The sequence below is a fragment of the Callithrix jacchus genome, chromosome 12 (assembly GCF_049354715.1).
Source record: "Callithrix jacchus isolate 240 chromosome 12, calJac240_pri, whole genome shotgun sequence".
Lineage (NCBI taxonomy): Eukaryota > Metazoa > Chordata > Mammalia > Primates > Cebidae > Callithrix > Callithrix jacchus.
In genome coordinates, this window is record NC_133513.1 from 21,516,285 (window position 1) to 21,588,373 (window position 72,089).

The 72,089-nt window shown below is 43.1% G+C and overlaps 1 pseudogene; it reads left to right on the forward strand.

Annotated features, from left to right (window-relative positions):
- Positions 1–34,560: 34,560 nt before the first annotated feature.
- LOC100391985 (sal-like protein 4) lies at positions 34,561–59,619 on the forward strand (annotated as a pseudogene).
- The last annotated feature ends 12,470 nt before the right edge of the window (positions 59,620–72,089 follow it).

Sequence of the window (72,089 nt, forward strand, 5' to 3'; positions counted from 1 at the left end):
TCTTCCCCCAACCCCCAAAAATGAGGTCTCACTTAGTCACCCAGGCTAGAATACAGTGACATGATCATAGCTCACTGTAGCCTTGAACTCCTGGGCTCAAGCGATCATCCTACCTCAGCTTCCCTAGTAGCTGGAACCACATGTGCACACCATCATGCATGCTTAATATTTTAATTATGTTTTTTAGAGCTGAAGTCTTGCCACATCTCTCAGACTGATCTCAAATTCCTGGGTTCAAGTGATCTTCCCACTTTAGCCTCCTGAGTAGCTGGGATTACAGGTGTGAACCACCATGCCCAGCCCCACATTTCTTTTTTTTTTTAAAAACATCTGCATACAGCAGCATATCTTTATTTATTCTTTTTCAACTTCCATTTTAGATTCAGGGGGTAATGGGCAAATTGTTCCCTGAGTTTATTGCATGGTGCTGAAGTTTGGGGTATGAATGATTCCATCACCAAAGTATTGAGCTTGGTACCCAACAGTTTTTCTACCCCTTGCCCTCCTCTCTCCCTCCTCCCTCTAGTAGTCCCCGGTAGTCCCATGGAAGTGTGTGATACAGGGTAACTCAGGACTGTGGTTGTCGGGACAATGAAAAATGACATAATGTCCACGAGTACCTGATATTTAGTTCCCACTTATAAGTGAGAACATGCAGTATTTGGTTTTCTGTCCTTGCATGGATTTGCTTAAGATAATGGCCTCCGACTACATCCATGTTGCTGCAAAGGATATGCTTTCATTTTCTTTAATGGCTACTTAGCATTCCCTGGTGTACATATACCACATTTTCTTCATCCAATCCACTACGATGGCCACCTAGGTTGATTCCAATCTTTGCTTTTGTGAATAGTGCTGTGATGAACATGGCCACACCTCTTTTTCAGAATTTGTTGGCTAGACCTTAGTTGCATGATTTTAGTAGATTGAATACTAGTTACTGACATGGGAGTCCCATGGAAGTGTGTGATACAGGGTAAACCAGGACTGCGGCAGTCAGGACAATGAGCTTATTACAAGGAGCACATGTGTCTCAGTTTGGAGGTCATTGTCACATGGGAAGTGTTGCCAACTGTTTGGCTTTGTCAAGAGAAATTGCAAATCCAGATATTTAAGTATAATTTCCAAGTTCTTAAATATTGGCGGTTAATTAAAAAAATTTTAAAACCACAAAATTAAAAAAATATGATATGGCCAATATTCTGCTGTCCAAACTACAGTCCACATGTGGCCCATGGGTGCCAGCTTTTGGCCTCTGGCTCCTGGTCCATCTAGAGAGACTCACACAGGTAATTATAGTTCAGGTAATCAATCAGAGCTGGTAATCTGAACTCTAGCATTTGTGAAGTTACCTGGCATTTATTGAGCATCTACTATAAACTTGGTGTGTTCCAGGCGCTGAAAAGTGTAAACGAGGCAGACATAGTCCCTGACTTCAAGGAAGTTACAGTCTACTGAGGAAGGGAGATACTGGGGACAAATACACACAGAAGAGAAAAACAGGTGCAACAAACGTGCATGATAAGGCATCCTAACGTGGCCAGGGGAGTTAAAGAAGGCTTCCTAAAGGATAGGAAGTTCAAGGTAAGATATGAAGTATGGGGAGGAGTTATCCAGGTGAAGGGTGCTGGAAGTACCCCCTAGGTGAGGAAATAGCATGTGCAAAGGCCCTGGGATAAGAAAGGATGGTATATTTGAGAAACTCAAAGAATTTCAGTGGGATTGGAAGTGTAGAGCGCCCCAATACCAATATTTCCATAGCCCAATAGAACAAAGGGAGATGCACATACCTTATGCCTAAATATTTCTGATTATCTGTCGAATTCGAAAAGCAAAACGCAAATTATAATAAATATCCAAATCCAAATTATTTAAAGAAAATGGAAATTTATTTCAGCTTTAAGAACTGAAATTCAAACTCATTAAATAATTTTAGCAAAGTTCAGCTAGTTGTCAATGTGAAGAATAGGTAGCAGCCAGGCTGTGTCTCACATCTTTTTTTTTTTTTTTTTAAGACAGTCTTGTTCTGTCACCCAGGCTGCAGTGTACTGGCACAATCTGGGCTTACTGCAACCTCCACCTCCTGGGCTCAAGTGATTCTTGTGCCTCAGCCTTCCGAGAAGCTGGGATTACAGGTGCATACCACTAAGCCTGGCTAATTTTTGTACTATAAGTAGAGACAGGTTTTGCCATGTTGGCCAGGCTGGTCTTAAACTCCTGACTTAAGTGATCTGCCCGCCTTGGCCTCCCAAAGTTCTGGGATTACAGGCATGAGCCACCATGTCTGGCCTGTGTCTAACATCTTTAATCTCAGTCTTTGGGAGACTGAGGCAGGAGGATTTCATGAGGCCAGGAGCCAGAGATCATCCTGGGCAACACAGCAAGACCTTGTTTCTATTACTGATAATAATAAAAATTAGCTGGCCATGGTGGCATGTACCTGAAATTGCAGCTACTCAGGATGTTGAGGTGAGAGGATCATTTGAGTCTAGATCAGGGACTCCAGCGAGCTGTGATCTCACCACTGCACTCCAGCCTGTGTAACAGAAACCCCGTCACACACATACACACAGATACTATGCTTCACATTTGCCATGAATGGAATTTAGACTTAAACAAATACAAACTTCAGAGTAATATAAATCATTTAATATTCCAAAGCGTTTCTCAACTCCCACGTCCAACCATTCATTGCAAATACTGTGCTAATTCGTGTGAGCCTCCTGACCTGTGAATTGAAACATGAAGGGGAGCAAGTAGATGCTTGCCTGGCATTACCAGAAAACAGTGCTTCCTTTTGTAAGAATATATTGCATTCATATGATCTGAGGGGAAGGATGTCACAAGTTAGTTAATTTGTATTTTTCTTTACCAAAGCGTTTTCAATGGTGAAATTTTCTCTGCCTTCAGAAGCAGTGTTTGTTTCCAAAATCAGCAGGGGCACCACAGAGAATTCTTCATGGCATTTGAATGCCATTGCCTTTTGCTTTAAAGGCACAGAGCAAAGGATGCAGAGAAGAATTTCCCTGGAGCTGGCAGGGCACAGTGGCTCATGCCTGTAATCCCAGCACTTTGGGAGGCTGAGGTGGGTGGATCACCTGAGGTCAGGAGTTCAAGACCAGCCTGGAAAACATGGTGAAACCCTGTCTCTACTAAAAATACAAAAATCAGCCGGGTGTGGTAGCGCATGCCTGTAATCCCAGCTACTCAGGAAGTTGAGGCAGGAGAATCAAGATCGCACCACTGCACTCCAGCCTGGGTGACAGAGTGAGATTCTGTCTCAAAAAAAATAAAAAAAGTTTCCCTGGTGCTAATGGTGTCAATCATGACAATAGATGTGCAGGGTACGGAGCACACTGCCCTGTCACTGAATGCCAGATTTCAAAGACTTTTTTCCTCACGTCATTTAATACATTGATTTATGTGTGTGTTTGTGATATATGGTGCTGTCTAAATTGTGGCAGACCCAGGGTGGGGACGGACCCTTCTTGCCCGGATCTAAGTGTGGTACTGACTTATAGAGTAAGGAGAGAGACACTCGAGGGAATCTGCACGACGCAGGCAGGAATCCAATCATGTAGATTGTCATAGGCCTTACACAGGGATTGGATTTTATCCTAAGTGTAATGCGAAGCCATTGTCCTAAGCGCAATAGAAAGCCACCTAAAGGTTTTAAGCAGGAGAATCTAAACATAACAAGGTTTAGATTTAAAAAATATCATCCTGACAGTTGCATGGAGGATACTGAAGGAGGCAATAGTGGATGTGAAGAGAACAATAATTAGGCCATCACTGTAACTTTGTATATCCAAGATTCCTTGTTTCTGTGCAGGCATAGCCTTAACTGGGGTCCCTTACATGGAAAAAAGGTGACATTCATTGTGGATTTGTTTTGAGTTGGAGATCGGGCTTAGCAAATACCCTCATGTGCTTAGGACGAAGCTCTTCTTCAAACATCTTTCCTTGAAACCTTCTGGGATAGGGGTTTGTCTTAGTCCATTCAGGCTGCTGTAACAAGCCGCCATACCACAGATTGAGTGACTTATAAACAACAGAAATTTATTTCTCACAGTTCTGGAGGCTGGAAGTCTGAGATCCAGGTACCACGGTGGTTGGGTTCCGGTGAGGACTCTCTCCAAGGCTGTGAATGGCTGACTTCTTGTATCCTTACATGGCAGAAATAGGGTGAGAGAGCCCTCTGGGGACTTTTTTACAAGAGCACTAATCCCATTCATGAAGCTCCAATCTCATGACCAAATTATCTCCCAAAGTCCGCACCTCCTAATACTGTCACGCTGGGGGTCAGGATTTCAAAAAATAAACCTTGGAAAAACGCACACATTCAGTCCATAACGGGATTCTTCAAATTTGCAGTGGGATAGAAGGCTCCACAGAACCATAATTTGGTCATCAGTTGGAGTTTTGGAAGAACATGAGAAAATATTTGGGCTAAAGGATTCTCTGACTTTGGAGAGGTCAGGAGTCAAGGTGGAAGGAGTTACCTTCCCTTACCTTAAGTCCTCAGATGGATGGATAACCAGTTCCGTGAGAGGGGCTGGACATAGAGAGGTAAGAGGGGAGGAGGAAGGTCGGTGTAGACATCAGGTGAGCACTGACATCAGCTGGGGGGCATTCCAGGCCTCTCTCATGGGTAGGGATGTTGCAGGTTCCTGTGAATACTCCTTCCTGATAGACAAGGAGTATTTTATTTGGGAGTCATAGACTCTGGTTTCACCTTTCCCTTCTAGAAATGACTGCAAGTCTTGGGGAGAAAGGCTTGGAGGACTAGGCTGCTATATGATTAAACAGGTCAAATCTTTTTCATGGATCATTCTTTGAGTAGCAAGGTCTACAAAGAATATGACATGTAGAAGACCTGTTGATGGAAGGGAGAAGAGAGGTGAGATTCAGTCTGTCCTCTTGGCTTTTTGCTTCTCATTCAGGCTTCTGTGGTTTCTAGTCCCACTGGATGGGGTCTCTGTTGAGTAGCAGAAGTTGTGGTTAGACTCCAAATCTGGGAAACCTCACACGTCAAGGTCACACAATCCAGACAGAGCAACACAGAAGCCACGGTCGGGTGATGGCCTAATTCTTCGAGGCCAGTCATTGCATTTCTGAGTGATGGCTCTTTATGATTAGCAAATTGTTCTCCAAATTTGGGTTTCTGCTCAACTGCTTCAGGCAAGCAGTGTCTGTCTGGGTGTGCAGAGGCACTTAGGGTATGGAGAGGAGGTTACGCAGCTTAGGGGAATTGCATCTAAAGTGCAGGTTCTGATTGGTCTCTGCAAATAACATCTCTGCCAAAATGGATGTGTCTGGAGGATGTGGCTGAAAATTCAATCTTGTGGTGATCTGAGGGAGGCGCATGCCATCTGATGTCCTGGGGTGATGTCATCTGGGCTGTAAACTCAGGCTTGCTGGAAAGTGGCAGCAGGGACTCGAACTGCTGGGCTCTGTTGTCAGGTGGTGGTCTGCCTATTGCTGCCTGTCTGGGGGCTCTTCTCTCCTTCCTCAGTGTCTGGCACATAGTGTGGATTAGGGGAATTCAACGTTTGTGCTTTTTGATGTGCCATTTCCCCACACCCCCTGTACAATTTGAGGAATATCCTAGGCTCTGACAGGGTTCCTCCCTGTGTTCAGAACCCTCCTGTCCCTGCTCTTCCTCCTCTCCCTCTTTCTCCTCCTCCTCTTCCTCGTCTTCCTCCTCTTCTTCTTTATCCTCTTTTTCCTCCTCTTCTTCATCCTCTTTTTCCTCCTCTTCGTCCTCCTCCTCCTTCCATTCCTCCTCCTCCTCTTCCTCCACTTCCTCATCCTCTTCCTCTTCCTCCACTTCCTCATCCTCTTCCTCCTCCTCTTCCTCCACATCCTTATCCTCTTCCTTCTCCTCCTTTTCTTCCTCCTCCACCTCATTATCCTCCTCCTCTTCTTCCTCCTGCACCTCCTTATCCTCCTCCTCTCCTTCTTGTTCCTCCACCTCTTTAATCCTCCTTTCCTCCTCCACCTCATTATCCTCCTCCCACTCCTCCTCTCTCTTCCTCTACCTCCTTATCCACATCTTCCTTATCTTCCTCCTCTTCTTCCCCCTTCTCCATCAGTATCATTGTTAGAGCTACCATTTCAGTTATTTTTGTTATTTTTATGGTTGTTGCCATTTATTGCTATTTCACCAGGTCCTGAGCATTGAGGTAGGAGCCATATGTCTAGTATTTCATCTGACCCTCTCAACAATTTATTATCCTCTTCATCTCACTGGGTCTCAGAGTGACTAAGCCTCTTGTCTAAGATCACGAAGTGAGAGATTGGTGGAGCTGGGATTTTTTAGGTCAAATTTATCTCACCCCAGAGCTCATGCTTTTATCCTTCATGTTATCACTTTCCCAATCTTAGAAAGTGAAAGGGAGGGGGCTTCCTATGTCAATTCCAATGTTTGCTCCTTCATGCTGTACCCTATCTGTACACTGGATAGAGCAGTACTTGCAAACTTGGCCTGGAGAGCCAGACATCTTGAGTTTAAATCTTAGCTCTGCTCCTTCCAAGATAAGTGACTGGAATCAAATGTCTGAGCCTTTCTGGCCTGGGTTTGCTTATCTGTAAAATGGGGACAAAAATATCTTCTTTCTTAGTGTTGTCATGGGTTAGAATGGTCTAGAACAATCTCGGCAAATGTCAGCTATTCTTGTCACCCAGTTTTGCTATTTCAACTGGCTTTCAACAAATCTGGATTAAGAACCTACTCTGTGCTAGAAACTGTATTTAATGCTGTGAATATTCTTTAATAGTTTCTCACTAACTGTGGCCAAAAACAAGTTGAATTGCCTTCTCAGCCTCAATTTGCTCCTCCGCCAAGTGGAATTAATGAGGCCTCCCTCATAGGATGGTTTGGAGGGTTCAGTGGGAGACAATGTGATGAGTTCCGAGTGCTGCTTGATTCATGTTTGCTAGACAGAATATAAACGAAAGTCCTTAGCAAGCTCGTATGATCCTGTGAATTTACTCCATGGCATTCAGGTTCAAGAAACAGATCACCTTTCTTCTTTTTTCTGAAACAAATTAAATTAATCTCTGAGGCTCACCTGCTTGGTTAATGGGGCTCGATTCTACTTCCCATGGGCATCATGTGGAGTAAGAACTCTATGGTCCAGGAAGGGCCCATTTGGGTCTCCTGAGGTCTCCGTCCTTGCAGTTGCTTTTGTGGCCACCCCACAGTGAGCATCAGTCCTCCGCCGTCCAGGGGGCGCTCTAGTCTGCTGGGGAATTAGCGATGTTCTTCCCACCCAGGCTTGCCCACAGAAATGCACTCCAGAAGTTGTTCTTGCTGGGCGAGGTCTTGACCTTTTGGGTTTGGGTAGTGACAATGTCTAATGCTGTTTCTGTCTGGGGGCTCCCAGGCTTAGGGTACTCTCACTCTGCTCCTGCTTCCGCAGCCTCTATGAGGTTGCTAGCTGGATTCCTTGATGAGCCTAACTTCTTTCCAGCAAGACTCCTTCCTTCCATGAACGGTGGGAGGCAGGGAAATACTTTTTTTTCTTATGACAGTGCAAACGCAACAGAAGTTGACATACAAATAGAGCACCCCAGTCCATTGTAAACATAACACAAATTATGTTCTGTAACTCTGGCTTCTTTGTGTATCTTATGTTCTCTCCCAGAAAATCAGCTCTCCTGTTAGACAGGAGAAGGGTTCTAACATTATTCTAAACTGGGTACCAGATAGTTTGCACACATCATCTCACTGAATGCTCAAAACAATGCTGCCACAGGAGTGACTTTCATTTTCCTGATGAGGCAACCGAAGCTCAGGAGAGTTAGCAAAACTAACTGTCCTGTCCAGGTTGACCCAGCTAGAAAGGGGCAGAGCCGGGCTTTGCATCCAAGGCTGTCTACTCCATGTCCATGCACTATTCACTACAATTCCTGCTCTTCCGTGTCTTTTATTTCTTTTGTGATCCATACAGTGTATGGTAATAAATGCTGATGAAAAGAAACTCTTCACAAACTAAGGAAGTTCAAAACTCACCTGTGTAGAAGTCCTGTGTTCCCTAAAGCCAGCAGGCTGTGCAACAACCTCTTTTATAGACACCTTAAACACAGTGCATGCATTTCCCACCCTCCTTTTTGATGACTTAGCACTTTATGTGCACTATGGCATTTTCAATTAGGGAACCATATTGCAATTTAAAAACTGCTAAAGGATTATTCATTTCCATTCCAGAGCCTAACAACTGGAAACCCTAGACACAGGGTTAAAATTTACATGTATCTTCTCACACAATTTGTTTCTGGGAAGTAGGTACCATTATCATTCTCAGTGTATAGATTATAAAGTGGAGGTTCAGAGAAGCTAAGAAATTTGCTTAGGGTTATCAACTATAAAGTGACAGTGACAAGATGTGGACCCAGGTCTCTCTGACCCAAAGGCTGAGCTCTGAGTAATTTTGTTATGCCAACCCTCAGGGCTGGGCTGGGAAGAGCTTTATGATCCCTTCTGGTTTGAAACCATTCACCTCAACTAAAATTTCTGATACTCAGCGGCATAGGCTAGGAATTCCTTCAGTTGCCTGGGGGTCCTAATATGAAAAAGCCAGGAATTTTGAACTCAGAGGATATTTTTTCTTACTTATTTTAAAAGGTGTGATGTAAAACCTTAGATTACCAGATTATTGTTGGGCCCTTGGAATATGGAAGAGATGGCTACTATGATGGTTAATTTTATGTGTCAATTTTGTTTTTGAGAAGGAGTCTTACTCTGTTGCCCAAGCTGCAGTTCAGTGGCATGATCGTGGCTCAGCAACCTCCACCTTCTTGCTTCAAGCAATTCCCCTGCCTCACCCTCCCGAGTAGCTGGAATTATAGGTGCACACCACCATGCCCAGCTAATTTTGTTGTATTTTTAGTAGAGATGGGGATGTGTCAATTTGATTGGTCTATGGGATGCCCAGACATTTAGTTGGACATTATTCTGGGTGTGTCTGTGAAGGTGATTTTAGATGAAATTAACACAGAATTAATTGACAGACTGAGTGAAGCAGATCATCCTCTCCAATGTGTGTGGGCTTCATGGAATCTATTGAACACCAGGATAGAATAAAAGACTGAGTAAGAAAGCATTCTTTTGGTGTGTCTGCCTATCTTTGAGCTGGGACATCAGTCTTCTCTTGCCTTCGGACTTGGACTTGAACTCGACCTTACCCATTTGGCTTTCCTGATTCTTGGGCCTTCAGACTTAGACCATGGGCTCTCCTGGTTCTCCAGCTTTCAGACTTGGACTGGAACTATATCATTAGATCTCCTGGGTGTCCAGCTTGCTGACTGAAAATGAACTTTTCAGCCTTCATAATTGTGTGAGCCAATTCCTTGCAGTAAATATATGTTTATATCCCCTATTGGTCCTATTTCTCTGAGAACCCAGCTGAACAAAGCTACCTCCATGTTTACAATATGCATCTCAGTTCCTGGCATTCTTATTTGCTATGGTGAATCATCATCTGCCTGTACATTTAAGGAAACATCCCCATTTATTACAAGTTATTTAGAAGAACTTGGCTATGGTGTCTGTTTGCAGTTAATATTGGGCAAGATAGAAAATGGCTTCATTCTAAGTGCTCTAATCAGTGACAACAGATGTTCATGGAAGGCAGAATTTTTTTGAAACAGTGTTTTGATAATAGCGTAAAACACAAATTCTAAGGTAGAAAGAGAAACTTTAGTTTGGGCCATATGTGCTTTTGATGAGAGAGTTTGGGTGAATGGATGACACAGCTTTCTGCGGTAGTTCAAAAATTAAAGCTGGCTACCCTGAGGTCACTGGAGCTGTCTCCTGCTTCCCTCCTAGCTCTGGGGATAAGAAGCTATCTTACGAGTTGGGATTATAAGGGACTTAGCCTTCCGCTTAATAAAATACAAACAAGAAAAAACTCTCTCCTCTTGTAAATGCCTCCTCGCTGCAATAGTTCTTCTTCCTTTGGAGGATCCAGCCGTGTGCTGAAGCTAGCCCCCACTGGCCTGTGAGAACAGATTGTTACATATTCAGGAATTTGGAAAATGGTTGTTAAATTGTGGGTAGCTCAAAACTAGCCATAGTGGGATCATTCACATCACTGATGACTTCAAATATTACAAACCAGAGTTTGTTTGCTTTCCTGAGAGCCAGTTTACCTGTTTACCATTCATTATAAGGATTGCAGTTAATGTTTGTGTTTCTGCCTGTCCAATACACATTTCTTAGCCTCTTCTGGTAACAGCAAATTTCCTTTGGGGAAATACTGGCATTTAACTCAGGCCATGGTTTGGAGGGGCCATATTCCCTATGTCCAAGAGTGAGCATATGACCTGGGCTTGACCAGTCAGAGCATTCCATCTCCCTGAGCACCATGATTGGCTCATCAGTTGGCATGTGACATGCATAAAGCAATCAGAACTAATGAAGGTGCTTTTGTGGTACTCCAGGAAAGATCGTACCCATGTGAAGGAGAGAGGTTGTAAGAGCTTAGAAGTGCACTGGACCGCAAACGGTCTGAAGAAATGGATGCGAGCCAAGTCCAGTGAGGTAGCTTGAGCTGGAAGCTACGACTGAAGCCAAATATCCCTGAACATTGCTGGGCACGTAAGTGTGACCCTGCCCTCATCTCTGGTTGGCTTAAGCCTGTTTGCATTGGGTTTTCTGTCCCTTGTAAGTTACAAGTTATAGCTGAGATAGTCCCAACTGTTAAAAGACTCTTCAAGTTTTGTATTATAGGTTAAATTCCAAGCAAGTCATGTAAGAAAATCTAATAAAGAGTTTGGGAGAGTTGTGAGGAAGAAGAGCTTCTGTCTACAATTCTACCTTAGCTTAATGAAACATACCATGGTTTTCTAGCCCCCTTCTCCTTCACACCTACACAAACACAAATATTTGTTCAAATACCAGTTTTGGCATATTGGGGTTTTTTTTAGCTGTGTGAACTTGGAAAATTCCTAAGCCTCTCTGAGCCTCATATCCTTCATCTGAAAAGCCAATATATTAATGTCTGGCTCTTACGGCTGATATGAAAAGAAAATGATACAATTCCTAAAAATGCACAGTTTTTTATACAGAGTAGATAATATGTTTCTATAATTACTGGTTATATAAATGTGTATGGGGTAGTCTAGGACCTTATATTACACATCTTATAGTGGAGTTTCTATGGAAAAACGCTTTTCAATTTCCAAGACTCTGATTTCCTCAGGCTCTAAACCTAGGGGAGCAGAGGAATTCCCAGGTTGAACTACTGAAAATTAGGAACTTGAGGTGAGGGGAATGTTTTGGGGATGGAAAAAGCATAAAGCTCCTCTTGGCCCACCCCCAAGGATGTGTTCTATGCTATTTCATTCTCCCCTGCATCCTCGGTGTTTGTTGCATACAGGGCTCTGGAACTGCTTGTCAAATAAACACCTCCCCCTTCATTTTATTGCTGTGGAAACAGAACTAAGAGAAGATTAAATTCTGTGCTGTAGTACCTTCATCCTACAATGTATGAGGAGGAGATAGATAATAAACATCCTAAAACCCAGCACTGGAATTTCTTTTGGGAAAAAAAACCACCATTGATGAGCTCAAGAGTTTAGACAAATGTCCAATACTAATATAATGTAAGCCACACAGAAATTTTTAAATTTTCTAGTAGCCATGTGAACAAAAGAAAAGAAATAAGTTTAAATAACATTTTAATACTTATTTTAACTCAAGAAACTTAAAATAAATTTAAATTGCTAATTAGACATCTTACATTATTTTTTCAAACTCAGTTTTAGAGATCCAGTGGTATTTTACACTTACGGCTGACCTCAATTCGGGCTAACCACATTTCAAGTGCTCAGTAGCTCCATCCATGTGGCTGGCAGCTGCCATGTCAGTTTAGCAAAGGAGACCCCAAAGATTGGCTAAGGTGCTTTGCAGGAAATCAGAGGGAGAGTGGCAGGAACATCAAAATGGAAAATTCTCCAGAAAAATGACAGAAGGATGTATGCTTCTGTAGAGTATGCTGCGGTACCTCTCTAGGAATCTCCAAACATTGTAGGAAAGTCAAACAATGCCCACCCCCACCCCTGCCATGTTTATGAGAGTGATTCTTTAGTTTGAAAATAGAAGAAGAGCTTAAATTTCCTGTCAGGGACAGTGTGGTCAGAGGTGCCTGCAGAGAAGCTTCTCTGCTGTCCTGGACTTCACAGAGTATTTGGAAGGTCTTTGGACAGGAGTGAAAGTCATTGGAAATGATGGCTCCAGGCAGTCTTCTTGTGATCTCACAGCTGACAATGGGATCTCACAAATAACAACGTGTATTGAATGCTAAAGGTAAAGGTAAAGGTAAACAGGGTGTTGGAAGAACAAGGGAAGATTCCAGAGCTGTGATGTTCAAAGCAAGTCTTGATAACGGAATAGTATGGGGGGTAGGTCTTCCAGAGGAGGGGACAATGTGTGTGAAGGTTTGGAGGCCAGAGAGAGCAGGGGCACCCCAGAAATCGCAAGGACTTCCTTCTGTGGGAATATCCCACCCCACATGAGGGGGTGGTGGCCAGGTGGGAAGCCAGAAGGGAGGATGGCAAAGCAGATCCGAAGGGCCGGGAGGGTCACAATAAAGAACTTGAATTCTATCCTAAGGCTATGGAAGGGAATTTATATGTTTCAAACGTCACTCAGGCTGTGGGAATGGCAGAGGGGCCAGGGGTAGAGAACAAGTGATCTATCAGGGGTATTGAAGTCACGTAGTTGAGAGGTGATGGTGACTGGTCTGCTGTAGGCGTAGTGAGGTAAGAAGGTGCTTGAGATGTTTTAGAGGGAAAATGGAGAAAATTTGGCTATTGCTCTGGGCATGTGTGTGCCTGGACGGCAAGTATGTAGGGTATGGAGTGGAGGGGCATGAAAGAGAAGCAGGAACCCAGCAAAATTTCCAAATGTCTGGAGTGCACAACTGCATAGATGAGGCTGCCATTTAGTAAGTACAGCAAATATTTGACTTGCAGGGATCTCTGATGGATGCTGACAATGAAGGCATTTTTTCAAGCCCCTACATCAAGACACCAAGATTCTGAGGAGGGGAAGAATAGCTGAAATCAAATTCCTCCTAGACATTTTAAAGAGGCCTCTGGCTTGCAGAATTGGGAAGACTGCATTTCTTCTCTTGGACTCAAAATTTTTTCCATTTGCAAAATGAAATAATAATTCTTACTTTTATAAGAGTGCTGACAATAAAATGCGATGATAGATGCAAAGGCATTTTGAAAGTAAGGCATTCAATTATTGTTATTGTGATGTTTATCGGAACGGATTTGGAAAGTTCTCATCATTGTGATCGAAAATCAAGCTCGAGGCTCTGGGCTAGTGGGCTATGTAATTATTCCAAAAATATTTGCACCAGAAACAAAAAATCCTGAGTCCTGGAAGCCTATGACAGTCCTAGATCCATTCAACCCATTCATTCATTCATTCATTCACTCAGTTGTTCAGCATTTATTGAGCACCTACGATGTACCAGATATTATGTTGGATGCTGGCAGACCACAGAAACAAAATCTATATTCTGTTAACAAGAAGTAGGAAGGACATGCCCCTGAATTAACTCCAATCACCTATATTTTATTGCATTAAAATTTTTTTTTTTAGAGACAGGTTCTCACTCTCTCACCCAGGCTAGAGTGTGGTGGTGCAGACATGGCTCACTGCAGCCTAGAACTCCAGTGCTCTAACAATCCTCCCACCTCAGCCTCCCAAGTAGCTGGGACTACAGGCATGTGCCACCATGCTGGGCTATTTTTTTTTAATTTTAATTTTAATTTTTTTTGGAGACAGGGTGTCACTATGTTGCCCAGGCTGGTCTCAAACTGCTGGCTTCAAGTGATCCCTCCACCTCAGCCTCCAAGTGTTGGGATTACAGGTGTGTTCAGCCATTGTGCCCAGCCACATACATTTTACAAGTTTATGACCATCCATAGAATTTTATTCACTTTATTCAGTGTTTAAAAAAACAGAGACCCTCTATAATGAGCATGATTATCCCTGTGTTGTTGACATAAAGACTGTAGCATAGAAAGATGAACTGCCTTGACCATCATTTAATAGTCAGATGATCCAAGACTCAAACCCTGGACTTCTTAATCCCAGTCCAATGCCAATGGGGGCCAGCTTGAAATAATAACACCCGCTAAGGAATAGGAATACCCGTGTGGGAATGTTTCCTATGTGCAAGGTAGTGTGCTGACAGGGAATATGTTATTTTAGTCCATTCTCCTGATACTAAAAGGGTTAATATTATCTCTAGAAGCAGAGAGACAGAAAATACATGCATGGACACACACACACGGACACACACACACGGACACACAATTGACTGAGCACTTACGACATGCCAACTAGTTTACATGAATTACATAATTTAATCTTCACAACAACCCAAGGAAGTTGGCACTATTATCATCGCTCTACTGTGGATGGGAGCCCTGATGTTCAGAGAGGTTAAGTAACTTGCCTGAGGTCACACAGCGAGAGATACAAATAAAGTGCACGGAGAGTTCAGAAGCAAGCCATTTAATAATTGACCTGGAAGGGTAGGGGAAAGCTTCCAAACCCACAGAAGTGAATATGCCTCTGGTGGTTGCTAGTAAGAGAAAAATAAAATATCGATATCAAGTATGTGACTGACACTGGGCAGGACTGACCTGGAGTGAGTCTCAAAGGGTTAGGGCAAATGTTGGGGTGAATATTTCAAAGTCCTTGTGTCTTCACATGTTCCTCCCTCTGTATCTAGTCTGTACCTATGTCCTAATTTCCACTTTTAACAAGGGACCAATCATATTGGATTAGGGCCCACCCTAATAAACTCATGTTAACTTAATTACTTCTTCTTCTTCTCTCTTTTCTTTTTTTTTTTTTTTTTTCTGAGACAGGGTCTCACTCTATTGCCCAGGCTGGAGTGCAGTGGTGCAATTATGGCTCACTGCAAACTTGACCTGCCACGTTCAGGCTATCCTCCCACCTCAGCCTCCTGAGTTGGGACCACAGGAGCACCACCATGCCTGGCTATTTTTTTTCAATTTGTTGTAGGGATGGGGGGTTTCCTATGTTGTCCAGGCTGGTCTTGAACCCTTGGGCTCAAGCGATCTCCCTGCCTCGGCCTCTCAATATAGTGGGATTATAGGAATAAGCCACTGTGCCCGGCCTAATTATCTCTTTAAAGGGCTATCCCTAAATACAGTTGCATTTTCAGGTACTTGGAATTAAGGCTTCAACATACAAATTTTGAGGATACACAATTCAGTCTATGACAGTATTTCTTCATTACATTACAAAGCCAAGTTTATAATTTGATTCTTTATGAAGGTATCACTGTAAGATTATTGCACTGTTGATTTAATATAGATATGTACATTTTTTTCTTTATAATCAATGCAATTGCCAACACATATATTTAAGGTCCAGACCTTGGTCTTTCCCCAGCATCTGAAAATGGCAACATTCTCCTTTCCCCACACCCAGAAACCCAAGAACCTTCCTGTTCCCCGTTGGCTTCCAGAGTATCTCGGGGCAGCCCTAGTCCCCTCCTGACAAAATGGAACTGTCAGTGTTTCATGCGCAGAGTCAGTTCTCTGCTGTGAAAGTGAAAAAGTGTTACTTAATTTCATAAACCCTCCATTCCCTCTGTGGTAAAATGGGCTTAATAATATTTATGATTATTGTATTAATCATATGTATGATTAATATGCATATGATTATTGTATTAATCATATGTATGATTAATATGCATATGATTATTATGAGGAATAGCTGAGATCAAGCCTGTGCAGGACGTCTCCCAGTGCCTGCACACATAGCAAGCACTCAGAAATGTTGGATATTATTATGGGCTGGACCTCATAGGTTTATACCCCATGTGAAATCCTTTATGATGGTTTTAAAGCTAAAGGTATTCATGTGGAATATATGACTTCCAAATCCCTAGAGCAGCCAAGTCCATTTTCCAAGTGGGGATTCTGAGTGAGATTCCCCAGAAGCTGACTGTAATGCTAGGTGCTGTTACAAACAAACGCCTAATTCCATCCAGTAGCTTCACACTGCATAAGCTCGTTTCTTGCTTATGTAATGGTTTGATGTGGGTGTTCCTAGTCACTGGGGTAGCTGCTCACAGGATGAGTCCGAGACCCAAGTTCTTTCCAGTCTGTGCCCTTTTCTCTCTTCTCTGGGGTCTTGGAATTTTCTTCATCTATCCAAAGGGAGAAAACATGGAGAAGTAGCAAGAGAGATCTTCACGGGCAAGGCATAGAAGTGGCTTGCATTGAAATATAGAACCAGCCCAAACCAGGATTCCATTTTAGATATATACCACATTTTCTTCATCCACTTCTTTATTAGTCAAGAAGTGGATAAAGAAAATGTGGTATATATATATATATATATATATAGTGGAATACTACTCAGCCATATACAGGAACAAATTAATGGCATCTGCAGCAACCTGGATGGAATTGAAGACCGTTATTCTAAGTGAAGTAACCCAGGAATGAAAAACCAAACATATTATGTTCTCACTCATAAGCGGGAGCTAAGCTATGAGGATGAAAAGGTGTAAGAATGATACAATGGACTTTAGGGACTTGGCGGGAAAGGGTAGGAGTGGGGTGAGGGACAAAGGGACATTGGGTGTAGTGTACACTGCTAGGTACACCATGTGGGTGCACCAAGATCCCAGAAATCACCAACAAAGAACTTATTCATGTAATCAAATACCAACTGCTCCCCAAAAACATATTGAAAGAATAATAAATAATAAAATCTCAGTAATAGGGCAAATAAAGAGAAGTGGCTTGCATCACCTCTCTCCACATCCATTGCCTGGATTTCACTCACGTGGTCACATATAACTGCAAGGGAGGCTGGGAAATGTGGTGCAAGCATATGACCAAGAAGAGGGAACAGGTTGGGCAAGCAGCCAGCCAGTATCTGCCTCATTGATCATGAGGTTTTCAAATTTCATCAAGAAGCCCTGGAAAAATTTACCATTCCTCTTCTGATTGGTTTGGGAAAACGACCTGGAGAAAGAGAAATTTTAGGAACTTCTGTAAAGAATGGAAGTCGTCTTGTTGAGGACTTAATACATGCAGAGGCTGCCTGATTCTCTACTTCTGTTATCTTGTTTAATCTTCATAGCAGCGACATGACAGTAGTTTTATTATTTCCACAGAACAAACCTTGAGTATCTAGCTACCATTTATTGAAGGCCTATTGTGTGCTAGGAACCTTGCTTTACAAGTGTGATCTCGTTTTGGCCTCACAAAACCCTGCCAGGTAAGTATCACTTTGCACCATTTTGCACTGAGGAAATCTAGGCCCAGATGTGTAAAGTGACTTACCCAAGGACACACAGCTATGTGGCTCAGCAGGGTCTTGGGGTTGACCTTGCTTTGACCCTAAAGTCCTAGTTCTTTCCACTGGGGTTTGGGAAGAAGTCCTAAGCTAGGATTCCTTTAAATACAGGATAATTTCATCTCAAATTCCCCATCCCCTCTCTGCCCTCCACTGAAATGGGGACCTCTCTGTAGCAGACAGGAATTTCCAGTGGCCATGGAGGGATGGCATGGTTGAGGTCTTTCTCTCCAAGTTTCTGCTTCTCCAGTCATGCTTTTTCCTAATCCAAATTCTGCTACATGCCAAGCAGTGACTAAGCCATTGACTCACTTCTTTTATGGGCCCAAGCGGTCCAGCTCAGACGAAATGTGCAGCTGTTGGAAGTTAGCCACCTGCTGGCATCTGAGCATGATGCTTGGTGTACACCTTTGAGCGTTTGAGGTGAGGACACCTAGAAGCTCCACTTTGGAGTGGTTTTCCATGCCTGACACAATTGCTGCTCACTGGTGCCCTTTGCAGGCCATCTTATTGGCAAATGTTCTCATTTCAAACCTGTTTCGTCTCTAAACAGATACTTCAGGCAACAGAGATTCTTAGACTGTTTCAGGGTTTTATCTTTTTTTTTTTTTGCAGTTTTTACTCAGCCTTAATATTACTAATTCTAATAATAACACTAAGACAACAATAGCTATTTATTAAATAGTTACTAGGTGTCAGGCTTATGTACGCTTGTGTTAGTCATTGTTCCATTTGTCTACACAGCAGCTCTCTGAGGTGGGTTCTAATGTTATCCACATTTTAAAGAGGAGGAGGCTGAGTGTCAGAGAATTTAAATAATATGTCCAAGGTTATGCAGTTGGAGTTGGGTTATAGACGAGGACAGATTGGTTCCACAGCCCACTCTTAACCAAAAGACCTAAACTGAAGAGCATTTGGGGTTTAATGATATTTTCTTTTATTGTCTGCTTCTTGAAAAACAATTCATCGGGAAACACAATCAGGGAGCCTTGGAGATGACTTGACTTGAACGCTACGAATAGTTGCCATATGTATTTGTTACCAATGCCTGCCTAACAAATTATCCCCAAACTTTGCAGCTTAAAACAACATTTATTGTTTGATAGTTTCTGTCGGTTGGGAAACTGAATCCTTTGGCTGGGTGATTCTGGCTTAAGGTCTCTTCAGGTGCCTGGGGCTGCTGTCCACTGAAGGCTTGAGTGAGGAAAATCTGCTTCCATGCCCACTTACATGCTTGTTGGGGGGCTCAGTTCCTCACTAGCTGTTGACTGGAGGTCCCAGTTCTTTACCATGCAGGCATCTCCATGGGGTGCCCAGGTGTCTTAACAACATGGCATTGGATAACCGCAGATTGATCCAAGAGAGAGCAAGCCCAAGACCAAAGCCATAGTGTCTTTTACAGCCTAATCTCAGTGTAAGTTGCCACCACTTCTGCCACATTCTGTTGGTTACCGGGACCAATCCTAGCATAGTAGGAGAGAGGACTATACAGAAGGGTGTGACTATTAGAAGGCGGGGCTCACTGGCGGCCATTTGGAAGCAACTCTTATCTGGATCCCATCCCCTTTCCTTAGGGACTTGACTCTATCAATTACTCTTCATCCCCAACCCCCTGGGAATGTCATGGTCATTTTGCACCCCAATGAAGAGGACGTGATAGTTCTTTGGAAATGACCTTCATCCTGGACAGTACATCCTGAAGCTTCCCTTTGCGGAGGCCCTGAGGTTGGACGCAGGCAGATCAGGCATGATAATGGTCTGGGAATGTGGTGATCCCATTTTACAGAATAAAGGTTTGGCTACTCAGCAGGGTCCCCAGAGTTGGAGGAGAGGAGAACCCAGAGTTTCAGAGTTTTCCTTTTAAACAAGAGACAAACAAGGGCTTTCATCTCCTTTCTGTGCTCCTGGGCAAAAAGCTGTACCTCCAATGAGGAATGAGTTCTGTCGGGTGGAGGGACACACTCCCTTGTTCTTTATTGAATCCAATCATTTACATCTCATTGAACCCAATCAAATTAGCCACTTATTACATTAAAATGGCAAAAGAGGGATTGTGGCAAGCGGTGCTAATTCAATAGGAAAGAGGAGCTGGCTGGGAGCTCTATGTCATAGGATTCTGACACCCATTTTCATGAGGTGGAAGTCTGATGTCCTCCTCTGTCTGCTGTGGTCACAATGAGCTGCTTCAGACAGTTTTTCTGGAAGGCATTGCCAAGAAAGGGAAAACAGGAGTCCCGGCCCTGCAGAAGCTTAGCGTGGGAAGAGCAGGACAAAGGGAAGTGTAGTATGGCAGCCTGGGGGAGAACCGTTATTTTAACGTAGAGTGGTGTTTAAAGGCTTGCAATTTGGAGCCAGGGAGACTCCAAAGCCTTCTAGTGTGACTTTGGGCAAGTTTACTTGACCTATCTGAGTCTTAGTTTTCTCATCCACTAAATGGAGAAGGGTAATATTTGTCACAAAGGGTTGCCACAGCAGGGCTACATGGTTGGTATCCCAGAGAAAGCCTTTCTTTTCTTTTCTTTGCTTTTCTCTTCCTTCCTTTTCCTTTCCTTCCTTTCCTTCCTTCCTTCCTTCCTTCCTTCCTTCCTTCCTTCCTTCCTTCCTTCCTTCCTTCCTTCCTTCCTTCCTTCCTTCCTTTCTTTCTTTCTTTCTTTCTTTCTTTCTTTCTTTCTTTCTTTCTTTCTTTCTTTCTTTCTTTCTTTCTTTCTTTCTTTCTTTCTTTCTTTTTTAGAGAGTCCTGCTCTGTCACCCAGGCTGTAGTGCAGTGGTGCAATCTCAGCTCATTGCAACCTCCGCCTCCCAGGTTCAAGTGATTCTCCTGCCTCAGCCTCCTGAGTAGCTGGGATAGCAGGCATCCACTACCATGCCTGGCTAATATTTGCATTTTTAGTAGAGACGGGGTTTCTCCATGTTGGACAGACTGGCCTTGAACTCTTGGCCTCAGGTGATCTACCCGTTTTGGCCTCCCAAAGTGTAGGGATTACAGGCATGAACCACCGTGCCCAGCCCTTTTTCGAATCCCCTTTTAATCTTCTCATTACGTCAAGGAATGAGGTTCCGTTTCATATGAGGCTGTCTGTAACACTTCTTTCATATTTGCAAATGCGCCCTGATCCTTTTGTGGGTGCTAGGGTGTTAGGGTTGGATGAGTTGGAATTATCCAGGCTTGCACTTGAGTCCCTCTTGCCTTTCTTCCTATCTGTGCAATCTTGGATAGGATTTTACTCATCTCATTAGTTCGTCATTGAGCGTAAACGAGTTGAGGAATCTAAAATGTTTAGTAGAGTGCCTAGTTAACAGCAAACAATATATGCTAGTTCATATTATTATGACTCACTTCAGCCTTTTCTCTGCCATCTTCTCTTCCAGACCCTCAAGCCCTCCACTCTGCAACCATTAGAACAATGTTCCCATTCTGACTATGCCACTCTTTCTCTTGCCTCAGGGCCTTTGCCCACACTTTCCTTCTGATTCGAAGGTTCTTCTCTCAGACTCTTTCTTGGCTGACACTACTCATCTTCCAGGCTTCAGTTGATATGTTTTTTTTCATCCAGGAAGGCTGCACTGACTTATATTCCCCTTCCCTGTGGTTCTTCTCTATTGGAATGTCTTGGAATTTGTTTGTCCTCTCTCCTGGGAAGCCTAAGAACTTCACGAGGGGCAGAGTTCAGTCCCTAATATGTTTTCTTTATTCTTGGCCCCCCAGCACCTAGTACAGACTCTGACACCTGCTAATGGCTGCCTGGGAGCTCAGCAGGGGCCCGATATCATCCTATGCATTATACAGATGTGGACTCATTTAATCCTCATGGCTGTAGCTGTCCTCACAGGGTTAACAAGAATTCTGGACAGAAGTATGGTTGTAATTAAGCGTTAATCAGGCTGCAATCTGCCTCACTTCCTTGTAACCAAGAGTCATATAGCAATGGAAACTGAGCGTTGCCTTCCCATTGTACCTACGGATAAGATTCCTGACCTTAGAATCATGGGCTTTTGTTTAAGGATTGCTTATGATGTTTTTCCCATCTCAAATTCCAGGAAAACAGCTGACACTAACGAGTTTGAAGACTCCCACAGAGGAAAGGAGCGGTTTCTTCATCACCCTGCCCCGTGACTTCACTGTGCACTCTTCCCACAATTCAGTGATCTCCACTCTTCAGCTCCCTTCAAAACCCTTCCAAACCCCAACCCCAAACACATCAGGGAAATGGATTTGAGATTTCCTCCCACGTCCTTGTGTGGCAGCCCAATGACTGAACTTCTTTCTCTGCTGCAACCCGGTGTCTCTGTGAATTGACTTGCCATGCACATTGGGTAATGAACCTATTACGATTCCACAACTTTCTAAGTTTTATTTTATTTTTAATGGCTTTACTGAAGTATAATTGAGATACAGCAAACTTTTTGTTTGTTTTGTTTTGTTTTTTGAGATGGAGTCTTGCTTTGTCACTGTGCTACACGCAGTGGCGGGATCTTGGCTCATTGTAACCTCTGCCTCCTGTGTTTAAGTGATTCTCCTGCCTCAACCTCCCGAGTAGCTGGGACTACAGGCACTTGCCACTGCGCTTGGCTAATTTTTGTATTCTTGGTAGAGACAGGGTTTCACCATGTTGCCCAGGATGATCTCGATCTAGTGATCCGCCTGCTTCAGCCTCCCAAAGTGCTGGAATTACAGGTGTGAGCCACCATGCCCGGTCACAGTAAACTATTTTTAAGGGTACAATTTTAAGTGTATAGCTATTTTAAGTATAGAATTTGATACATTAGCATTATACATTTATAAAAACAAAACTATGATCAAGATAATGAACATATTCATCAACTAAACATCCTTGTGCCCTTATGTAATCCTTCCATCCCAGCCCTCCATGCCAACCCCCTCCCCAGGCAACTACTGATATATTTTCTACCACTAGAGATATGTTAGCACTTTCTAAAATTGCATATAAGGGGAATCCTACAATATACGCATTTTCCTGGCTGATTTCACACAGCATAATTACCTTGAGATTCATCTGTTTTCTTGCGTATGTTAGTGTTCATTTCTTTTTTTTCTAAGTAGTATCTGTCGTATGGATATACTACTGTTTGTTTATTCATTTACTTACTGATGGACATTTGGGAGGCCAATGTGGGAAGATTACTCGAGCCCAGGAGTTAGAGACCAGCCTGGCAGCATAATTAAACCTTGTTTCTTTAAAAAAAATTAAAAAAATGGGTGGGCATGGTGGCACGTCCTTGTAGTCCCAGCTACTTGGGAGGGTAAGGCAAGAGGATTGCTTGAATTCAGGTGTTCAAGACTGGAATGAACCATGATCACACCACTGCCCACCAGCCTGGGTGACAGAGATAAAACGATGGATAACACCAAATATCCATCAATAGGTAAATTGATCAACAAAAATGGTAGTATATGCATACGATAGATACTACGCAGAAAGCTTCTATCGTTACAGATTTTATTTTATTTTATTTTTTGAGATGGAGTTTCGCTTGTTACCCAGGCTGGAGTACAATGGTGCGATCTCAGCTCACTGCAACTTCCGCCTCCTGGGTTCAAGCAATTCTCCTGCCTCAGCCTCCCGAGTACCTAGGACTACAGGCGTGCACCACCATGCCCAGCTAATTTTTGTATTTTTAGTAGAGATGGGGTTTCACCATGTTGACCATGATGGTCTCAATCTCTTGACCACCCGCCTCGGCCTCCCAAAAGTGCTGGGATTATAGGCATGAGCCACCGCGCCCGGCCCAGATTTTATTTTTACGCTGTTTTACGGATGAGGAAATTGAGGCAGTGAGTATATCAATTGCTTAAGGCCAAAAAGCTAGTAAATGACAGAACTCTGTGTGGATCAAGATTCTGTAGGTTCAGAGTCCAAGTATTTTTTTTCCTCCTCTCTGGTAAGGAGAGTTTCAAATATAAATGAAATTAGCAAGAATAGAATAATACACACCTGTGGATTCATCACTCAGCTCCAGCAATGACCAATGTTATTTTATCCTTTTTGCTACATTTAAAACATTTGCGATGGAATGTTTTAAAGCAAACAGTAGAAGTCTTGTCATCTCACTTACAAATATGTCAATTTGTATCTCTCACTTATGTGAACATTTAAAAAATTACCACAGAAGTTTCAAACTTCAGCAAAAGTGGAAAAAATATAACAATTCCCCTTGTACCTCTCATCATCTTCAACAGTTATTGGCTCATAGGTGGTCTTATTGCATTAAACCCTCATTTGTATTCACCTTCTTCTCCCCTGCCAATCATTTTGAAGCAAATCTCAGGGATTTTTGCCATTTTACCTGTAACTATTTCAGCATGTATCAGTAAAAAAAGTTAAGGAGTCTTATAAAACAACATAGGCATAACACCATTATTATGCTTCAACATTTTACAATCATTTCCTTTTCTATCATTAAATATTCAGTTGACATTCACATTCCCCCAATTATCTCATATTGTTTTATAGTTTCTACTTCTCTCTCCTTCTCATTCTTTCTCCCTCTCCCTCTGGCTCTCTGTCTGTCTTTCTTCCTCCCTCTCCTCCCCTCCTCCCCTCCTCCCTCTCTTTCTTTCTCTCTCTCTCTCTCCTCCTCTTTCCCTTTTCTCTTTTACAATCTGTTTGAATCAGCACACAAATGACAACCATATTATGCATTGGTTGAGACATCTATAATGTGTTTAATCCAGAGATTCTCTGTCTTTCTCTCTCTTCTTTTCTCTTGCAATTTATCTGTTAGAGAAACAGGTCATCAAGGCCACGTTTCACATAACTTCCATGCCATTATCACTCCTACAAAATTAACAATAATCCTTAGTATCATCTAATACCCATCTGTATTCATATTTCCTTGGTTGTCTTGAGCATGTCTTTGGATGTTTTTTTCCAAATCAAGATCTGTGCAAGTTGCCCCTCGCATTTGGTAGCTGTATGATGGTTCTGAGGTCTCTCCTGCCCCACGTCAAGACCTCTTCTCCATTTGTCAGGCCATTGCTATGTCCTGCAGAATGCTCCACAGCCTGGGTCCTAAAGCCCATATGGTAAATCACTGGACTCTGCTTTCTTTCTTGGTTAGTAATCTAGAAATAATTGTTGCATGAGTGAATGAATACATAGAAAGAAGCAGTTGAGAGAGTCCTAATGTTCTTGGAACATTGCCTGAAGTAGTTTCTTTGCTCTAGACTAAATGAATGATGTGTGTGTGTGTGTGTGTGTGTGTGTGTGTGTGTGTGTGCATGCACAGCAAAATGGATTCTTACACAGAAACCTGCACAAATGAAAAACAAACGTTCAAGGCTGGGTAGAGTGACTCAACCCTGTAATCCCAGAACTTTGGGAGGCCAACATGGGAAGATCATTTGAGCTCAGGAGTTGAAGACCAGCCTGGCAGCATAGTAAAACCTTGTCTCTACCAAAAGAAAAAAAATTCGTGGGCATGGTGGCACGTGCTTATAGTCCCAGCCACTTGAGAGGCTGAGGCAAGAGAACTGCTTGAACTCAGGTGTTCGAGGCTGACATTGAACCATGATCACACCACTGCCCTCCAGCCTGGATGACACAAAGAGAACCTGTCAGAACATCAACAACGACATCAAAAACCAAAACACCTACGTGTTTAAGACCCTGAGTTCTGACTCCACACTGCCTGGGTTAGAATCCTGGCCTTGCTGCTGACAAGCTGGGTGGCTTTGGACATGTTACCTAACTTCTCTGTGCCTTGGTTCCCTTTTCTGTGAAGGGGGATTATAATACTACCTAGCTATTGGGGATGTCATAAGGATGTAATCTGTTGATTCATGCAAAGTGCTTAGAACTGTGCCTGGCATGTCATAAGTCCTCAACAAACATTGGCTCTAATAACAGTAATTAATGTTATTAAGAGGGAGCATGGGGGACACCTGATAGGGCCTGTGGATCTTCTTCCAGAGCTCTACAGAGCACAGTTTGACAACCTGTGGGCTAGGTGACACCTGAAGACTTGTCCTCTTGCTTTCACTTTATTTTGGGCTCATTCCAGCAACTAGATCCACCCATTCCCCATCCTGTTATTGTCTTCATTTAGGAAGTCACCAGGTGGGCAGGGTTGGCTTGGCCTGATTAAGTCAGAAAACACCTGTAACTTCCTTTCGTGTTGTTGTCTACATCCCTGCTCCACTCTAGCCTTGCTCATATTACTCCAGGGACCGTCTCACAAACATGAAACAACCCAGTGCCAATATCATGTGCTGAAACCCAAACCCTGAAACCGATCCGCTGCAACTTGGCTGGCAAAAACTAAGTACATCTGCTTTAGAGAGCAATTAAGAAATTGCAGCCCGGCAAAGGAAAACATGCTGTTGAAACAGGCTTCTGTGTGCCATTAAATATTCCCAGCCCACTGATGAAGTGTCACAACAGACTGGGAGGGAATCTTGGTTCATGAATCTAGAGGCTCAAAGCAAAACCGGCCATCAGCTGCCCTAAGACTTTTTTTCTTCATAGTGAAGTAGCAATGCTCAATGGCTTTTGAGGTCATACTCTGTGCCAGGTACTGTGCTGCACCAAAGTTTATATTTTCTTTTATTTGATCTTCACAGCTCCTCTAGGACATAGGTTGAATCATTCCCATTTTGCACATGGGGAAAGTGAGGCTTAGAGAGGTTAAGTCATTTGTGCAAGATTTCTTATAGGTGCAGAGCTGGGATTGAAACCCACTTCTGTTCAGAGCTTTTAACCCTGCCACTAAGCATCCTCTTAGTCAGGAAATATGTCATTTTATAAAATGCCTTAGACATCAAGCTCAGAGCTCTTAGTGATTAGAAACTCTTAGTTCTCTTCCTGTGGTAGGACATGGCTGTGTCTTACAAAATGCTTTAGTTCCAAAGATAAAGTCAATACGCTGCAAAACAGCACTGCAGATTTCTAGAGGGAAAAATCATTGCTGACTTGATGGTTAATGTCTTAAGATGTTCCTATAGAGACAAGATATACATATACATATATATATATATATATATATATATATATTCACATACATACACATTAGCAGCCTTGAAATAGATGCTTTTGTTTTCAATTCCCTTTTCAGTACCCAACTTCTTGTCGGTTTGCTATCCTCAGTCTATAGGTCTGATCTCCCTCACCCCAGCTGTGATTTCTTCTCTCACTTCCAAGATTTTCTCACACCAGAGTTTTCTCCTGATTTCAGCATGTTCTGGAAAGTAGTGTCTATTCAACACACTCTCTCTCGGTGTCTGTCTCTCTCTCTCACTCACACACACACACACACACACACACAGACATGCACATACTTGTATACACATGCATATACACACACACACACATACACACAAAGACATACGTGAACACTCCCAGCCTGTAGTACCACGGTGAGCTTACACATCTTTGACTAATTGGTTGGCAGAATTTAAGCAGCGTATTGGAATTTTGCCTGGGATAGTAAACCAGAATAATACATTTTTGCTTGAACTTGGCTCTCAGGAAAATAATTTCTTCAGGTGCCTGGAACAGGGGCTGGGTAGGCAGCGAGAGGTCTTAGTAGTGATCTGAAAATACAGTAGCCATCTGTTAGGCAGGAGGTGCAGTCTTTTTACCTGCAGAGATCCTTTGGGGTTTTAAGTTATAAACAAATTGGTTCCAGGCTGGCCTTTTTAAAGAAAAAGAAAATGTATAATGAGAAAAAAGAAACACCTTTAGGTTGCTGCAAATTGGAGGAATCTTGAGTGATATTCTTACTTACCTGGAAGGCTTAAAGGTTGGAGGACTTCTCGGCCCACACTTTGAAGTCCCTGGATTCCTTTATTTCTCCCGCACTCCACATCCAACTTGTCATCTCATAAGGAAGGTAGATAAATATACACAACTTCACAGCCACCACCCAGGTTCAAATCACAGAAACCAGTTAGGAGGCTCTTACTTGAATTATTGCAAGAGCCTCCTAACTGGTTTCGTAGCTTCCTCACTGGGAGTTTATTTGCCGCTGATGCTGTGTTGGGTAATGATATGAAGCTGTGAAGGCCCCAGTCAGAGCTCACTGTTCCTGTTCTGGCTCCCGGCTCACCCAGAGCAAAGGCCAAAGTCCTCACGGTGACCCTCAAGGCCCCCATAGGCTCTGCCTCCACGTTCCTTAAAATGTGGTGAGGCCAGGTGCGGTGGCTCACACCTGTAATCCCAGCTCTTTGGGAGGCCAAGGTGGGTAGATCATTTGAGGTCAGGAGGTTGAGACTAGCCTGGCCAACATGGTGAACTCCCGTCTGTACTAAAAGTATAAAAATTAGTTGGGTGCAATGGCACGTGCCTGTAATCCCATTTACTCAGGAGGCTGAGGCAGGAGGAGAATTGCTTGAACCCAGGAGGTGGAGGCTGCAGTGAGACCAGATTGTGCTACTACACTTCAGCCTGGGCAACAGAGCAAACACTTCATGTAAAAAAAAAAAACCCCTCATAGGTGAGTTTTAAAGCTCACAGGTGAGCTGTGTGCTCGCCTATGCCACCCTTGCATATCTTCTCTTCCCTCCCACCACATTGGCCTTCTCTGCTCCTAGAACACAGCTGTAGGCAGGCTCCTACCTCAGGGCCTTTGCATGTGCTGTTCCTTCTGGCAATGGAGTTTCCTCAGACAGCTACACACTCTTTCACTTCTTTATGCACTTTATTCAGCTTACCCTTCCATGGACCTCCTCCTCCTCCCAATCTAAAATGTTAACATTCTCTGCCTTCAACACTTCTTGGTTATCTTCCCTCCTTTATTATTTTCTCCTTAGCACTTATCATTAATCTCACATACCATGTACTTTTCTCACTTATTGATTGTCTTCCTGTCCTCCCCCAATTCAGCATTAACATGTAAGCTTCATGAAAGCCATATTTATCTGTTCTGTTAGCTGCTCTGTTCTCATACCTAAAACAGTGCTTAACAACTATTTCTGCATGATCAAATGAGTTTGTATTTTTTGATAGTCCACACAAACCCACATTCTCTACACTAATGGGTACAAGTTTTACAACAAAGCTTTCTTTTTTGGTCATGATAATTAGGCTCCCTTGCATGGGGACAACCAACAGACAGTCTGCTACGGAATTCTATTTTGTGTCTGGTGCCTGGGTACCAACTTTAAAAGCAGGTGGCTCCCTGAGAGATCACAGAAAAAAGACACTTAGATGAAATTAGAAAAATAGCACGTTACCTTCATGAGACACCATGTTGATGGAGTAGGGCAAAACTTAAGTGCCCCCAAATGTTGGTGACCCAAAAAGATGGTGTCAAGTTGAGGAACACAGGCTCTTGATTCAGATTTTCTGGCTTCAAGTCCTGGCTCAATCTCTTACCAAGTAGGATGATGAAATCTGGACATTTTAATGTCTCCAAGCCTTAGTTTCTCCACCAGGAAAATGAGGATGCTGACTGTAGTGCCTACCACAAGGAGGTTTCAAAGATTCAGAGAAATGAACCATGTGATCTAATGGGTAACAGAGTGACTGGCACACATGAGGGCTCTAGAAAATGTGAGCCATGGTTATTAGCTGAAGAAAGAGGGGTCAGTCACTGATGTCACTGAGATGAGAGGCCAGGTATGATTGTAGAGGGTTTAGGATGGGATGCTGGGAGTTTCACATATTGGAACTGCAGAAAGGGGTCTATTAATTTCCTAGTGTGTGAAGTCTTCAAGGTTTGAATCATCTAGTCCTCAACTCTGGCTGTGGGCAGAGGATGTCTTGGGGTGTGAGTGTAGGCAGGTCTCCGTTTCCTTGAGACCTACCATTTTCTGTTTTTGATGGGGAGCCCTTGAGGCAGGTTTGTGTGATCTGGGTAAAGCTGATGACACTTGACCCAGATTGGAACAACTAGACCATATCTCCTGGGAATTTATAACTGGGACTTGGTTTCCACTGGCACGGGAGCTGGGAGGATGTGTGAATTCAGGAGCTGTGGGACAGCCATGTTTGGCCATGTGCACTAAGAAAGTCTATTTTAGAAAGAGAGAGTTACAGAAAGCATCAGTCATTTGGTGGTGGTGGTGGTGTGGTGGGTCATCCATTGTCCCACCTTCTCTTCATGTTTGGGGAATTTCCCTCTCCATCATCTTGGTGGAATCAAAGCTACTTCTGATCACAGAAGCTCAAAAGGCCACATTCTTGTTTTTCAGCTCTTGGGCTGCTAGTGCAGGGGCAAGTGGTGCAGGCTTGGCCAGAGTTGCAAAGTACTGGACCACACTAGAAGGAACTGGGTATCGTTAGAGAAAAGTCTGGTACCTGGTCTTGTTATAGGACCACCAAGTTTGTAGGACTGCTGTGCAGAACCCAATATGCTGAGACAGCAGGGTTTGCAAAAGAGAAAAAAAAATTAACAATTGCAGGGCAGTTGAGAGAAGAGACAGGAGGGACCCTCACATATACCTCCTTGGGCAGATCTGGACTGGGATTTTAAAGAGGAACATGGAAGGTAAAGTGCTGAAAAATTTGAATTGTTGGTTTGTCAGAGTATAGGGAATAAAATTGTCAGGATATAAGAACTGCATTCTTTTGTGAGTCAGCTTTTCATGGAGTCCTTCAGACAGCTGGTAGTTTCACTGGTGTGCAGAAATGAAAAGAATATCTCAAACAGGAAACTTAATATTTCACAATGATTAAGTTGTTATCTACAGAGAAGCGAAGGGGAGCTATAATCTTGTGACAGGGTCTATGTGATTCTGAAGGAATAGGTACCAAATAGCTATGAGGAGGCAGGTCAGAGAGCAAGGTGACTTCATGGTTAATGCTGACTGTGCTGCAGGCCTGCTTTATTTTTATTCCCCGCCCCCCTGCTTCTTCCATGATTAATTGTATGAAGTTTATAGACACAGTTCCAGTCTGGGACAGGAAATATATACCTGGAAATGAACCTGGCAGATGTTGTCATGTCAGAAAGCCAAGAAGTCACCCAAGCACAATGGGGCTCATCAAAAGAACTCATGAACCATCTTAAAGGGGATTTTACCAGCCAACGTTGAACAACTTGAGTATTAGTACAGACATAACTGCAGTGGACTGAAAACACTTCTAATGTGTTGAAATTCAGGAGTTCATGAGGATACCACCACCACCACCATCAATAACAACAAAACCTACAGGTCCCTCTTGGAAGATGCCAACATACTAATACATTATTTTGAAAACTGGTAAGGAAAGGGAGAGAATCAAGAACACATTCTACTTCTCCCTACACAGTTTGTCAGGGTGACCAAACAGTTGAAGGGCATGTTTATCTTTATAAGTATTCTAGCTAATAAAAGAGGAAGGATTGATAGAATTTCATCATTTTTAATACTTAATGAAATAAAGGATTTAGAAAGTGATTGCCAACTGATATCCAAACAAAAGAGGCAAACAAACATTGTGGCTTTTTGATGGAAGTGTGTGCCCTAATCATGAAGCAGGTAACAAAGAACTAGAATCAGATCAAACCTCTAGATCTAACTACCAATTTCTAGGAAATACAGGAGAAACAGGAGCATGTTCAATTCAATCATGGAGATAGAATCAGTAATTCAGACTGTGGGTTCACTCTAGAGGGACTGATTTCTCTTTTCTCTTTTATTTTTAAAAAAATTTTCTTGTATGTATTTAAGGTGTAAATATGATGTTTTGATATACATTTAGGTAGTGAAAACATTACTATAGCCAAGCAAATCCATCCATCATCTCACATAGTATCTGCTCTCTGAGCAAAAAATCCTAAGTACAACATAATGTTATTAAGGATGACTCTCATGCTAAACATCACATCTCTAGACTTATTCATTCTACATACCTGCTACTTTGTATCCTTTGATCTACTCTCTCCATTTTCTTCCCTTCCCTCTGGCCCCTGGTAACATTAAATAAGCTGCAAGGAGAAAGAAGAGAAGGGAAGAGGGGAATCCTCTGTATCCTCTGTACACACACACACACACACACACACACACACACACACACAGAATATGCTTCCCTCCCTCCTTCCCTCCTTCCCTCCCTTCCTTCCTTCCTTCTTATTAAAAGAGACATGAGACCTACCAATCAATGGCAAGGTTCTTACTTTCAGCTAGAATCTAACAAATAAATATGAGTGAAATACCTTGAGATAATCAGGTAAATTTCAACACTGACTCAGCATTTCATAGTTTTGAGGGATTCTTTTTAATTTTTAAAATATGATGATAGTGTTGTGATTGTCATCTAGCTGGCTGTATGTTTTTATGGTGATACATACATCTTTTTTGTTTATTGAGACAGGGTCTCACTCTGTCCCCCAGGCTGGAGTTCAGTGGTGTGATCATGGTTCACTGAAGCCTCAACCTCCTGGGCTCAGGGGATCCTCCTATCTCAGCCTTCTGTCTTCTGGGTAGCTGGGACTGCTGGCACACCACCACACCTGGCAAATGTTTTTTAAAGATAAGGTTTCACCATGTTGCCCAGGCTGTTCTCAAACTCCTGGGCTCAAGCAATCTTCTCACCTAGTCCTCCCAAAATTCTTAATCAGGGACAGTGTTTCTGCCTACAGACATTTGGCAGCGTCTAGATGTAGTTTTGATTATTACAACTGGGAGTGAGGAGGGTGCTACAGGCATCCAGTGGGTAGAGACCAGGAATGCTGCTTAACATCTTACAAAGCACAATGAGACATTGACCACCACCTGTGGAGATCTGGCCTGCAGACCCTGACTCAACGACAGATGAATAAATGTACTCTCCCTCCATGACAGCGATTCAAGTGGGCTAGGGATGGTTGTTGGCTGCTTTCAGAGGGTAAAATGCAACCAATCAAGCAAGACTCCCTCTCCATCACTACATTTATCCAGTCAGATTTTACAACAGAGGTTCTAAATTAACATACTTGTGGATAATTAACATGGTTAAAAGAATGGTTTTACGACTGATAAAGCTTTAGGTCCTGGATCCAGAGTAAACACTATTAACAGGTAATTCCCCGTTGAACTACCCTTGAGAGGACCATCCAGCACAGAGTTGGGTTGAGTAAACAGTTGGAGTGGAGACAAAGGGATGTGGGGTAAACAGACTTAAACTGGGAAAACCTTTGATTGTCTCTGTCTCTTTCCTATGCTAATGTAAATGAGGCTGCTGCCTTCAGCCTGTCCCAATAAAACCTTTTGGCCTTTCAAAAGGTTTGAGATTACAATCTATAACTTTTCCTAATATTTAATATTTTGTCAGCCACACTGGGTGAATCTCGACAGCACAGGACAGCCCCCAACAGCAAAGAATAATCTGGTCCAAGATGTCAGCAGTGCCAAGATTGAGAAACACTGTTCTAGACATACATGTTGAAATTGTTATGGGTAAAATTATAGGAAAAATGGTATTTGCTTCAAAATAATATGGGGGTGGGGACAAGTGGGTAGGGAGACAAAACAAGAATTGTGAGCTGAAAATTAAGTTGGCATTATATTGTGCGATGTGTGTGTATGTATATATGAAAATATCAAGAACAAAGCATATAAACACGATGCAGGCTTAGTGGAGATTGTATTCCAGCAGCAGTGCCTCAGCAGGACTCGGTGCCTGGTGCCAGCGGTGGAGGCGGCGCAAGATGGGATGTTTGGTTCTTAGTGGCAGCAGCAGTGGTACCCTAACCAGGCTTGGTCTGTAGTGGGATTTTGGCTGCAGTTCTGGCTGTCTAGCCTCTCCTTGTTCCTGCTTGTTTTTATCTTGCTCCCTGAGCTTCCTAGAGATTCTGAGTCTTCTGATATCCTTTCAACAAATTCCTTTTCTGTTAAAATAAGTCAGAGTTAGTTCCTGCATAGCCAAGAATTCTGTCTGATAGAAGAAAATAATGAAGCAGATGTATAGGATGAAGCTGATGTGATAGATCATGGAAGAGAATTTTATCGTTTCTTCCTTTGTTGTCTTCTCCGTCCTTTCTGCCTTCTTGCCTTCCCTCCCTCCCTCCCTGCTTCCTTCCTTCCCTCCTACTCTCTCTTCCCTCCCTCTTCCCTTCTTTTTCTTCTCTCACTATGTTGCCCAGGCTGGTCTCAAATTCTTGGCCAAACCACTGTCCTGCTTTGTCTGCTTTTATTCACCCCAGGGCAAATGTTCCATCAATATTTGTTTAATGAATAAATGACTGCAACTTGGCTTCAGGCAAAGAATAAGCATGGTGTTCGTGCCATCAAAGGCATTCTGGTCGTCTTGGCATAATCCTTGCATATGAACATTATGTTTTTATTCCAGTATATACATCTGTCTCTTGTGAGTTTTGCTGGTATGTGCCATATTCTCTAAATGCCACTGACACTAGCATCCTGAGTCCTCATGCTTGTGTGACTGGATAGGGGAGCATCCACCAAGGTCAGGCCTCTTGAGAGGCAGAGCTTGACTTTGTGTCTGTATTGATGGACACGGTCCACTAAATTTCATTAAGCAGTGTGGCAAATAGAAAAAAAAAGTTGGAAGGAGGGTAGCTTAGGGTTTAAGAGAACAAACTTTGAGCCAAATAGCCTTGGGTAATGACGCTAACTCTGCCATGTGCTAGTGTGTTATCTCAGGCAAGTATTAATAATTTAACCTCTCTATACCTCAGCTTTCTTATGTGTAAAATGAACTATTTTAAGGATTAAATAAATAAAAAATACACATACAGGAGCTGACACAAAGCAAGAATTGTGTAAGTGATATCATGGTTACTAACATTTTTGTTATTACTATCATTGGGAGGTTCTTCTAGTGTAATGACCACCAGCCAGGAGATGCCCAAAGTAGAAGATGGTCAACCTTAGGCCCACTTGAGGCCCCATGGCTCATATTCTGCCGTTTATTCATCAGCACCATGATCTCAGACGTGGTTGATTCCTTTTGAGCCACAACATTAATTATGCAGCATGTGTAACTCCCAAGGGCCTTGTCTGGTGGGGGGAATTTGTTTGTGTTGGGGATGAGGAGTCCAGGGTCCTGCTGACCTGGGATCTACTATGTATTAGTCTGTTTTCATGCTGCTGATAAAGACATACCCAAGACTGGCTAATTTATAAAGAAAAAGAGGTTTAATGGACTCACAGTTCCACATGGCTGAGGAGGCCTAAAAATCATGATGGAAGGTGAAAGGCATGTCTTACATGGTGGCGGACAAGAAAGAATGAGAGCCAAGTGAAAGTGGAAACCCCTTATAAAACCATCAGATCTCATGAGACTTACTACCACGAGAACAGTATGGGGGAAACTACTCCCATGATTCAGGTATGTCCTACTGGGTCCCTCCCACAACATGTGGGGATTATGGGAGCTACAACTCAAGATGAGATTTGGGTGGGGACACAGCCAAACCATATCATACTACCTTCTACCTGTATGAACCCCAGCACAGGATCTAATGTAGTTTACTCACCTGTGATGGGAAGGTAATTATGCTATCCCAGGTAGTTGTCAGTGAGATTTAGTGCAATGATACATAAAAATTCATGGCACATGATGCGGAGGTTAACAAATCTTTTACTTTATTCCATTTACTTTTCCTTCTAGCTCTCAAGATTGGTAGCCACTCATTTCTACCAAAATGGTCTTTTGGCTGTTTGCATTATTTCCTGTTTTGGGGAGAGGGTACATAAAAGTGCCTTCAAGTTCACGCAGTCCTGTACTCCTGACTTCAAGTTATTCTCCCACCTCAGACACCCAAAGTGCCAGGGCTACAGGCATGAACCACCACGTCTACCTTCATGTAGCCTGAAGAAACATGTGGCAGTCCTCTCACCCTGTTACCACAAAACACCATTACTTCAGATCATTGATCTTAGCTGCCAACAATTGGAAACCTGTGGGTCTCTAACCCTGTTTTGTTCAGGTCACATGGAGTTTTTTAAGTTGGGAAATTCCACTGACATTTTCACAGCTTCACTTGAAAAATCAAAGGACCTGGCAACCCTGGGCCCATATTTCTACAGGAAAAAACTGGTGATTGCTGAGCTGTGGGTGATACCTCCAGTCAGAGGAAAATGCTCCATTTCTCCATAGTCCACACCACTCTCTAGTGTATCACTCATCCACACCCATTTCACTTACTTCTTATATCTGGCTAGTCTCCAGAGGCATGTGAGATTATGTCTGTGGAGTTTTAAAACATGGCCCCAAATTCTTTAACACTCCTCTCATCAAGAGATGGGGTACATGTCCCCTTCCATTGCACCTGGCTGGGCAGCTCTAGTGACAGCTTTGACAAATAGAGTATGACAGAAGTGACCTTCTGTGACTTCTGAGGCTAGGTCAATAAAAGGCCAAAACATTTGCCTTATTGTCTTGTGGGACATGGTTTGGGGGAAGTTGGGTGTCATATAAGAAATATAACTACCCTGAAACTGCTGTGCTGGAGAGGCCATGTGTAGGTGCTCCTGGTGACAGCCCTGGCTGAGCTCCCAGGTGACAGCCAGCATCAGCTGCCAATCATATGGGTGACCCACCTTGAAGCTGGATCCTCCAGCCACCGTTGAGTCTTCAGATGATTGCAGACCAGCCAACATCTAACTTCAACTGCATGTGAATCCTGGATTAGTAGCCTTGGTCTCAATCATGAGCAATGTAATGTGCTTATTGTTCTATGGCATTAACCTTGGGGTGTTTGTTATACAGCAGAAATATCTGGAACAAGGATGTTTATTTGGTCTATTTAATAGGCATCAAACTTCCAGAGGGTACAGTGAAAGATGATGTGAGTTCTTCCTTTTTCCAGTGGTTATCATGAGAAGTAGGGATCAGAGTATAGTAGGGGGTTCATTCATTCATTTGTTCACCCAGCAGAGGTTTATTGGACATCTACCATGTGCCAGACATTTAACAAGTGCTGCAATTTTGGCAGTGGAACAAAGAAGACTAAGATCTCTGCCCTCAAGGGGTTAACATTCACTAAAAGGAAAACAAATAATTACAAATAAGGAAATATATGTTGGACACGAGGGGTCGATAAGGCCTATGGAGAAAAATGATGCCAGGAAGGACAATTAGGAGTCCAGAAGCAGTGGTAGGGGTGTTAGGACTCTTATTGGTGACCACTGAAGTATCTTAAGCATCCTATTCAAGTATAACAACAACAATAACAACAGCCATTTATTGAGTGCCTACTACTTATTGCCTTTTCTATGTGTATTTCCACATAAATTTCACAGTGACCCTTAGGGTTAGGAATGATTATCTCCATTTTACAGAGGAGGAAAAAGTGGCTTGGAGAGGTTAAGCACATCACAGGAAGACTCAACACTGGTAAGTGTTAAGTGACAGAGCAGAAACGAACACCCAACACCGTCTGATTGCAACACTTTTTGCTTTTCTCCTAAGCTGGTCCTTCTTTCTCAGAGCTCCATTGTGTGGTGAATCAGAAATCCAGCTGATGACTTCTGACTCCTCTCTGCAACGTCAAAGGAAAAGGGAAAAGAGAAAGAAAGGAGAAAACAATTCCCCTTGGAGAAAAACAGTCGGGAAATGAAGGCACACACTTGAAAGATTATGTATTTAATGTTTATGTCTCTTCCTCTTATCCCTCAAGTTTGGTTTAACATATGACTGGCGAAGCTGACAATTTATGAGGATCTTGGGCAAGTAATCGTGTGAAACTTCCCTGTGGCTTAGCCATGGCAGGAGATTTATCCTACAGCCTGTGGGGCTTTTCGGGTAAAATACTTTTCTAATATTTCCCTTCTGCTCATGCTTTTCCCAAAGGGCGACAAATGGCAGTAGTTTGCCAAGAAAACGCTGTATATGGTCTTGAGTGAGACTGTCCTTCTGCCTCAAGTCACTCTTTAAGAGAAAAGGAAGTGATTAATCCTGCACCTCATCCATATGCCTGCATCTAAGTCTTTAGAACTCCAGTGGCTGTTCTGAGGCTGTCTCTTCAGCAATCCAACTCTCCCTTCCTTTTCTCCCTTGGCCACTGGAGAGAAAAAAAAGAAGTGCCACTTTTCTTTGTTTTCTGTTAATCATCCAGATTTAGGTCTTCTGGGGAAAATAAAACCTTAGGTAGGGGGTCAAGATAGTGTGGGAAGATTCCTTGGAAAAGTGTAAAATTGACGAAGATGATATTGGAAAGGAAGATTCTGGGCCAAGGAATAGACTCCCTCCCACCATAGCCAGGTGGGACACTAATGGTGGCCAGGTCCTGTTCTGGGTGCTTTGTACATCTTATCTTCCCTAATCTTCCAGTCACCTGTGAGGGAGGCCTAATCATTAGCCTCACTGTAATGATGGGCCAGTTGAATCTCAGAGGGGTGAGGCGACTGGCCATATTACTAGGGTAGTGAGTTGGGGAAAGGACATTCCAGGCATAGGAAACAGCAGGAGAAAAGTGAGGAAGTGAGAACCAGCTCATGATACTAGAAGTGGCAAGGCATGGCTGGAGGGCTTGGTGTGGGCAACAAAGTGGCAGGACTTGGTGTGGAGGGCTTGGTGTGAGCAAGGAAGTGGAAGATGAGCTTGGGAAAGACTTTGGATACTCTGACTCTAAAGACAGGGAAAATCCCAGAGGGATTTTTAAGCCGGGGAGTGACATCATTTAACTTGCATTTTGAAAATGCAATTCAGAGAATGAGCTGGATGTGGACCCAAGTGGAGAGAGGGTGGCTGCAGAGGAGGATCTTATCTCAGTGACCACGATGGGAAGTACAGGGGGTTTGAAGCAGAAGGCAATATCTGTATCTTCAAGGAAGACACAGTCCAGTGAGGATGAGAAGGCCTTGCATACGAAGGAAGATGGTGTGGTCACCAGGTGGTACAGTGCCAAGCCTCCTATCTGTGGAGCAGCAGATCCAGATTGGATCAACAGACTCTTCCAGTTCTGCTTTGGTCAAAAGAATCAAATGAGTTCGTTCTTAAACTCCCACTTTAATCTTATGACGCTCCTCTTTCCAGATGTGTGTGTGTGTGTGTGTGTGTGTGTGTGTGTGTGTATGTACAGGGGAACAACACCATGGTCACTGAATCAGGACAGCAACATTTTTAATTTTGAGATGTTGTGAGATGCTCCTCCCCTCCCACCACAGCCAAATTTCGCCAGCCTTCAAAAATCATCTCAGCACCGTCTGATGCCGTGCCCCACCACCTCTAGCATCACAAGCTGGTTCTCACTTCCCCACTTTTCTTGAATTCAGGTCTGACTAATATCAAACCGGAATTCAAGCCCAAGCTCACCCCTTCACTGTGTGACTTCCACTTGGTCATTTCATCTCTGCGTGCCTTTGTTTCCTTATCTGAAAAATGGAGATTCTTAAGCTGTCATCTCTGGGACTGTTGTGAGGATGAGACAATGTGTGTGATACATTTGTCTCAGAGCCTAGCATGGCGTAAGTGCAAAATAAACACGAACCATTGCTTCTTGACTTGTTGTTTGTGGCCTCATTCCCAGGTATGACAGCTTGACATAATCTTGATGTCGGAGAGGCATTTTGGATTCTACACAGATCTCAGTGAATACAAGAAAGCCCACCAAAAAAGACTAAACAAACCTGGGCTGTCTCCAGTGTGTCCAGAACATCTGATTCCCGAGAGTGGCCTAAGGATCCTGATGGGGGCACAGCCCACGTGGAACTAAGATAGGAACGTCCTGGGACTCAGGGCCTCATAGCTCTCCTCCATCATCAGAAGCTCACAGCTGCATTTCTCAGCAGGGATCATTAATCATTCTGGCCACTGATACCACAAACAATAGGGCTGAGGTTATTTGCCAGACACCTAGGACAAATATGGTTCTTGGTTATTATCCTTGGTTCCAACCCAGTAGGGGGAGAAGGAGAAGCCAATTCTCACTTTTCTGTGGTCACAGGGTGTCACTGTTAGAGGCGAACCATGGGTTAGATTTGAATCTTACTTAACTCAGAAGCTCAGTCCTTGTTTCCTTCTACTCTGTCCTTCTGCCAAACATCAGCAAATGCTGACCTGTTGTGAAATATCTGATGGTGCTGAAGGGGACGAAAAGGAAAGGCAAACCAGTGTATATCCCATGTCTTCTCAATACTCCTACAAATTCTAGGTTTTACTGCATGCTCATAACCACTCTGCGAGGTTGGTATTTTCATTCCTATTCTCACTTTTAAGTGGAGAGACTAAAGCTCAGAGAGAGGAAGTGAAGTGCCCCAAGACACACAGTTAGTAAGAGACTCAGCTAGTATTTCGTTGTACTTCTTCCTACAGATTCTCACAGTTGTTCTACTTTTCCATCTTAACACAAGAAGACACTGAGACTAGATAATTTACTCCAAGATTCACAGCCAGAAACAAAACAAAACGACAGCAACAACAAAAAGGAAAGTGAGAGAGACAGGTTTTAGACTGAAGTCTTGTGATTCTAAACCCCAGGTGATATACCCTATCTAATCTACATCCCTGTTACTGAAAGCATAGTCTGTGCTTTCAAGCTACTGTTTCCTCATTTGTAAAATGGAGATAATCATTCCTATCCTCGGGGTCATTGTAAAATTTATGTGGAAGTACATATATAAACGCATAGTGGACTTCCACTATCTAATCTACATCCTCTAATCTACTCAAACAAGCAGCTTCCGCATCACCTGAAACTTGTTAAAAATGTGGTTTCTCACCTAGCTTTACTGAATCGGAGTACATTTTAATTTAACTCCCAAGGGAGGTAACATCAACAATCCATTCCTTCACTGTATGTACATGCCACTCCTCACACCAAGAGGTGGAAATTTTTTCCCCTCCCTTCAATCTGGGTCTTCATGTGACTGGCTTTAACCACTAGAATCTACAAGAAGTGATGCTCTAAGATTTCCAAGAGGTTTGTACTTTTTGCCTTTGGGAATCCAGCTGTACTGTGGGAAGCCCAAACTATGCAGAGAAGACACATGGGTAAGAATTGAGGCACTCTGGATGGTAGCCCCATCTCAGCATCCAGCCAACCCTGACTGCCAGCCAGGTGAGTAATCCCTTTTGAATGTTTCATCCCAGTTGAGCCCCTTGAAGACTGTATCCCCAGCCAGCATCACGTAGAGCGGAAGAGTTGCCACACTGAACCCAGTCAACCCAAAGACTCAGAGATAATAACAGGGCTGTTGTTCCAAGGCGCTAAGTCTTGGGAGGTTTGCTATGCAGCAATACATAATCAAAGGGGAAGTTGGTATCCCAAAGTAGAATGCTGCCATGTTATAACCCTAAAACATGTGTCAGTGGCCTTGGAACTAGGCAGTGGGTAGAGATCTGGAATGCCTCAAGGAGGCTGTTAATGGAGGCTGGAAGGTCAATGAGGAAATTGCTATTGAGATAGGAGAAAATGAAACTTGAATGACAAACTGCCAGAACAATTAGCAAAACTGTCCCCTACAGTAACATGAAGATAAGAATGGTGCCTAACGAAGCTGTCAATTGGTTAAGGAGATTTCCAGGCAGACTGTTGAAAGTGCCAATTGACTCTTACTAGCTCTGAGCTAATTATTTTTATTAATTAAAATTCAATATAATTAAAAATCCAGTTCCTTAATGGCACTAGCCACATTTCTAGTGCTCAGGAGACACCGTGGCTCCTCTGTTGGAGAGTACAGAGCATTTTCACTGTGGTGGAGACTTCCACTGGACTGCCTCATCAAGGATTAGTCAAGGAACTTCCAGAAAGTAGATGACACAGCCAAAGGATTTCACTCAAGCACTGTCTACTCAGAGTATGGTCTCTGGACCAACAACATAATCATCACCTGAGAGCTTTTTTTTTTTTATTTTAGAAATAAAAAGTTTTATTTTAGAAATAAAACTTCTCGGGCCCTGCCCAGACCTACTGAAGCAGAATCTCTGGGAATGGGGGAGGAATCTGTGTTTTAACCAGCTCTACTTCCTGGCAATTCTTATGTACTTTAAGAAATACTAAACAAAAAGAGTTGAATAAAGGGACTGTTATATAAGCAGGGGCAGGGTTAAGAGAGAGAGCAACGGACAGTGAAACAGGAATGAGGGGAAACAGAACAATATTAATGGCCCCAAGGAGAACTGGAGCCCTGAAATAGAGGCTCGCAGGCAGCCAAGGGGCACAGCCATTCTAGAGCTGGGGCAATGCAGAGATGGTTGGGGGAAAGAGGCGACCAATATCCTCCCTCCTCTGCCCTCTGAAATATATTTTTTTTAACTGGAGTTCCCATTGGCCCAAACCAAGCCAGAGGACAAAGAAATCTCCTCTGTACAGAGCAAGGCAGAAGTGGTGAAGAATGGATCTGGAAGGGCAGTGAAATGTAACCAGAACACGTGGATTTGATGTGTTAGCCATATTTAAAAAAATCAACATTTAATATATGAATGCATAACTATTAATATTTAAAAAGATGTTAGAGTGTTGTTGAAAATAATCTTATTTATGACATTTTGGGGACTTGTGCTGTGAGAAATGAGGTCTCACTATACAATTTTAACAAAGGAAATAACCACTATTGATGTTCCTTCCCCTCCCAATCTTCCCTCTCCCCTTCTTTCCCTTCCCTTCCCATTTTCTCTTCCCTCTTCTGACTCTCCCTCTCTTCCCACTCCCTATCCGTTCTCATAATATGTAACAATATTATAGTAAATACACTATTGTATCCTGTCATTTTCATTAAAAGTTATGTTTTGTACATTTCCTTGTGCCATTAAGGATTCTCTGAAGACATGTTTTTTGGTGGCCGTGCAGATGGTTTAAAGATGATTGTTATTGTAAGCTGTCTCAAATCCTTTTGGGAAGTAGGTGGCGTATAATGCATAAATTATAAATGAAAAGCAAGTTGTTCTTAATTATACCCTCAACGTTGAAAGTGCAGTAGCTCTTTGTGGGTCTGTTTGTCCAAAACCACGGAGATGGAAGGGACAGTCACAGTGACCAAAAAGAAGCCACCAGGTGGAAGGGTTTTGAACTGGGAAGGGGATTCAGACCCAAGCTCTGTCCATTCTCTGACCACGTGACCTGGGAGCTCTCTTATTGGTCAAATGAGGGTGCTTGGACCATCTGAGAGTCAAGGTCTCCTTCAGTTCCGATTGTGATTTTTTTTTTGAGATGCAGGCTCGCTCTGTCACCTACATCTGGCATTTCTCCTCATGTTATCCCTCCCCAACCTCCCCACCCCACTGTTCCTCCCCTAGTCCCCCACAACAGACCCCAGTGTGTGATGCTTCCCTCCCTGTGTCCATGTGTTCTCATTGTTCAACACCCGCCTATGAGTGAGAACATGCAGTGTTTGATTTTCTGTTCTTGCGTTAGTCTGCTTAGAACACTGTTCCCTCAGATTTCCTGATGGCTCCTATCTCCACTTCCTTCAGGTTGCTGCTGAAATGGATCTTATCAGAGAGGCCTTCGTGACTCTACTTTGTAAAATCATCCTGACCTGCACCATTCCCATCCTCTTTGTAGCTTTCTTTTCCTTCAGGACACTTATCCTGGATATGATACCTGTAGGGGCTAATTTACTTATTTCTTTATTTCCACTAGGATGTACATTTCATGAGAGCAGAAACTTGGTCTGGTTTATTCAGTGCCATATCCCCTATACCTCAAAGTGAACTTAGTGAGTGCTCAATAAAGTGCACTTAGTAGGAAATCCATAAATATTGCACGAATGAATGCATGAATAAAAGCCTTCTGGGGAAAGTCAGCCCTAGGAGGAAAAGATGCATAACGCCTCAATTAGGATTGGCACAGGTGGACTGACACTTAGCCCATGCTCAGGGCCTGGATATTTTATGCACAGCAGTGGTGTCATTCTCCTCATCCCTGTCTTTCATTCCATCAGGATCCCCTCTACCAGGTCCTCCCTGCATCTCCTCCAGCCCTTCCCATGTTCTAATTCTCTTTCTCTTCCCTGCCATGAATGCCCTTCCTTCTGCCCCACCCAGTGGCCTGTCAGCCCTTCTGCACCTCACAGAAGATGCAATAACCACCTTTCCTCTTCTCGCGGCATTTAATGGCCTGTGATGCACTTGACTGCACACGATCTCCTCTACTTCCGCAGGAGATCCTGGAGAGAGGTGGTAATGTCTTCATTTTAGTCATTCGTTCAAACCACACAATTCACCGAGTATCTGGTCTGGTGGGGATTTGGGGACAGGGATGAAACAGGCAGAGATGGTTCTTTCTCTCTTTGAGTTCAAAATCTGGTAGGGGAGATAGATGTGGAACAAATAATAGGTTGAATATTTTCTAACATACTAATGATTCCAAGTGCTGTAGCGGGGAAACAGGTATCTCATCCAGAGTCTGTGTATCTTTCATAGTTAATTTCATATAATCCTCACATCAATCCTCTGATGTAAACCTGATATGAGTCCTGCTTTACAGATTAGGAGACAAGGTCTCAGACAAGACTTTTCCCAAGGTCACATAAGCCAGTGACTGTCAGCTCCAGGTTTGAATCCAGTATGCCACCTGTAGATCCTGTGTTCCAACACCAGGCTCTGTGACTTCAGGTTGCTCAACTGAGACCCTGTCTGGAGCAGGAGGCAGTCCAGATAGGTTCTTGAGAGAAGTTCTATTTAAGGTAAGACATGGAGTTGGTTAGAGATAGTGGGCAGGAAAGTATTGCAGGTAGAAGGAAGAAAAGGTGCACAGAGAGTGACGGTGGGAGTGAGCTTGGTCCTTTGAGAGGTACAGGAAGACGAGAGGCTGGAGCCAACTGGACTAAGGGTGGATGGTGATAGGAACAGAGGGTAAAAGATGAGCAGGGATTGGAGCATGCAGACCCTTGCCCAGGCTAGGAGTTTGTGCTTTTACATATACATACATATATAGATTATATTTCTATTATTGGCAGATTTATACAATTTATATGCAAGTGAGGATGGGAAATCTGTGCTCCAGGAAAATGGGGTGATATGCCCCAGGTCCTGCGGCTCATATATAAACAAAGCTGGGATCAGAGTCCAGGTTTCCAACTCCAAAGCTGTTATTTTTTTTTCCTCTCCTGGAACTGTCTCCAGCTCTGCCTCGCACAAGCTCTTGTCACCATGACGAGAAGATTAGAAAATCCTTTCCAGGATTAATGGCAAAAGAGCACTGTCCTGCTCTCTCATCAGGCACTGTGGCACATGTGCTGAAGCTGTGTTACAAGCATTAAGTCATTAATTGAGAAAAATTCAACCTCAGAGCACCTGGCGGTTTAGGCAGCATCACTGCACTCACTCCTGAACCCCACTCATCACCCGCCTCCTCCCAGACCCCTGCCTGAAAGCTAGGCAGGAGGAGCGAGCTCCAGCCATCCGGTCTGTGCAAACTGCAGCTACCATCTGTGTCAGTCGAGTCTGCGTCCCACTCTATTGCTTTCTGTCCACACTCTGGGTGTTGCACGCATCTTTTTGTCATGCCTACCTGATTGGAACTGCCGGCAGAGTCTATTATCCTCAACTCTACGGAGCCTCCATCCAGACACTGCTGTGTGGAGAGGGAAATTCTGCTCTAATGAGAACATAGCTCAGAGCCTGACTGCCAGACTGAAGAAGGAGAGAGGATGCAGAGCCGATGTTTTCAGAGTCTACTGTGAATCAGGAAGGAGAGAAGCAGCTCTGAGTCCAATAAGTCTAAGTGGTGGATAACATGATCTGATTTTCACATATTCCTCCAAGCACCTAGACACTGGATGGGGAAATTGTATAATTTTATTTGATATCTTATACCTGTTGTATGTTTTCTTTTGCATATCTTATTTTGCTATACACACATGCATATATGTATATCATATATTACATATATATATGTACACACATACACACACAATATTTTGTGGAGTGATTCAGTTATTGAAAGAGAGAGTAGTGAATGTGGATAAGAAGCAGTGGGTGAACTGTGAAGAGGATTTAGAACATGAAGCCCAGTCATAGAATCTGGGCTCTGCCACCTACTCTCTCTTTCTATAGCGTAGCTCCTTTAAGTCTCTCTGGGCCTCTGTTTTCCCATCTGCAAAGTGGGAGTCATAGCCTGCTGCTGTTTGGGCGAGTGCACACAGCAAAGGAATCTGAGACTGTGGATCCAGACCTCTGCTTTCCTCTATGCACAAAGTGTTTCATACACACAATGGGCACTAACACAAGGACAACAGGGAGGGAGGGAGGGAGGTGGAGAGGAATAGAACAGACCATGCTCCCTGGGAAGGAATCATGAATCATGGATGGGTCTGATACATGGGTGCAGGCAGAGCTGAGACAGGCTCGGAGGCTGGCTTTGACTTTGCCTGCTGCCACAGGGACAAAGGAAGAGATGACCTTAAGAGATTCTCTTAAGAAATAAGAGATGTCTGTGCTTCTTTCCAAGGCAAGAGTATAACGCAGCCTTCCCCGAGAGTTAAGACCCTTTATCCCCCTTCCAGAGAGAGTGGGAGAAAGTGGAAAGAAGGCACTGCTAGGGCCAGTCTTGCAGAGCCTGTCTCACATGGCAGAAGGAAGCAAGTTTGCTTTTCAATGCAGTAAGCTTCAGTAAAGCTGGGTCCAGGGAATATTAGATGATCAATTTCTCCCCCTCTATAATTGGGTGGCACAGGGATGATGAAGATACAGAGGGCAGAAATTCTCTCTTCTCTTGAGGAAGAGGCCAGAAATGTGCACAGAGTGAGAGGAACACACGATCCATCCCTTGAAACGTCATGTAGGTTTTGTCCTGTCCATCACTAGGTTAAATGTCTAAGCCAAGGGTCAGATGGAGTGTGGCTTTTCTTTCTGGGGGAGGAGCAGAAGCACAACTAGGCCCTTCTGCTTCTACTTTTGAAAGACGTCTCTCCTAGTACATCCTTGGGTGTTTTCATGAAACCAGTAGGATGGATGGTTCAGATCTTTCCCACCAGAATTCTCTGAAATGGATTATGACAACTCATTCATTAAGTGAAGGCTCTCTGCACTCCAGCAGGTGAACATTACTGTGTTTCAATGCCCGTCTTGCATTATACCCAGAGATGTTGTCCAACATAGCTTTCCAGTGATCATACACTGTCCTAAATGGAAACCATATAACCCTCTCTCCAGTTGACGTCTTATAAATTAGAGTTCAAAGAAGTTAAAGGTTGAAGTTCTTGTCTTTCTAATTTTTTACTATGCATTACCTTAGTCTAATGCATTTTCATTCAACTAAGTGATTAATAGCAGGAGGAGGAGGAGGAGGAGGCAGCAGTGGTAATATCAACAACTGCTATGAGGCATTGATCACCTACAATGAACCAAGGACTATTCTAAGAACTTTACTATATTAATTTATTTAACTCTTAAAACTGCCTTATAAAGCTGGTACTCTTATTATCTTCATTTCCATTCTGCAGATAAGGAAACTGAGGCACAAGCAAGTGGAAGTGATTTGCCCAAGGTCACATGGTGGGTTGTCCCCCAAGCCCACACCAGAAACCATTAAGCTATGTGTCTCTGTGTGAGGTCGGGGTGGGGGGTGGGCAGTGGCTGAACAAGCAGACTTAGTGTTATCTGGGGAAGGTGGAGACAGAAAATAGGAGAGAAATAAAGAAATAAACAACCTCCCTACTTCATGCTTCATCAGGACGCTAATCACTTTGTGCAGGTTGTGTGGAATTTAAGAACTCTGAACTTAAACTCAGCTGGGAAGAATCAGCCACATAAAGATTGTTACCTCCTGATTCCTTCATTCTGGGGAAAACTACACCTTTATTATTATTTATTTATTTGTTTTTGAGATGGAGTCTTGCTCTGTCACCCAGGCTGGAGTGCAGTGATGCAATCTTGGCTCATTGCAACCTCCGTCTCCCGGGTTCAAGTGATTCTCATGCCTCAGCCTCCGGAGTAGCTGGGACTACAGGTGAAGGCCACTATGCCCAGCTAATTTTTGTATTTTTTGTAGAGACGGGGTTTCACCATATTAGTCAGGCTGGTCTTGAACTCCTGACTTCAGCCCGCCTCAGCCTGCCAAAGTGCTGGGATTACAGGTGTGAGCCTCTGGGCTCGACCTCCGCCTTTATTATTGCAGCCTGCCTCCTCTCTCACAAAGTGGAATTTGCTCTAAGGAATTCATGCTGGTCTTCCTCCTTCATCTGGATGTTTTCTGAAGAGACATCTTGTCTCCAGGTCTTGCTCGAGGCATTCTTCTTTCTTCGTGAGTCCTTCCTAAATACTTAAGGCCTCCATTGTCCATTTCCCCATAAGCCCACTGCTTCTGGTCCCTGAATTGAGTATGGATTCTGCTGAGGATGAATCTTCCACCTCCCTTGGGGACAGGTGCCTTAGGATGGACAGCTCTCCAAGCAGGGCTAGTGTGGTGTCCTCTTTAAGGGCCCCATTTCCTGTTCTTGTCTCTGTCTTTCCATCATCAGTGATATACCAGGGACTTAGGTCAATTCAAGGAAAATCAATTACTGAATGGCATTTTTAGCAAACCAGCTTTTTAGAGAATTGGCTATTGTTGTACTGATTTGTCCATATATTGGCCTGCTCTATATCTCATAGTTCGTAAACCCGTTATCTTTCCTTCTTGGGAAGAAGGAAAGAAAGAATGGAAGAGTAGGAGGGAAGGAGAAGGGAAGGACCATCTGTCCCAAGTTAAAACTAAGTAACCCATTGACTGACTAATGCCTAGCTCCAATTAAAAACACACATGCACACACACTACACATAGTATGGGCAATCGTATGGGCATATCTAATTCCCTGAAACATCTAAAATCTCAGTTCTCATCCTCAGGAACGTCTTTTCTCCTTGTTCATTTTTCTTTTCGCCTTTGCTTTGTTGTATTTATCTGAGACCGAAGTCGACTTCTAAAAGTGAGTTCTCAGCAAAATTAGAGCCTGACATATGTCCTTAGATTTTTGAGTTCTTCCTATACCACAGTGTAAGAAACTCAAGTGTCTAAACTGCTTTGCAAGGCACTGGACACTGTAAGAGCTCAATAACTATGCTAATGATCATGATGACATCAAATTACATTAAGTGGCCCTTTATTGAACTCCCAACATGTGGTGAGCTGTACACTCAGCTCTGTGGATGCAGAGTTAGATACCAATAATTACAGTTAATTTTTACTGAGTACTTAGTGCATACCAAGCACTGTCTCCATGCTTTACACAGTCAACTCACTTCATTTTCCCAGTCACCCTATAAGGAGCCACTGTGATCCTCACTACAGGTCATGAGGCACAGAGCAGCCCAGGAACACACATATTTAGTAGGTGGGAGAGCAGCTTCTCAAACTCAGCCGTCAGGCTGCAGAGCAGATTCCCTAACTGTTGTTCTCCACCGCCTCTCCCTGGCCCCTTCAGAGCCTGTACTATATAGCCTGGGGCAGCAGTTTGGGTGGCCGGGCTGAGTAATGTGGGAGGCCATGGGGAAGGGGACTGTCTAAATCCTCTTCTCAGGACCACCTTGTCTAAGCGAGTTTTTGAGACATCACCAAACTGAATTGTTCCTCCCTGGACTCCTCTTGCTCAGCCTCCATCAATAGTTTTACAACCCAAACAGCCAAGCCATGAAGTGAGTGGCTTGTTTTTGTGGCTGTACCAACTGTTTTTCTCCATCTGGCTTCACGTGTCTTCCTGGCAGAAGCACTCTGCTCTGCCCACCCCTGTGCCCACTCTCTGGGAAGTGCAGAAAATGGAGCCCTGGAAACCTTGTCCAGTGGTCGTTGAGGACACGACAGTCCCAGCCACATATCAAAGTTGTGCCTCCCTCCCAACCTTTGCTTGCATGGTTGCCAGGAAGTTATCTGTCCTGCATCCTTGTGTCTTTCCCATCTTTCAGTGCTGAATTCAAAGCCCACCAGGGCTGAATTCAAAGCCCACCATCGGAGACCAGGACCTCACCCTCTTTAGGTGACCCCAGGCACAAGAATCTCCTGTAGGCATGGGTATTTTGGCTCCAGGATTTCTACAGACCATCCATACTTATGCTCTCTGACCTTGTTGTTCATCTAGCCTGATTTCCAACCTTGACGTGGGATTCCACTCGATTTATGTACCGCCAGTGAGTGAAGGGACCTATTCTTTTTCCTTCCTCTACCCTGCCAGGTAAGACTTCACTCTCCTGCAGTCTTCTTCATTGCAGTTAAAGACAGCTCCCTATTGGTTGATGCTCAGGCCAAACACTTTGTGGAGGGGCTCTCTTTCTCTCACAGTCGCAACCAATCTATCAGCCGTTCCTCCTGCTTCACCTTGAGAATACATCCAGAATCCACCTGCCTTTCGTCTTCCTCCGAGGTTATCTCCTTGTCCAAGCCATCATCGTGAATCCCTGGATTGTTGCAGCAGCCAGAGTGAGTCTTTTGAAAAACGGTGTATTCTGGCTGGGCACGGGTGGCTCACGCCTGTAATCCCAGCACTTTGGGAGGCCAAGGCTGGGGGATCATTTGAGGCCAGGAATTTGAGACCAACCTGACCAACATGGTGATATCCCGTCTCTACTAAAAGTACAAAAATTAGCCAGGCATGGTTGCACATGCCTGTAATGCTAGCTTTTTGGGAGCTATGTGAGACAAGAAAATCACTTGAACTCAGGAGGCGAAGGTTGCAGTGAGCTGAGATCATAGCGCTGCAGCCTGGGTGACAGAGCAAGGCTTTGTCTCAAAAAAAAAAAAAAAAAGGGTGTATTCTATGTCTCCTCTGCTCATGACCCTGAGGGCTCCTTGTCTATTCACAGTGGAATCTGAAGTTCCTAAATTGTTAACCTGCAAGACTGTATGTGCATCATCTGATTTCTGACATCATCTCCTAACACACCCACCTCACTCCTCCAATCTCAGTGCCTCCTTGGAGAGTCCTTGAACTTACAAGAACTTCATGCTGTTGCCATCGGAGACCCTCTGTTGTTTTCTATTTTTTCCATTGATTATTATCCTGTGTGACACTTACAGCCTCCCGGCATACTATAGATTTAGGTGTTTCTCACTGTCCCCTCTCCCCTAAAAAGCACCATGAGAGCAGGGATTTTATTTTATTCTTTGCTTTATCCCAGGGCTGAGAACAGAGCTTGGCATATGGTAAATACTCCAAAAATATGTAACAGTGGCTTTGACTGGAGAGGCTGGACAGCAGAGTGGCCAGGAGGTGAGGCTCTGCAGCAAATCTGGGGTTCTAATTATGGCTCCACTGGTTAATACCTGATAAACTTGAACAAGTTTCTTACCCTCTCTGTGCCTCAGTTTCTTCACCTGGAGAAGGCATATGAGTTGTTGAAAGGATTAAATGAGTGACTACTTGTGTAAATTTATACCAGTGTTCAGCACATCCTTACCGTGATCTATAAAAGTTCCCACTTGTGGGCACGGTGGCTCACACTTGTAACCCCAACACTTTGGGTGGCCTAGGCAGGCAGATCGCCAGAGGTCAGGAGTTCGAGACCAGCCTGACCAATATGGAGAAACCCCGTCTCTACTAAAAATATAAAATTAGCTGGGCTTGGTGGTGTGTGCTTGAACCTGGGAGGCAGAGGTTGCAGTGAGCGGAGATCACACCATTGCACTCCAGCCTGGGCAACAAGAGCGAAACTCCATCTCAAAAAACAAAACAAAACAAAACAAACAAAACAAACTTTCCACATATCAGAAGGTCACTAATTGCTTTATTGTGTACTTGCACGTTGAGGATGCCTGCTCTTCTAGCTAGACCATAAATCTCATAAAAGCAATGCTCTTCTCTAAGTTGTCTACCACCATACAGCCCTTATGCCTGGCCCAGTGCCGGTGATAGAGTAGATACTGAACAAATATGTAGTGAATGGATGTTGAAGGCATGTAAGTCTGGGTACAATTATTTAAAAATTCCTCTGCATCACAAAATACTCTGTTTGGGAACATTTGGGAAGGACTTCAAAAAACCTTCTCAATTAGATGGTGGAAGATGGTTGAGAGCAGTGATTTTTAGAGAGTATTGTCCTTCACATGGGACTTCCGCATCCTTCCACCTAAGTCGCTGGTCACACTTGAAATTGCTCAACACCACTTGAAGCTCACTGTCACCTCCTCCACTCTGGCCCTAGCAATCATTTCTCTAGGCAACAGTTAATTTAAGGTAGCAATTAAATGGAACCAAACTGCTCTTCCATTTAGCAGAATGGCTTCCGTCTGCCAAACGGAATTAATCCCTAAAGCTGGAAAAATGCTCCAAGATTATATATGTGTGCTCATGTGTATTTTTTCCCTTCTGAAAATAAACGGGAAAATTTTTGACTTTTTACTATGAAAACTTTCCAGCACACTCGATAGCAGAGAGAAGTATCTAATGAATTCTTGTGCACCCAACACAACTCCAACAATCGTAAAAATGTTGCCAAGCTTGTTTCATCAAAACCCCGGACTTTCTTTCTTTTTTTTTATTTTTCTGGCTGGAGTTTGCCAAAGAAAATCCTAGATATCATATTATTCTACTGCAAACAAAAAGGAGAAAGACCTTTTTTTCCCTCTCTCTGTAGTGCTGCATCGCCATTATCACACCCAGAAGACCAACAATAATTCTCCAATAGCTTTTAATGCTCAATCCACACTGAATTCTGTGAAATGGGAAATGATGAAGGATGGGCCACTGCCCTGGTCTTACTGAAATAAAACTTGACACCCTCTGACATTCGTCTCCTTGTTGAATTACATCCTCTCTTCATCCTTCTTGTGTCTGGTTTCTATCTCTTGGGACTGTTCGCTTCTCCCGATACAGACACTTTAGCTTGGCATCACCTCTTCCCTCTTCTTGAAAGAGCCAATTTTTTTTGGAAGGTTTGGAGAAGAGGTCTGGCACAGATTTACATAGATCCTCTCCTAACGGAGGAACAGGTCTCCCAACTCACCTTCAAAGATGGAGAGGATTTTGCAAGGATGCCTATGGTCCTGTGAGGGAGACACTAATGCCTACCTTACTAGCCAGAAGTGCAAGATCTAAAGTCAGTCATTCTAGCAAGCAGATGCTGTTGTCAGGGCACCTTGAGATACCATTTGTGTCAATCTGTTTAGGTCTGTCTGCCTGCGTCTCTAATTCATCCTTCTGTTGCTCTGTTTGTCTCTGTCATTAATCTATTCAAGCATGTGCCCATCTAGCTAGTGATGATTCTCTTAAATCCATGTAACTGATTGCTCTAAGTTGCCCATTGGTAGAAGTAATTCATCCCATTACCAATAATTACTCAAAGCCCATTGGGTTTTCCCCTACCTACTCAGGCAGAGTTTCATTCTTCTGAAAATTCAGCTCATCTTCAAACACACTCTGTATTTCACTTACTTGATTTTTTTGCCTGCCATTCTCTCTGTATTGTAAACTCCGTGAGGACAGGCCTTTTGGCCTATTTTGTTCCCAGAACACATTTTGGGCCTGACATATGGTAGGTGTTCAATACATATTTGACAGGTGAATGAATGAATGAATGAATGAGTGAGTGTCATCCTCATTTTACAGATGAGCAACAGGAGCTCCTTGGGTTGTTCACTGGAGGACCTAAAGAACTTGCCCAAGGTCATGTCTAGAAAAGACATGACCTTTGAACACAGGGCTGTCCAATTTATAGGTAACATGCTCCTAACAGATGGCCGTATTGCTTCCATCTAATTAAATATTCCATGGCAAAAGTTATATTTCGATTGCATTCTACTGTCTCTTCTGGAAGTTCCTGTCATTGTCAAACCCAAAATCCTCTATGTTGCTTTTTATTCCAGTCACATAGAAGACATGATTTGGAAAAATTTGGATTTTTGATATCCCTACCTTTTCTCTTCGATTTGGGCGCTGTATGTCTTAGAAGCAAGAAGGTTGATTTGGATATAATGTGAACATGGGAAAAATACAATGAAGATTACCTGGGGGCTTCCTTTATAGGCAAAAGATGTTGGAATATATGTTTTTGGATGTGATGGTTTATCTGACAAAAACTCCTTTGTATTTGTTCATTTTAGCAGACATTTCTTGAGCATCTACTGATTTCAGGCACTCTACTAGATGCTAAGAATGTAACAATGATTGAGACACAGAGGCTAATCTCTGTTGTTGCAAGATGACCTCCAGAAAAATGTTGGGTCACCATGAGCGTATGTATATAAACGATAGTTAAAATCTTTTACATACTTGACTAATCTTTTGAAACAAGTATTTAATTAATTATTCTTTAAATGTAATTAACTTAATTATTTAACTACTTATATGATAGCTCATTTCAAAATAATTCAACTAATTATTTGTGCATGTTTATTAAATTCTTCTAATTTTAAAAGAAATAGGCATCATACATTGGATTACTTCTTGAGAATGTTGCGAAAAACGAGAGATTATTCAATTGTCAAAACCTCACTTTTTGAGCCATATGTAATTGTCATTTTGTTGTTGAAAATAAGTGAAACCTTGGCGGTTTTATGTGGTTCAACTTAATCATGTTATCTGACTGTAAACCAAAGTATTGGGTCATCTTGTTTAGTTCTAGGGCTCATCTACTGAAAATAGTATCATATTCTAGCATGGGGGCTCTCGTGAAGTATATGCTTAAAACTGGATCATTATGATAGGGTTGGCTTTGGGAGGCTATGTGCAGAAGTCATATAACCTCATAAAGAGTCATAAAGGTGACATGAAAAATCACCTTAAGAAGACTGAATATGCATTGGGTTTGTAAAATGTTAATGTAACCTTATTTAATATATTAACAGAGTCAAATAAGGAAAGTGTCAATCAGAAAGAGACAGGCAGGAGATTGTGCAGCCATGGAGATGGGAGAAGGAAGAAGGACCATTGGGATACTCAGGTCAGCACTGTCCATCTAGAAAGAAATTTCAACCAGTAGAATTTTTCTGTATCTTTGGGATATAATTTACATATGATAAAATCTTCAGTGTTCAATTAACTGAATTTTGGTAATTATATACAACCATGAAAACCAAAATATAGTACATTTTCTTCACCCAAGAAAACTCCAGGCCCCTTTCCCAAAAAAAAAAAACAACCCTCCCCAGACAACTGCTTTCTGATTTTTTCACTTTGAATAATGTGGCCTATTCTAGAGCTTGGTATAAATGGAATCATCTGTATATATCCCTTTGTGAAAGGCTTCTCTCACTAAATATAGTGTTTTTGAGATTCATCCATGGTTTTGGCAATATCAGTAGCTTTTTAAAAAATATTGTTGAGTAGTATTTTATTGTATGAATATACTACAGTTTGTTTATCATTTCCTGCTTAGGATTGACCAGTATATTTCTTTTATTGTGATAAAACATATATATATATATTTCAACCACTTTTAAGTATGTGTCATTTTCATTGACATTAAGTACATTTATAATGCATCTATTACCACTATCCTTTTCCAGAACTTTTGATCATTCCAAACAGAAACTCTGTAGTTATAAAACAATAATTCCCTATTCTCTCCCCAGCCCCTACTCCCCTGGTAACCCCCACTTTATGTCTCTATGAATTTGACAACTCTAGGCACCTCATTTAAATAAAATCATATAGTATTTGTCTTTTAAAGACTAGTTTATTTCAGTTAGCATCATGTTCTCAAAGTTCATCTGTGTTGTAGTATGTGTTAGAATTCCATTCTTGTTTAGGGCTGAATAATATTCCATTATATGTATATGCCATATTTCATTTATTTATTTACTTATTTAATGATAGACACTTAGGCTGTTTCCACCTTTTGGCTACTGTGAATGCTGCTGCTATGAACAATGGTACACAAATATCTGTTTGAGTCCCTGCTTTCAATTCTCTTGGGTATATACCCAGAAATGGAATTGTTGAATCATGTGGTAATTCTATGTTTAATTTTTTGAGGAACCACCATACTGTTTTCTATAGTGGCTGCATCTTTTACATCCTCACTAGCAATGCACAAGGGTTCCAGTTTCTCTATATCTTTGCCAACAGCTGTCATTTTCAGGTTCTTATTTTTTAAATAAGAGCCATCCTAATGGATGTGAAGTGGTATCACATTGTGGGTTTGATTTGCATTTTCCCTAATGGCTAATGATGTTCTTTTCATGTGCTTCTTGGGCATTTCTGTATCTTTGGAGAAATGTCTATTCAAGGCTTTTGCCTGTTTTTGAATGGGGCTGCTTTTGTTGTTGCTGCTGCTGAGTTGTAGGAGGTCTTTATACATTCCGAATATTAATCCTGTAATCCAGATATATGTTTTACTAATATTATCTTCCATCCCATGGATTCTTTTTTCACTCTCTTCATAATATCCTTTGATGCACAAAAGTTTTTATTTTCATTGAAGTTCAGTTTATCGATTTTTTTCTTTGGTGCCAGTGCTATTGGCATCGTAGCCAAGAAACTATTACCCAATCTAATGTTATAAAGATTTTCCCCTATGTTTTCTTCTAGGAGTTTTATAGCTTTAGCTCTTCCATTTAGGTCTTTGATTCATTATGAGGTTTTATTTCCTTTTTGTATATAATCTGGCATAAGGGTCCACCTTCATTCTTTTACAGGTAGATATCCAGTTTTCCCAGCACCATTTGTTGAAAGCATCATCATTTCTTCATTGAATGGTCTAAGCTCTCTTTTTAAAAGTTAACTTACCATATATATGAGAGTTTATTTCTGGACTCCTCTATCCATTGGTCTATATGTCAGTTCTCATTCTAGTACCAAACTGTTATGATGACTGCAGCTTTGTAGTAAGTTTTTTTCTTTTCTTTTCTTTTCTTTTTTTTTTTTTTGAGATGGAGTCTTGCTCTGTCACCCAGGCTGGAGTGCAGTGGTGTGATTTTGGCTCACTGCAACCTCCACCTGCTGTGTTCAAGCAATTCTCCTACCTCAGTCTCCCAAGTAGCTGGGATTACAGGCATGTACCATCACGCCTCACTAATTTTTCTGTGTTTTTAGTAGAGACGGGGTTTCACCATATTGGCCAGGCTGGTTTCCAACTCCCGACCCTGTGATCCACCCGCCTCGGCCTCCCAAAGTGCTGGGATTACAGGTGTGAGCCACCACAAGCGGCTGTAGCAAGTTTTGAAATCAGGAACTGTGCATCCTCCAAATTTTGTTTCTTTGTCTTTCTCAGGATTCTTTTGGTTATTCAGAGTCCTTTGAGAGTCCATACGAGTTTAAAGATGGGTTTTTCTATGTCTTCAAAAAAGCACTATTAGGGAGAGGGCAAATAGATGTAGCTCTCTAGGAACACTGATGCTCATACCACATTGAGGCACAAGCAGGTGAAACCCCAGCACATCAACTTGGAGGAGGACCAGGGTGGGCAGTAGCCATAGCAGCTGACCCTAGCGTTTGCAGATGTGGTCCCAGTGGTGCTGGCGGCATGGGTGCCGGGGCTGCTGTAACAAACAGCCACACACTGGATGGCTTTAAACAACAGAAATTTATTATATCACCATTCTGGAGGCCAGTTGTCCCAAAATTTAGGTCCTCCAGTGAACCACCCAGGGAATCACGATAATAAAGTGACTTTGTCGGGAGGAAACACACAAATGTGAGAAATGTTGTGCGGAGTTCTTTAGCATTTTTCAATTCTTGGAACATAGAGAAATTGCGTTCAAAATCCACCTGTTGTGTTGTCATCATGAATGACAGCGAAGGGCCAATGCCTTCAGGAGACTTCTCCAGAGCTGTGCTGAGCCACCAGCCACTTAGTTCAGGCAGTAAAGACAGTCATAGGGAGAACTGTGGCAGCTTAGGGAACATGAAGGAGGAGCTGGGTGTGGAGTCTGTGGTGCAACCTAAAAACAGAGATGTCCTGCCACCCACATCCCAGGACATAAGCTATTCACTCAAAGGCAAAGTGGCCAACACAGGCACTACAAGGCACCAAAGTGGCAATGAATCTTTGCGGAGCTTAGATGCACTGCTAGCCTCTGTGTCCAGTACCAACAGCATCCCGTGGGTCCTTGAGCAGATCCTGTGTCTGCAGCAGCAGCAGCTATGGTAGATTCAACTCACCAAGCAGATCCGCATCCAGGAGGACATGTGGGCTTTGCATGCCTTCCACTCAGGTGGGGAAGGGGCCTAAACCCTGAAAACTTGGTGCAGCCAGCTGTCCCAGCAGAGATTTCTGTGGTTGTGGCTTTGCTCAGCCTGAAAGCTGGAAGCCAAGGTCTGTCTCTTGACACCTTGAAACAAGCTATACTACCTCACATCATCCTTTTCACCACCAGTCTTCCATGTCCAGGGCTGATGCCCTATGCTGTGAAGCTGGAGGGGATCCGGGGTGCTCCAAACGTGATATCCCACCTCTTGAGTGCTTTGCTTCCTCAGGCCCTCGGCTTGGTGCTCTTCCAAAGTCCTTTCTCCACTGAGGCACTAGACCCATCCAAGAAAGGGAAGGGGAAACAACTGAACATCTCCTCAGTGGATCTCAAACCCAAAGACAAGGTGATCTTCTACAAGGGCAAATGTAAGTACTGTAGCAAGGTTTTTTTTTTAAGACTGATAGCTCCTTGCAGAGCCACCTCCACTTCCACACTGGAAGAGACCCTTTGTGTGCTCTGTCTGTGATAACTGCTTCACCACCAAGGGCAACCTCAAGGTGCACTTTCACCAACGTTCCCAAGTGAAGGCAAACCCTCAGCTGTTTGTTGAGCTCTAGGACAAAATGGTGGTGGGCAATGGCATCCCCTCTGCACTCTTTGCACTTCAATAGATGACCTGAGTCTCTCTTTAGACAGAAATCCTGTCCTTGTAATACCCTCACTCGGGCTACCTCAAAAGCTCTCTTTGGGCCTGACCCCAAGGACCTCACAGGTGGCCCATTGCCCAGTGACCTATAGCCTTCTCTAGAAAGTGAGGGTGGACCCACACTTCATGGCATGGGGCCAAACCATAATTCCCCAAGGGTTGTTGGCTTCCAAGGGAGTAGGACCCCTGAGCCAGGGTCAGAGACCCAGCTGGCGGAATACATTGACGTGACCATCACTGACCCCAACAAATGTCCCATTTGCCACCGAGTATTAAGCTGCTAAAGCTCCCTCTAAGTGCATCGCTGCATCCACACTCGGGAGAGACCATTCCAGTGTAAGATGTTTGTCTGAGCTTTTCTACCAAAGACAACCCTTAGAACACGCTGGGTTTCACCCAATCAACACGTCCGTAAAAGCTCAGCATCTATGCCTTTTCTACCAGAAGAAGTTCACCAGCAGCGTGATGTTGCAGCAGCATATTCAGATGGATATGGATAGTCAGATTACCAACCTTCCCCTGCCAGAGAAGTCCTGTGATTTTATGTGTCCTGAGCCAATGATGGTGGATGAGAATGGCAGCACCGGTGCCATGCACCATGATGATGTTGTTGAAAGCACCAGTGTAGTAGATGAAGTCAGCTCCCAGAGGCCTCCAGTGGCTCCTCAAAGGTCCCCATTCCTCTTCCCAGCATGCAATAGGCATCACCCACGCTAGGGTTCACCATGATGGCTTCCTTAGATGCCCTGGGAACAGTGGGTCCTGCTCCTTTTGGCCTGTAGGACCAGATCAGCAGAGAAAACAGTTCCGTAAAGAGCAACAGCTTGACTAACGACTGGACCTTACTGATGGGGGACCAGAAGTATGAGAGCTGAAGTCCAGACATCATGGGAACCACATCCTTCTAAGTACTTTCCCTGGCAAATGGCCAAGCAGAAAGGATCAAGTCAGAGTCTCCTGATGCTGGTGACAAAGCAGAAAGCTCTGAAAACAGCCCTACTAAGACAGAAGGTTGGAGCCATCTCCCTTCAGTGTTTATCAAAGCCCAGCCAATCTATGCCAGTGTTGAAGTACCTGATACATTTGTTGGACCCTCCACATTGTCCCTGGGGATGAGTCCTTTGTTAGAGGCCTAACCAAGCCAATAGGCCAAGCTGCACAGCTGCACATAGTGTGAGAAGAACGTCTCACCCACTAGCCTTCTTCAGGTTCATAAGCAGACTCACACTGGGGAGAAACCTTTCGCAAATGCAACATTTGTGGGCGAGCTTTTACCACCAAAGGCAATTGGAAGGTCCACCATGTGACTCCCAGGGTAAACAGTAACTCAGCACTCCATGGTAGGAAGCTGGCTGTCGAGAACACCATGGCCCTGTTGGGTACAAATGGAAAGAGTCTCAAATATTTCCCAGGGAAATCCTGGCCACTTCAGTGAACATGGACCCTGTTTTGTGAAACCAGGAAACCAGTACACTCAATGGTGGTCTGGCCATGAAGACCAATGGATCTTTAATCCAGAGTGGTGGTGTTCCTGCCTTCCTGGTTTTCTTGGGAGCCAGCTTCAACATGAATAACGCCACTGTCTCCAAGGTGAATGGCTCCTAATTAGGTATCAGTGCAGACATGGAAAAACAAGGTGCTACTTGGGAGCATGCCCAAACACTAGTTTCCTCACTTCCTGGAAGAAGACGAGATTGTGGTCAGCCAAACTCCAGGAGAACCTGCATGAAAGGAGAAACACAAACAGTGAGATCTCTAGAATCTGCTGTTTTTGCTAAGAACTTATCTCTGGCCAGGCATGGTGGCTCACATCTGTAATCCCAACACCTTGAAAGGCTGAGGCGGGTGAATCACCTGAGGTCAGGAGTTCGAGACCAGTCTGGCCAACATGGCAAAACCCTATCTCTACTAAAAGTACAAAAATTAGCTAGGTGTGGTGGCAGGCATCTGTAATTCCAGCTACTTGGGTGGCTGAGTCAGGAGAATCATTTGAACTTGGGAGGTGGTGGCTGCAGTGAGCCAAGAGCACATCATTGCACTCCAGCCCGGGTGACAGGGCAAGACTATGTCTCAGGGTAGCGGGGGAGAATAAAAGGGAAAAGAAAAGTACTCATCTCCCTCCTATTTTCTTTTTCTTACTGGTAGGCAAATGATGTTTACCAGGGTTATGACCACAATCTCAGGCAAGTCCTACAATCATGATTGCTGCTATGCTGCTTTGCAGAAAATGAAAAAGAAGAAAAAAATTTACACCAAAACAAATACAGACTAAAAGTCTTTTTTTAAATTTTGGAAAGAAGTGGGTCTTGCAAAGTAGCTTTGTTACTTGTGACAAACTGTATACATAGAATCTTTGTACAACCTAGAGTGACTTTTTCCAAAGACTGTTACCTACTTCGAGGTAGAACCATTGGAACTTATTGAACCACAGTGGGAAAGGAAACTACTTAACCTGTCAAAGACAGGGGTACTGTATACTTCCATAGTAACTGATTTGGGTAAAAGGACAAGGTCTTTCATCTATTTAGGCACCTGTTTTATTTGGCCCCAACCCTGTCTCCAACTTTTTGTTTGTTTGTTTGAATGTACTTAAAAAATAACAAAAAGGGCCAGGTGTGATTGTTCACACCTGTAATCCCAGCACTTTGGGAGGCCAAGGCGGGAGGATCACAAGGTCAGGAGTTCAAGACCAGCCTGGCCAATATGATGAAACCCCGTCTCTACTAAAAATACAAAAATTACGCACCTGTAGTCTCAGCTACTCGGGAGGCTAAGGCAGAAGACTTGCTAGAACCCTGAAAGCAGAGGTTGCAGTGAGTTGATAATGCAGCTGTACTCCAGCCCGGGTGACAGAGCAAGACTCAATCTCAAAAACAAAAACAACCAAAAAAACGAAGGCAGTGGGATTATAAACTTGCTTCAGTCTTCAAATCTTAAGTAGGATGCCCTCATATGGACTTGTATTAGTCCTTACGGAGTCAATGTGTGTGTTGCTGCTTATTTAGATACGGTTCAGTTGGAGGCCTGAGAGGCCAGTGTCCTTTCCACATCTCTCGGATGCCTTTGTCTTCCTGAACCCCAGAAGAGGTGGGCCCTTGAGTGGGGAATCTCAGGTGACTTAGTTTAGTTTGCCAGTGCCTACTCTATTGGAGAACTAGGTTTTCATTCTTGAGAAGGAACTCATGAAAGGGCATTTTCTATTACAAACTCACATACTAATTTTTTGTTTAATTTCCTTAGTGTGACTTATGCCAAGTAATTATGAAGATTTTTTTTCCCTTGAATATTTCATGAAGGCTACAAAGCTGGAACAGGCAAGTCATGGGTGTGAAAGCTTTATCTACCACATTTAGTTTTTATTTTTTGTAGCCATAGTGTCTGTTTTCCTATTTTAAGACCACTGAAGTATCTGGGTGTGGTGGCTCACACCTGGCCAGCACTTTGGGAGGCCAAGGCAGGCAGATCACAAGGTCAGGAGTTCGAGACCAGCCAGCCAATATGGTGAAATCCATCTCTACTAAACATACAAAAATTAGCTAGTCATGGTGGCGTGAGCCTGTAGTCCCCGCTACTTGGGAGGCTGAGGCAGAAGAACCTCTTGAACCCAAGAGGCAGAGGTTACAGTGAGCCAAGATCGCGCTATTGCACTCCAGCCTGGACAAAAAGAATAAGACTGTGTCTCAAAAACGAAAAAAAAGAAAAAAAACACACTACCACTGAAGTATCCCCAGGCCCTGTCATAAACCTAAAAGTTGATGTATTGGTGGAAAACAGACATTCAAGGTGTTTCTATGATTCCTTTGTTTTGTAATCTTTTGTACATGTAACAATATTGAGCAAATGAAACATTGGTCTAGGCTGAGTGTGGTGGCTCACATCTGTGTAATCCCAGCACCTGGGGAAACCAAAGTGGGAGGATCACTTGAGCCCAGGATTTCAAGACCAGCCTGGGCAAGATGATAAGACCTTGTCTCTACAAATAATACAAAATTAGCTGGTGGTGGTGTGCACCTATGACCCCAGCTACTCATGAGGCTGAGGTGGGAGGAGGTGGGAGGATCACTAGAGCCTGGGAATTCAAGGCTGCAGTGAGCCATGATCAGATGACTACACTTCATCCTGGGTGGCGGAGTGAGACTCTGTCCCCATAAAACAAAACAAAGCAAAGAAACATTCCTTTAATGATTTAATGAGAAAGGAGAAAGATAGATTCTAAAGTCTGGAAGGGAAGCCTTCCCCCTCTCTGTGGAAGGCCCTGATTGAAATGTGCATCCAAGACTGTCTGGATCCAAAATCTTGCCTGTTAGTTATTGGACCTGACCTTAGGATTCCCTACTTTTTTTTTTTTTTTTTTGCCAATTTTTACCTTTCCTTCTGTAATTGAACACAGTGGTAGTATCTGTTTACACTGTGAAGTGGGTACTGTTACAGAGAACACATCAGGGCCTTCTCGCTGTTGAGCTAATAATGCCCTTGTGACTATAGGACCTACAGATCAACCCCTGTAGTTGTACCTGTTGATGTCGTCTATCTGCTGGAAAATAAATTTTGAATGTTTTTTCCCTCCCCCAAAAAACACTTCTAGGATTTTTGTAGGGATTGCATTGAATCCATAGATTGTTTGGGGTAGTACTGTCATCTTAACAATATTAATTCTTCCAATCCATGAACATAGGATTTCTTTGCACTTATTTATGTCTTCTTTAATTTTGTTTAGCAGTGTTCCGTAATTTTCAGCATACAAGTCTGAAAATTAAGTTAATTCCCAAATATTCCTTCTTTTATGATGCTATTTTAAGTGGAATTGTTTTCTTAATTTCACTTTTAGATTGTTCATTGTTGGTGTAGATGCAAACTGATTTTCGTTTTTGATTGGATGTCTCAAAACTCGCCAAATTTATTTACTAGCTTCAGTTTTTGTGTGTGGAATATTTAGGGTTTTCTGCATATGAGATCATGTTATATGTGAACAGTTACTTCTTCCTTTCCAATTTGGATGCCTTTTATTTCACTTTCCTAATTGCTCTGGCTAGAACTTCCAATACTATGTTGAATATAAATGGTGAAATCTGGCGTCCTCGTCGGTTTCTAACCTTAGGGGAAAAGCTTTCAGTCTTTCACTATTAAGTGTGCTGTTGCCATTGGTTTTTAATATATGGCCTTTATCATGTAAAGGTGACCAACGGATTTGTATTGGCAAGACCATCACTAATGTGAAGTTGGATTCAGAAGGTTATAGCCAATGCTGTTTCAGTAGTTTTTTATATTTTTTTAATTTTAGAGATGGGGTCTCACTATGTTGTCCAGGCTGGAGTACAGTGGCTATTCACAGGCGCGATCCCACTACTAATCAGCATGGGAGGTTTATTTTGTTTCCATTGGCACAATAAATGTTCTTGAAGGTTAGAACATGTCTATTGATATGTGAGATAATTTTATGAGGCACAATAAAGCAGTATCAAAAAACATTAGGTCCCATTTTCCCGTTGGCAGAATTTTATTTCTCACACATAATTCTTTTTTTAACCTCGCTGAGTATATCAATGGGAAGTTACAGTCTGATGCTACTGCACCTTTAACACTTCTCCAACGCTAGGTAACTTTTCACAATGAAAGTGTAAATTTCAGTTGCAGTACCTTTAGCAAGCCATAGTACCTCATTAGTATCTCATCTCATTTTATTTGCATTTATTTTGCCTTTTATTTCTGGCAAATGATGCAGATTTCACTCATTTATAGGTATAAAATAATTATAGAGTAGAAATGTAAATATTTATTTTCAAAATTCAGCTTTTTAAATATTCAAGTAATATGCAAGAGAGCTGGCCTTTAAAAAGCTATGCAAATGCATCCGTTTGATTAAGGGGTAACTTCCTAGTACCAGGAAGGAGTTATAAGCAGTTCTTTTCTCACCAAATGAATGGTGCTTTGCACGGGGAATACAGATGTGCAAGGTTAAATTAAATCCATGTGAAATTTGATGATGGCCCACTTTCCCTAAACCCAGGGAGGAAGAAAGAGGAGGGTCATGGAATAAAAAGCTGTAATTTTTTAAATCTTCAGACTGACAATTCCTACAACCCCTAAGGAAACTTGTGTTATGTGTGTCCAGTGGTTAAGATCAGCATTTCTATCACTGCCTCAGCAGAGCAATATCAGTGGCGTGGACTGAGTGGGCATTCTATTGCAGTATGAGTAACCGGGAGTGTTGGCCACAACTGAGCACAACCCAAACTTCTTAGTGGTGGCCGAGGTTTCCAGAGAGAGGCTTTCCAGGAACATAAAATCACTAATTCTTAAAATTTTTTGTCATTCTGAAATGCAGGCACATTCTTACATTGCAACAAATAATTCATATCTCCTCTTAATTGCCATATGATTTTTTTAAAGTTGCAAAGACAGTTTTACATTTAAGGGAGACCTACAGGCTTCAATTCTATTAGGAAGTATCTGGTGACAAAGGAAAAGGAAACTTCTCGATATAAAGATGTATTTGTTTGGGGCTTTAAGCCCCTCCCCAGGAAGGGATGGTCCAGGAGCCTCTTATTAAGATAGTAGGTAACAGTAGCAGTGAATACAGCAAACAGTCATGTAAGGTGGCACCTGAATGACCAAAGTTCAAGAAATACGAAGCGAGACCATCTGTTACCGTGAGATGAATGCATCAGTCCACCTTATCTTGATGCCGCTGAACATTTGATTCATCTAACTCCTCTAGGTCTGAGTATCTAATCATCAGGTGACCTTTGAATATTACTTGGCTGTTGACAGGGAGAGAAAATGCTGGTCACATGGAGTTAGAGCAATTCAATCTGTGTGATAATGATTTTGCATCGAAAACAATTCAATTAACTTTTTGATTTTAAAGATTAATCTTGAGAACTTGGGTAATGTGAGTCTGCAACTGAAAATGGATCCATTGTGGGTGTGCTGGCAAAATAGAGGATTCAGTTTGCAAAGCTGAGGCTTGTATGTGGGACTGCAGGATAAGCACTCAGGAAATGACTGGTTTTACCCAGATCTTTAGGGGCACTGGCTGGGAGCGAGATGTATCCAGATGGGGGATCTTTGAGAGACCAGCTAGATCCTCGTCCAATGTAGAAAGCCATTTATCTCATTCAATGCATTTTTTTTTTTTGCCTTTGTTTTTGTTTTTGAGATAGAGTCTTGCTCTGTAGTCCAGGCGGGAGTGCAGTGGCGCGATCTTGGCTCAGTGCAACCTCTGCCTGTTGAGTTCAAGCCATCCTCTCACCTCAGCCTCTCAGGTAGCTGGGATTACAGCCATGAACCACCACACCTGGCTATTTTTTTGTATTTTAGTAGAGATGGGGTTTCACCATGTTGCCCAGGCTGGTCTCAAACTGCTGGCCTCAAGCAATCTTTCTGCTTGGCCTCCTAAAGTGCTGGGATTACAGTAATGAACCACTGTGCCCAGCCCATTCAATGCATTTTTTCAAGTAACTGCTAATGCCTCCTAATGTCACCTCCCTTAAATAACAAATAATAAACTCACTATAAAAAATTCTGGACTGGGCGTTGTGGTTGACGCCTGTAATCCCAGCACTTTGGGAGGCCATCTAAGGTCAGGAGTTCAAGACCAGCCTGGCCAACATGATGAAACCCTGTCTCTATTAAAAATACAAAAAACATTAGCCAAACATGATGGCACATGCCTATAATCCCAGCTGCCTGGGAGGGTGAGGCAGGAGAATTTTTGGAAACTGGAAGGCAGAGGTTGCAGTGAGCTGAGATTGTGCCACTGCACTCTAGCCTGAGTGAGAGAGTAAGACTCCATCCCTCACTCCCCCAAAAATTCTGACATATTTAATGGTTCAGGATAGTTACATGATTTGGGAAACTAAGACAGGGTAACCAATTCCACTTGGATGGAAATTTATCTGGCTTTCTTCAATTCTAGATACATTTCTCTATTTACCAGATTAGTGTTATAAGTGAACAATTTTCAAGATTTTTCCCCTTCCCTTTCCTCCCCTCGTCTGTCCTCCCCTCCCCACCTTTCATTTCCTCTCCCTTCCCCTTCTCTCCCCTTCTCTTTCTTTCCTTCCCCTTCCCTTTTCTTTCTTCCATCCTTTCCTTTCTACTTTTCTCTCTCTTTCCCTCCACAAATAAGTACCCGTTTTGTATTAGATCCCGTGCAGTGGCAAGGGATAAACATGTAGTAGCCACTAACCTCTTAGGTGATACAATCCATTGAGGAGCGAGGAGTGAGATACAGATGAGTAGTAATACTGATCATTGCTAATGTTCATTGAGCAAGTTCTGTGTACCAGGTACTATTCCAAGTGCTTTATATGTTTGATTCATCTAGCCCTTACAACATCGCTATGAGAAAGGTATTAATTTTATCTAGTTTACAGAGAAGCTGAAGCACAGAGAAGTTAAGTAACTTACCTGAGGTCACACAGCTAGGAAACAGATGCTTGCAGACTGGAACTCCAGCAGTCTGGTTCTTGAATCCACACTCTTAAAGCCTAACTACACACAGCATGAAAAGGACCAGAAGAGGAGAAATGCAGAATTCCATGAGATCTTGGAAGAAAGGCACCCTGTGGGTGTCTCTTGGGATGATATGGTGCTATTGAAGATGAGGGCAACATGACTGGAGGAAAGAGTGCCAAAGTCACAGGCAAAAGACACGGAACTTACTGGATGAGAGAAAACTCATAGGATGGAGGCTTCCAAGTCCTCATGAAGATTAAGTGCTTACTCAGCTACTGAAAACACCCCATGAGAGGAGAGAAGATCCCATCTCATCCTCAGAGAAGCTTTCTTTGGCTGTCATCATGGGCATCCTGGCCCCTCCTGATGGTTTGAGAGATGCTGCCCCCTTGCTTGACTTTCCACCAAAGGCAAGGCCTGAATGATGCCCAGTGCATTCTTGTGTGTTTACAGTTGGGCAAGGTGAATTGAAGGGCAGTTTCCCTGGAGCAATTCCTCCTCCACATCCCAGCAGAATCAAGCCTCATGCTGCATGAGGAACCTTCCTACAACCCGAATGCAACCTTCCTGCCTGGTGGGGAGGTGGGAGAAGGTGTCTGGAAGATGTGATCTCTGAAGGATCATGTATTAGTTCATTCTCACACTGCTATAAAGATATTACCCAGGCAGGGCATGGTGGCTCACACCTGTAATACCAGCACTTTGAGAGGCTGAGGTGGGTGGATCACCTGAGGTCGGGAGTTCGAGACCAGCCTTACCAACATGGAGAAACCCCATCTCTATAAATAATACAGAGTTAGCTGGGGGTGGTAACACATGCCTGTAATCCCAGCTACTTGGGAGGCTGAGGCAGGAGAATTGCTTGAACCTGAGAGATGGAGGTTGCCGTGAGCTGAGGTCACACCATTGCACTCCAGCCTGGGCAACAAAAGCGAAACTCCATCTCAAAAAAAAAAAAAAAAATATATATATATATATATTACCCAAGTCTGGGTAATTTATAAACAAAGGAGGTTTAATTGGCTCACAGTTCCACATGGTTGGGGAAGCCTCAGGAAACTTATAATCATGGCAGAAGGGGAAGTAGGCATCTTCTTCACAAGGCAACAGGAGAGAGTGTGAGCACATAGGAAAGAAACTACCATTTATAAAGCAGCGGATCTCATGAGAATTCACTCACTATCCCAAGAACAGCACGAGGAAAACCACCTCCATAATCCAATCACTTCCCTTCCTCAACGCGTGGGAATTGTAGGCCCCTCCCTTGACACATGAGGATTACAATTTGATATAAGAGTTGGGGGTGGACGCAAAGCAAAACCATATTAGGTGAGTAGGAGTTTATATGGGACAGCAGTGGTAGGGAAGGGAAGAGACAGCGGGGACTGTCTGGACTACTGCAAGTCACTGAGCAGGGACGAGGGTGGAATGAAGCAGAGAAGCAAGATACAAGGCTTGAGGGAGGGTTGGAGGCCGGGTGTGCAGCACCTTGCAAATATAACCCTGAGTTTGACCTCTCTCCTGGGAGCAGTAGACCATTCTGAACACTCTTGGAAAGACCATATGTGATTATTGTGACTCACATTATTAAGCATTTCTTATATACCAGGGACTGCACTGACGACATGCAATAGTCCATTTATCCCCCACAACAGCTAGTGGTATCGGTTCTATTATTTACCCCACTTTACAGATGAAGGAACCGAGGAACTGAGAAATTAAGAAACTTGCTCAAGGCCATTCATCTAGCAAATGATAGAGCTCTGTTTGAACCTGGAGGTTCTGAATCCAGGGTTTGTACATTTATACCTTATATGCGACGTGTCCAAATTGGTCAGGGTCCACCAGGCTATCAGCAGCTAGAAGTCTCTCTCTTCCAACCAGCAGCTTTCTGCATGTTTGCCCAGGTCTCCCTCGTCTTCATCTTGAATGAGCTGAGCAGCCGCAAATTTCATCCTTCACAATTCAGTTTCAGAGCGCGTATGACTGAGCCGAGATGAATTCGAGCTTAATCTTGCATGCCTAACGAAGTTGCAGAGGTATCTCAGAAATTCTCCTGCTTCTATTAGGGAGATAGTGTGTGAGGCTTATTTCCACCGACAGGCAGTTTTATCATTATTTTTTAAGCAGGGACTTGTCTCAAATAGTTCAGGCGGTGCCAAAAGGAGCGATAACAAATCTCCTAGAATAAAACGTCAGTGCAAGAAAAAAGCTAAATACCAGTTAGTCCAGCCCCCTCAAGGCACAGGAAGGACAGGGATGGTTCCTGTGCCTCTTCCTCTGTACCCTTAGCCATCTGTGAGCAGATGTCCCCTCTAGCTGCCTAGGGAGCAGTGCGGCATGGGAGATTGGATGAGAGCTTTGGAGAGGGGGATCTGAGTTGGAATTCCACCTCTGCCAAAGTTTTGCTGGATAAAACTTTGGTAAAACTTGGGCAAGTGACTTTATCTTCTTGGAATTCAGAATCCTCATCTGTAAAATGGGGTAGGAGAATTGCCCTGTCAAAGGAACTGTGAAGATTAAGTGCTTACTGCAATGCCTGATACAGAGCAGGCACTCGGTAAATAGTAGTGTCCTATCCTCAAATGCAAGTGAGGAATAGGGAGCAAAACTCTCTGACCTTGAGGGGGTTATCATCTAGCAGGGAGACAGGACTGCAAACAAATTTACTCATTGCTCGGAAAGAGGAAAATAGAAAGTGTTACGGGAACAGAGAGAAAGAGAATCTGACTCTGCTTGAGAAGTGACAGAAAGATCTGAATAGGTAACATTTGTCTAGGGCTTTGAAAGATGGGTAGGAGTTTACCATGCAGCTATTAGAAAAGATTTCCAAATAGAGGAAGCAGAAAGACAATGATGACAACCAAAATTAGTGATGAAGAAGGAGTTGCAAACTTCTCAGCAGGTAGCTCAGCTGGTTGAGCCCTGTCCACAGATGCGTTTTCTTTGGCTAGTTTAAAAGCTTGAATTGGAATGTATGTTCTTTTTATTTCCCTGAAAGCTCCATCATTCCTTGGACCTTACGTTTGGTTTGGTTCACACCTTTCTGTTACCTGTCTAATGTCAGAGGCATTCGAGTTTCAAACCTCTAAGAACAGAGTGGTGAAAAGCACTGCCTTTGGTAAAAAGAGACCTAGATTTGAGTTCCAACTCCTCCATATATTTATGCAAAACACATGACATCATGGTAGCATTCGTACCTATTCAGTGTGTGTTGTGATAAGATGGAAAAGAATGTACCTGGCTTTAAATTTTGCACCAAAAGGCTTTATATTTTAGGTGGTTTTGGTGAATTCCAAGTTTTTAGGCTAATTTTATATCTCACTCCTAAATTCTCAAATGGCATGTGTGTTAGTTCAGGTCTTCTGAGAAGTAGATGCTGAATTGGGATAAGTTGTATTATGGACTGAATGTTTATGTCCCTGCAAAATTCATGTGTTAAAACCCTAACATGCATCTAGGCTGATGGTGTTAGGAAATGGGGCCTTTGGGAGATGATTAGTTCATGAAAATGGAGCTCTTTTGAATGGGATTAGTGCTCTTATAAAAGGGATTTCAGAGAGCTCACTTATCCTCTTTCTTTCCTATAAAGGCACAATGTAAACTTGGCTGTCTGCAACCAGGAGGAGGCTGGAAGCCCCCAGCACTATGAGAAATAAATGTGCGTTGTTTAAGTCACCCAGTGTAAGGTACTTTGTGATAGCAGCCTGAAGTAAGATGAGATACGAGAGTTTTATTTTAGGAAATGCCTATAAAGAATAAAGGGGAGAGAGTAGGAGCAATCAGGGAGAGATTTCAACTGTGATGCCGGTCTGACACCTGTGAAAGCAGATAGGGAAGGGTGGATTGGATAGGAAGAGCCTCAGATCATAGTGCAGCTCTGGAGTCCCTACCAGGCTAATGGGGACCCCCAGAGCAGACACTGCCCGTTAGAGGAATCCTGCAGCCGCAGAAATGGCTCTGATCCAGGACACACTTCACCCTCCCTTCTCCCAGTCCTCAGTCATTGGCAAGGAACAGTCCAGCATCTTAGCTTAGTTTTGCCTCTACTAGTTCATATAAGTGGGATGAGATAATATGTAGTCTTTTGTGTCTAGGCTTCCTTTACTCAACATAATGTTTTTAAGTGGAAGGTGGGAGAAGGGAGAGGATTACCTTGAATTTTAATAATCCTCATGTGTCATGGGAGGGACCTGGTGAGAGGTAATTGGAATTATGAGGGTGGGTTTTTCCTGTTCTTGTGATAGTAAGTCTCACGAGATCTGACGGTTTTATAAAGAGGAGTTCCCCTGCACCTGCTCTCTTGCCCGCTTCCATGTAAGGCATGTCTTGCTTCCCCTTCTCCTTCTGCAATGATTGTGAGGCCTCTCCTGCCATGTGGAACTGTGAGTCAATTAAACTTCTTTCCTTTATCCATTACCCAGTCCTGGGTATGACTTTATTAGCAATGTGAGAACAGACTAATACATTCATCTATGTTATTGTATGTATTAGCTGTTTGTTCTTACGTTTTAAATTTTATTTTATGATTATTGTTATTTTTAAAATAGAGTCTTGCTCTGTTGCCGGGCTGGGGTACAGTGGTGCGATCTTGGCTCACTACAGACTCCGCCTCCCAGGTTCAAGTAATTCTCCCGCCTCAGCCTTCCAAGTAGCTGGGACTACAGGAACGCGTCACCACGCCCAGCTAATTTTTGTATCTTTAGTATAGAAGGGGTTTCACCATGTTGGCCAGGATGGTCTCAATCTTTTGACCTCGTGATCTGCCTGCCTAGGTCTCCTAAAGTGCTGGGAGTGCGGCTTCCCAAAGTGTGGCCACTGTTCTGGGCCTGTTTTTATTTGTAGTGATGAATCTACTTCTAGTGTCTGAACCTATCACAATTTATGATGACGGTTTGCGTAATTTTCACTCTTTGGTTATTACAGTAGAGCTGCTATGAGTGTTCTTACAGTAGTCTTTATGTGGCACATGTTTTCATTTCTCTTGGGTAAATATATACCTGGGAGCGAAACTGTTGGGTCATTGGACAGGTGTATGTTTAACTAACTGCCAAACTATTTTACAGGGTAGTTGTGATGATTTAGACTTTTACAAGCAGTAGATGAGAATTCCATTTGTTCAATGTCCTCACAACATTTGGTGTTATCAGTCCTTCATTTTAGCCTCATTAGTGGGTATAAAGTAGTATCTCAATATGGGTTTAACCTGCATTTCCCAGATTAATCCTATGAAATATTTTTTCATATGGCTTTTTGGCTGTTTGAGTCTTTTTTTGTGAAATTTCCATTTAAGAATTTTTGCCTTTAAAATTTTTGGGGGGCTCACGCTGTCATCCAGGCTGGAGTACAATAGTGTAATAGATTGTACTGTTCGTTTACATATTCTGGCTATAAGTCATTTGTCAGATATACATAATGTAAACTTTTTCCAATTCTACCACTTGCCTTTTCATTTTCTTAATGGTATCTATTGAGTACCAAAAGTTTTAAATTTCAATAAAGTTCAATTTATCATTTGTTGGTTTTATGGTTAATGTTTTTATTTTCTGTTCTGAGAAATATTTGTTTTAAAAATACTATCCTATGTTTTGTTTTAGAAGTTTTACATTTTTGGCTTGATGTTTAAATCTCTGATCCATCTGGAATCAGGTTTTGGCTTTAGTGACAAGTAAGGTTTGATTGAACCAGGGGCCTGTTAATCCACAGCTGAATGATCCAACCATGTGCTATGAAAGTGAA